The sequence below is a fragment of the Lepisma saccharinum genome, chromosome 1, assembly GCF_977018435.1.
Source record: "Lepisma saccharinum chromosome 1, izLepSacc3.1, whole genome shotgun sequence".
NCBI classification, from domain to species: domain Eukaryota; kingdom Metazoa; phylum Arthropoda; class Insecta; order Zygentoma; family Lepismatidae; genus Lepisma; species Lepisma saccharinum.
In genome coordinates this window covers 178,704,251-178,776,339 of record NC_139229.1, presented here as the reverse complement: position 1 = coordinate 178,776,339, position 72,089 = coordinate 178,704,251, and the positions used below count along the sequence as shown (strand labels likewise).

General features: G+C 37.8%; 2 protein-coding genes across 5 annotated transcripts; one reads left to right on the top strand and one right to left on the bottom strand.

The window, feature by feature from the left end:
* Positions 1 to 1,584: 1,584 nt before the first annotated feature.
* LOC146004592 (uncharacterized) lies at positions 1,585 to 18,280 on the bottom strand. 4 transcript variants are annotated; one of them, XM_083143466.1, is made up of 3 exons: positions 18,191 to 18,280; positions 5,967 to 6,744; positions 1,585 to 4,390 (listed from the first exon to the last, which is right to left on the bottom strand). In XM_083143466.1, exons 2-3 carry the CDS (start codon positions 6,659 to 6,661, stop codon positions 3,451 to 3,453), a joined length of 1,635 nt encoding a protein of 544 aa, XP_082999592.1. In that variant the 5' UTR covers positions 6,662 to 6,744; positions 18,191 to 18,280; the 3' UTR covers positions 1,585 to 3,450. The 4 variants fall into 4 exon arrangements, with proteins under 4 accessions (XP_082999592.1, XP_082999603.1, XP_082999586.1 ...); XM_083143477.1 differs by having other exon boundaries at positions 5,967 to 6,740; positions 18,191 to 18,276; XM_083143460.1 differs by having other exon boundaries at positions 18,164 to 18,265.
* Positions 18,281 to 42,291: 24,011 nt separating this feature from the next.
* On the top strand, positions 42,292 to 54,113 carry LOC145990365 (somatostatin receptor type 2-like). Its single transcript, XM_083126062.1, has 2 exons — positions 42,292 to 42,428; positions 51,345 to 54,113. Exon 2 carries the CDS (start codon positions 51,361 to 51,363, stop codon positions 52,345 to 52,347), a length of 987 nt encoding a protein of 328 aa, XP_082982188.1. The 5' UTR covers positions 42,292 to 42,428; positions 51,345 to 51,360; the 3' UTR covers positions 52,348 to 54,113.
* The last annotated feature ends 17,976 nt before the right edge of the window (positions 54,114 to 72,089 follow it).

Here is a 72,089-nt window from a genome sequence, read left to right as displayed (position 1 = left end):
AAAAAAGTTTCAAACTTTTTTCATGTTAATACTACTTTATGCACTCTTGCCAACTATTTAAATAGTAGTAACAACAGAAATAAAAAATAAATAAAATGGCACATTATGTAAAATAATAAAGCAAGCATGAAACACATTGAAAAGGAATTATTGAAGTTAACTTGGAATCATCTAATCAAGTTAGTTAACCTATAAAAAACCTATGTTTTAAGAATCTGAAAAAAAAATTCACTCCTTCAGATGGTTCTCAAATACTACTTACTGACACAGTCTTTAACTCAAATACAGAACTCATGAGCGGTAACTATTAGGTGGGGATATTTGTTTGGGTCTTTGGGGCAGCATAGTCATCTCAAGACTTGCCAAATGCCAGGGCCAATCTCGCAACCAGAGTGCGGGATGTCTACATTGATAATGATGATAACAGTGCTCGTACATGACGTGTGAAGTAGAGATGGCTGAATCTATTTATTTTTTTCTACGGAGTATATGATCATAAAATAAGAAAGACAAAACTTTCTTAATAAATTCTACCCGAAAAAATGGAAAAATGTAAAACCTCTCTCTCTCTCTCTCTCAAATTTGGATTGCCTCCGAAATCCAGGTAGTAAAATTTAAAAATCGAGATTTTAAATTTTCCGGAATCCTGATATTTTGGCCATCCCCGGTGTGAAAGTAAGATATGTTAGGAAAAAGGTTCTGTTTGAGTATGTGTGTCACATTGAGAACAAAAATCTTAATTAGTCCTGTCATTCTTAAGCATAGTAAACACAAAACAACAGGAAATTCTTCGTGTTTTGTAAAGCAAGAACATTTTTTCCTGAAATCAATATTTGAACCGCAGGATCAAAAAAAAAAATTATAGGAGAAATACTATGAAGGAAATACAATGGATCCAGAACTGCTTTATTTTTCAGTTCTTTTTAGCATTAACCGTGTGAAAATTTATGCTTTTGCTTACTTATATTTGTTTTTCTATGCACCATAACTTTCATGTATTCTGTGTAAGTTGCGTTGTGATGCTCTTCAATGTGTGTTTTTCTCTTAAAAACAAGAGCGTTGCATGCTTTACAGTGCTGAACATTTTGAGAAGTTACATCTTGGTGACGTCACAAAAACCCTGCCACGTTTGTAAACAAAGGGGCTGAAAAAAAGGTCTCTTATGACAGACTTTAAGAGCAGGGGAAAACTGGTTGAAGGACCTTGGATTTGCACACCTGCTGTGATGACCAGGCCTGCCTAACACCTTTACACTCAACAGGAAACGTAGCAGGATGGTTAGGTATGGGGGTAGAACTGGGCACTCCTTTCAATGCACTAAACTTAGCAAATCTCTTGCGTATTTCTAGCTGTTTCATGGTGTCACTTGACTAATTTTGCTCAAATTTGCAAATATTCTGACTAATTTTTTACTTTTTCTCTCAAATATTTAAAAAGCAATATTTTTAATATTTTACTTTGTCATCACCACATCTCCTGATGACCAGACACCTTGCCTCTGTGGGACAGAAATGGTTAGGTGAGCATGCATGCATAAAATCAATGTTACCATAGGCACTCTCAAAAAAAGTTGAGGAAACAGTTTTGTCATTTTATTTCCACTGTGGACAACATACACAAAAATAGATAAAAGTAATCTCTGAATTACAAAATAGTATTGCAGAATCTAATTTAACTAATATAGTTCATTTGAGATATATACATGTATCAATTACATTCTTCTATTCATTATCCTGACTGTCGGTAATAAAATAAAGTTATCACAGGTGTGTGCATTTTTTATGAAAAAAAAAGACATTATAGAAACATTTTTTTGTTAAAAATACAACAATAAAGACTTACCAATGTACACCTACTTCAGACATGAAAATAAGTGAATCGACAGATCTGATATACAAATATAAAGGAAAATATCAACACAAATAACTGGCACAAGCACAACAACAACAAAAAATATTCAACATCTCTCTTACCCTCCATACAACTACCATAGTGATGAGATAAAATATCTAGCACAGAATAAAAGCAAATGCATTATAAAAAGAGTAAAAATAATGTAAAGTTTCACATATCCATATCTTCTAAGAATAGGTTCCTATACTGTCACTGATTTGATTACATGATTAAATCAAATAATTTTACTTACATATGTCAGACACCATAAAAACAAATCTGGTTTTTGACCATTAATGCCGCAATGACTAGTTTCTTCTATAGTGGAACAAGGATGACAATTCAAACGAAACTTACAACAAAAAATGCTCTGAATGATTTGCACATAATCAAGAACCCAAGGTCATATGGAAACTATGAAACTATAAATATACTACAAAGAAAACAGACAATATCATGCCACAAGTATGTTTGTTTCCTGCATAAATGCAATATTTTCAATATTAAATTCATAAATGACAAAGGTATATTAAAATTTCAGTTTAAGTAAACTATCCTACCAATTTTACCATATCTTTTTATTCAATACTTGCAGCAGGAAAGAAGAAGTACAAAGTTTGCTAAGGAATACCCTAGACAAAATTCATTATGCAAACAGAAACAAATCTCACCAATCTACAACAAAGCCTGAGGCAGTGAGTGGTGTGTTTGTATGTGTGATATTCATTCAACCTCTGTGCAGACAAATTGTTGCTTGTCTTGTTCATATCATTTCACACTGGAGCTATTTGTAAGCAGCACATGTGCAAACAAATTCTACTTCAAACTTGGAAAATCAGCTAAGGAAACTTAAGGGCTGAATGGTGGTGCAGGGGTGGAAAAATACAGGATGCCCAGTCGCCATGGTGACTGAATTTTTACATTCAGTACTAAAAAATATATATATTTAAATATTTCGAGTTCAGTTACGGGAATTTCAATTACATTTTTTTCTAAAAAAAATAATGAATACAATATGTGCTTTTTAATGTTTGTATGTTTTCTGTATCATGTGTATCAGAATAATAAACATCCCATTATAAATTTTTGCACTGTTGCTACTGTCCCCTTGGGAGTTCAAATTAAAAAAAGTTAACTGTATTACTTCCTTAAAACCTACACAGTAGTTTTTTCTCACAAATAAAACAGTGCACTTATCTTAGAATAACATCAACATTTGCACATGTCAGTCACATAAGAAACACTTCCCACCCTGCAATATAACAGTATTCTCAAGATAAAAAAGTAATTTAGGTATGTCTTGTCAATGACTGGTAATAAAGTGGATTCTTTTCTGCCACATTTTGGATTCCTTTTGTTAAATCTGAAACTGATCACTTGGTATAACCATGACACACGTGTTACAGGAAATTGTACATATCAGGTCAAGTGTAACAGAATCTTTGAAGAATGCATGTGATAAACGGCTGATTCCCAAAACTTAGCAATATAAGAAAGCAATAGGACTGTAACAGCAGGCAAAAATTTAAAACACACTTGCAGATTTCTATACAGTGATCAAACATGCATTGTCTTATGGCACACAAGGGTTGCTTTACCAGAAAATGTCTTTCCGCAAACATCGCATGAAAATCGGCGTCCCTTGGGGATCCTCTTCTGCTGCACAGGCTGCTTTGGAGCAACCTTTTCCCCCTGAAGCTTAGGCTTGTCCCGAGAGCCTTGCAAATGTACCTTCTTTATGTGCAAGGTCAAATAACCTCTCATTGCGAATACCTTTCCACAAGGAGTACACTTGAATGGATGATCTTGCCTCACTTCCATGCCCTTATTTTCATCAGGGGTTGGGGTAGGATTTCCCTGTACTGGTACCTTCTTGGGTCTACCGCGCTTTCTTCTTTCACCAACCTTCACTTCATTCTTGCATGCAGGTAACTCTCCCCGAGAGCAATGCGCTTTAGAAAAATGAACATTAAGGAAGCCCTGAGATGCAAACATTTTCCCACAAATGTTGCATTGTTGAGGAGGGCCAACGCGAGCTCTTTTAGTTCTAACCTCTTCACTTTCTTCAGGATCACTTTCTTCTTCGTCCTCTTCATCGCCATCTTTCACTTTATGCGTTAACTCATGAGTTGCAAGACAGCTTTTACGAGAAAAAAACTTACCACACTCGCCACACACATAAGGATGTTCCTGTGCTACCATTTCCTTGTAAAGCAATGAGTTATCAGCATTGGAGTCTGCAGATTCTTGCTTTTTACTAAAAGCATTTTGATTTGTGGCATGTAACATTCTGTGCTTCTCAAGGAGACCTCTTTCTGGATACATCTTCCCGCAAATATTACATGAAAACAGGCACTCTTGTATATCTGATTGGAACAAAGTTCTCTGTGCATATCGCCTTTTGGGAACAAGTGAACTATGATAAAATGTTTCATTTCTTGGATAATCAAACACTTTACATCCATTTTTAACCCCATCGTCAGTTTTGCATTGGTCCCTTAAAAAAACAAAAATACATTACCAACCATTAAATACAGTTCACAGCAACATAAGGTCATGTTCATACAGGCAACAGTTTGGGCATCATTATTATGCTATGCAATGCCTTTTTAACAACTGGTCAATGAAAAAATGCTCTTTGTAAACATTTCTTTTCACCTCTCTTTGGGCAATACAGAAGATGGACAGTGATGTATTTAAAATGGTATGCATTTATTTCTTGATAGCAATATTTCACCGTTTAAATCTGCTTAATGGTAAACAGAAGATGACCCGTCAAATTTACTGATCTGGACATACTTATTCTCAAATGCTACCTCACAAAGAGTAGTTTGTAGGACTAGGTGTGACACTTGATTTAGTTTGTTCATTAGTATCATATCTCTATATCACATGACCTACTATACTCAGCAAACATAATAAGTGCTGCTTAAAGGAAACACATCAGATAAAAGAGTCACCAAGTTGGAGTAACTTGTACACAACCAGATTCAACAGCAAAATAACTATTTCATGATTTATCACTTGGGTGTGGCTTTTAAAGCAATAGCTTAGTTTTTTCTTAACCACACTGCTTCACAATAAAGTGCCACTTGTATTTACAGGACCTAATGTGAACTGAAATACAAATATTTTATTTTTAACTTCATGTTTGTTACATTAAAATATTGTAAAATGATCCACTAAAACATCATAATATCCTTAACGTAAAAAAAAGTGAAAAATCCACAACTTTTTACTTTCCGATGCTGCTTGCCTCACTAATGTTAGGCATGGAAACACTAGCAGTAGATCAAAATTCAATCCTAAGTGTTTATATATAGTCTTGCCAACTTCAATATTAGTAGTGTTAAGTTAAAATGAAAAAGTGAATTAAAATGTTACTTATCTTATTTCGCTCTTTCGAGCACTCCATATAGAAATAATGTGTGTGTTCAAGCTAAGGTTAAGTGTGTTACAGAAAAATGACACACCTAATGCTGGTCTAAGAATGTCCTGCAAAAGTAAGACAAAATGTCTCACTTTGAGAAATACAGTAAAACCTCATTAATCCGTACCCCGATAAGCTGGACTTCGCTTAATCCGGATAGGCAAAAAAAGAAGAAGAAGCAAAATGCACGGTTTTAAATGTGGCAAGAGACCTTCCCAGAGGAAAGGGATGAAATTCTGTTTTCTGCAGACTTTGTACTGAACTGTATAGTGTATTTAGGCCTATGCCCTTTAAATGCACGATAATAAACGTGTTTTGTTGCTATAAACGGAGTTTTAATGCACTTTCTACTGTTCTTTTAGGTTATATCAGTTAATCCAGACTTTCGTTAAACCGGTCAACTTATCCCCCCCCCCAAATTAGTCCAGATTAACTGTATATAAATTTTTAAAAAACAAAAAAAACTTGCAGTATGAACTTTGTATTAACTGATAGTGGTAATGCAGATATTGAAGAACAGTGATATAAAAGAATCAATGAAATTATACTAGTTTCAGGTTCTGGATGAAAGGGCAATGCAATCTTGCAGGCCTGTGTAAGGTGCTACTGAGTCAGGTACTTAAAAAATGGAAATCACACATACCTGCATTCCTTTAATGGTCCTTCTATATTATTATCCAAATCACTTTTAACTTCTTGCTCTAGTTGCAGAGAATCCTGTGATTGTCTGACTGTGTATTGTGAGTAGTTTTTTGCTTGAAACTGAAGTTCTTGTTTAACCTTGTTGCATGTCGGCAGATCATGACTCTCTTGTGAATCAAATTCATCTCTTTCAGACTGAAAATCTTCTATTTTGATCTCATCGCACGACAAAGGATCAGACACTGCATCTTCCGAGCCATCGTAATTTGGTTCAGACTTCACGGTAGAATCTAAATCCACCAGTGCTAAATCTGTTTCTCTGAAATTCACTTCAGTCTTTATTGTTTGCAAAGTTGGATGCTGATAAGTTTCTTTATGTGCAGTGAAATTTGAATGTTCATTTATAGATTCTTTTTTCACATTTAGGGGAGAGCTATACAAGTCAAAATTGTTTCTCACTCTTATGTATGGTGACTTGGGTTTAGATTTTTCTATCTTCACTTCTCTGGGTGACATACATCCTGGAGCAAATTCTGTATTGTGTTCCTTTTTAATTTTACGCCAGGCTTCACTGTTTCTTAACTCCACGCCGGTTGTTCCAGGAGTCTCCTCAGATGCAGTTGCCTCTCTCAAGAAACAGTCACCCTCCCCACCATCACCACAATCTACAGCCACAAATTCAAAATGGTTACTCATGTTTTAAAGTACATTTATCTCTCTTCCGTTGATAAACTAGGTTGCATTACTGATCCACTGTGCATACAAACTGCAAATACTATCTGAAATAAAAAGAAATGTTAATTAGGATTTTTTTAAAGTATAAATACGTGGGTTGGAAATTTAATAGTGGTAACAATTCATTCTCAAATGATGCAAAAGAGATACCTCTGCAAAACTTTTACATCTCTTCGAAGTAGTCATCAGCATTGTGTACAACCGTTGCCAGCGATGTGGAAGTCGTAGTATTTCTGTAGCAGTGTCTGTTCTGTTGATGGTTTGAATGGTGCGCTCTATGCCTGAAGAATCTCTGGTACAGTTCGGAAGCTTCATCTTAGGGATCAAAGTCACAGGGGCAGGTAGAGCATCTGCCAACCCAATCAAGCTAACAAATCAGACACAGGTTGTGCTACATGCTCCCGAGCATTGTCTTGTAAATTAATGGGAGGATTCAGCAGAAAGTGTCCCCTCCTCTTTCGCAACGCAGGTTGTGTTCCAAAAATGACCAGTAATACTGTGCATTGACGGTCTGTCCTGGAAGTACAGCGAGAATCACCAGAACTTTCACATTAGTGAGGTTCTGACTACACAACTTTAGACCGTCAACTTCAACGATACTCTATTCCTTTCTCACTAAGCATGCACCTAGTGTTGGAAGGAAGAGTCCATTTACTGGGAGGTAGCTTACGTATCAAACTAACATGTTGGATAAGTGAGAAGTACCAGTTTTGTTTCATGGTGTATATATGCAGCAGTGTTGCCACTATTAAATTTCCAACCCACGTACTTAGGGGAAATAATATTACTGCAGCTCAAAATAAACAGCTGCAATTGAATCTTAAACGAGAGACAATCTTTAGTATTATTGAAACCTTGTCTCCCTATTATGGGTATGAGGCACCATTTTACATAAGGTACACATTTATTTCAATCCTATCAAAATGCTTGAGAGTATTGTAAAAAGGGAACAGTAAGTGAATCATTAAGCTAAATGAATTCCTCTTACATGTATGTGTTGTTTGCATTGCAGTATTCTTCTTCTAATTTACAGTTGTTATATGCAAGTAATGTCATTACACATAAAATACCATGCAGTCTAAGGCGTCATGCTTTGGGCTCAGGCTATGGTAGGCATGCAGGTTTGAGTCTCCTGGGGAAGCGTGAAAACGTTTCATGAGATCAGCTTGTGTATGCGACCGGTTGCCACCCACCATTATGAGGAAATTGGGGAGCTACAACAAAGACTGGGGGTTTGTTGTGCTGACCACCCCTCAGCCTGAAACTGTTTGGAAGATCCTCCACCTCAGCAGGTGGGAGTGAGGCCAACAGTCGGTAGGCAGGCCCTCACAGGCTGTTGCACCATGGGTTATTTACACATAAATACCTGATCAAGGGAGCATACGTTCTCCCAGATATTACAAAAAAAAATGCTTGCTTGTAACAACCATAAATTACAAGAAAAGCGAGGTAAAACTTATTAAAATTATTATTAATGCATGTGTTTCAACTCCCATGTATTTCGTATGGAGAAAGATAATGTTTGCTCTTTAACGTAAAGGTTTTACTGATCAGAGCAATGTTTTGTCATTTTTTGTAAATGCCATCTTTCAACGTCATCTTTTCATTTATGTGCAGTTTAACAAAAAAATGTAAACTTTTCTTATGTCTGGTGAATGTTTCCTATTTCTTTCTCATTTGCAACACACACGTGTGAGGGGAGGAAGAGAGAGAGAGAGAGAGAGATAAGAGTGTGTGTACATGCATTGATGATCATCACATAGAATATAAAACATGGGTTAACATGAAGTCTGGTACAATATTAGATAAACAGCAAGATTTTCAATTGTGGGATACCAATAGCAGGGGCGTATCTTCTGGGCTATCTAGGCTATCTGCAAAGCCCAGACTCAATGACCAAAATACAGAAAAAAATATCTATCAGAAAATGTGCATAAAATTGTTCATTTCAATAAGAAGATGAACCTGATTACTTAGGAGTTGGAAACATTGCCCACTTTCTTTGAACTTGTGAGGTGGCTGGCACTGACTGGCAACTCGGGGGGGGGGGGGGTGACAGAGCTATCTTAAGGATCACCTGATCAGTGTTGCAAACCAATTTTTCCCAGCATGTAATTTTCCCAGGAACGGGGAATTTTGAAGCCAAATTATCGGGGGCAATGGGAAAGTGTGGCATATCGCAGGGACAAGAACAAAATTGAATGCTTGCAAATTGTTGGCTGACCGGGAATAGTTTATGAATCTAAAAACTACCGAAATGACAAGGACCAGTTCTAGTTTAGATTGCATCGAGTGGTCTTGCTTGGTATTTATTTAGAGGCAGCGTGTGAATGCAGTAGTGAGTGGATTGTATTTTGCAGTGAACTGGAATGAGGGACATAATTAACAAGCTGTCTATTCAGTTTAATTTTGTCAATAAGCTATAAATCGTTGTGATTTTTCTTTTATGTCCACCATATACACACATAAGCTAATGGAGATCACACCTACAGTTAAAATGGTATCCGAACCACCATGTATCAAACCCGGCAACGATGTTACCACTGGGCCAACAAGGAGGACCCGAAATTCATATCATGAAAATAGGTAGGTAGAAGTTTTATATTTATTCTCGTATGTAGACTTACATAATATTTCACAATATGGTCCCCTTATTTGTGCAAATAAGAATGAAATTCTTGAAATCCTTTCCTTGCTGACATAGTATACGTTTCCATATTTTATTTGAGGTATATATTTTTAATCACAGAGTCACATTACTTCAACCTGCCACCCCAAATGAGTTTAAAAAAAACAACACCCCCAGCAGCAAATTTTTATCCGTTCGTTCACTATGATATGGTGCGATAGCCTAGGTTTTTAACCCAGTATACCCAACTGACCAATAATATTTTAACTGTCAGCAAAGAAAGAGGTCAGAACAGTGTAACTTAAAAAATCAAATGTCAGGGTGAATAATCCTCATAATTCTAACTCGCAGGTTAATGAAAAAAGACGTATGTATTCCAGGTACTACCTGTTTTGTTTTATTTTTTTCAGATGGTGGACAGCAAATCACAAGCATACAATTAGACAAAATTGTGAAATGATTGTAGAGGATCTGGGATGGCAAGTCATGAGAACCATTCCTTTGAAATAATTTGATCCTGGAGTATAATTCGCAGTTGTTATTACACTCATGACTGGCAACTTTTTTTTTAGAACTGAGTGGTAATGTTCCAAGTGTTAATGATTTTTCGCAAGTTTTATAGGAGTACTAGGAAGTGTTTTAAAATACTAGAAATGATAGTGGAAGTAAGTTTGAAGCTTGGAGAAATGTATTTGTACAGTTAAATATTTCACTAAGTACAGGGGTGGACACTAGTCAAAGGGTCAAAATTACTGTTTAACTCACACAAAAAAAAGAACCAAATACTGACCAATTTAGTTACAGGTTAGCACAAATTAGCATTTTTTAAAGAACTGGGATTTCATTAAAATATATATTATGTGGCCTCCAGATCCCGATACAAATTTTGGTACCTATTGAACAAAACTAAAGTTTTCACGAAGATTAAAATAGATTTTCCTTATCACTCAAAAATCTAAGGTAAAAAAACCCAATTCACAAACTATTATGAACAACAAAACATAATTACTGGTACGTAAAACTTGTTTTTATCGTACTTTGCTTTTGTGGAAAAAAGAAATTGTTAAGAAACTGTTTCATTTCTCAATAGTTTTCTGCATTGCTTCTGCATGCATTTTCCTTATTCTCTTCTTCCATTACTATCTCAACTCCCTCTAGCATAAGTTTTGCCATGTTGACTCTCATAATGTTATGCATCAATCATCTGCCATGACAAATGACAATCATGGATGATGACCAATTTTATTGCCTCTTTTATCATGCTGCTTTTGTGTTGTGTATTGTGTTCTAACAAAGTATTTTTTACCCAGCAACCATGGTATTACCAAAATGTAAACCTGCCGCAAAATTAGTTTGGTATTGACGCTTGTGAAGCACGTGTTGAAATCGGGTCTACGTCACTGCGGGAGGGTGGGTTGTTGGCATGCGAGACAATCAAAATATTCGCAGTGCTTCACCCAAGCCCTGGTTACCAGCAAACAGAAAACGTTTATCTCGATGTTGTCGCTTATCAGGCGATTCTTCCTGCGACCAGATTTCATGTTGTTGGGAGAGGACGTGTTGTTTGTTGCGTTGCTGTGATATTTTAACTGGTCCGTTTGTTTAGTGTTTATTGAATTTAGAGTATTCTTTGTTGTATATAGCGTGTATTATTTTTTGTACATAATTTTCTGTGTTCTGCTTGAGTGTGTCGTGAGCTTGTGTGAAGAATGTCAAGCACAGGAGGCAATACTCGAGATAACAATGTACCAAATAGGACATGCACTAAAAGAAAAAGGAATTCTTCTCAAAGGACAAACGCGGGAGATCTTTCTGTACATAAAGTTCTGGACAGGACTGCTCCTGCTTTTGGCATGTCTAAGAACACTATTGTTACCATAGGGAAAGAAAAATATAATGTGGTAGAAATAAATAAATGTGAGGCTTCAAAATTGGAAACCCCAGGAAAGAAGAGGAATATCAATAAACGCATGACAAATTTAGATACCTTTCAGCAAGATGCTATTCGTCGCCATATTTGCTCTTATTATAGGAGGAAAGATCATCCCACTGTTGGGAAACTGAGTGTTTCGTTGAAAGATTCGGCATTTTTTCAAGGTGGGGAAACATCTTTAAGGGCAGTCATAAAATATCTGGGATTCTCATACAAAAAAAAAAGATTTATTGACTGAAATGGTGTTTTAAGTCCACTTTATGCACAGTAAGGCTAATCGGTACTGGACCTACAGTTTAAAGTGGGATCTGAACCACTTGTGCCTCCATCGGGTATCGAACCCGGGACTCCTTGATTACAAGGTGATGATGCTACCACTGCACCAATGGACGCAAAATAAAGTAAAGTATGGAGGCATATGAGGATGTGGAGGTAGAGATCCACACATTCTCGACCTCGACCTAGGCCATATTATGGAGGTGATGCGGTGATGTGGTTCACCAACCACCTTTACCGCAGGTTTGCCCCAGGTACTCAATTGGGCTGAGTCGACCCCTGAGCCACTCGGGATATTTGAAAAAGTTCCACAAACCACCGTGGGTCTTACACGTGAAAGTCAGATGCCTCACCAACTGGACTTTGTGCAATTCAGTTGCGGCATAATTGAAAGACGGGCAGACTTTAACGGCGATTTCGGAAAGAAATGATTATTGAAAATGTATATACTGAATGGATTGAGAAGTTAACCTGTAAACAATGCTAGTTTCGTTAATTCGTTCATGTTGTAAGGGAGATGGAAATGAAGAGAGAAAACAATAACACATTCATCATTGTTATTCAGTTTTCCTTGAAAAACAATAACACATTTCATCATTGTTGTTCCTTTTCATAACATGTTTTCCTGGACACAGCATCAGAAGGCTGCACTGTGTACCCTACCGTACTGCATGATATGGTGATGCGTGTTCCTTCAGCTCTCAATACCAAACTAATTTTGCGGCAGGTATAGTAACAAAAACATCACAAATCACTGTACTCTTATTATGTAGTGTTGCTTTCCTGTCACTTTTGGCTAATTGCAACTATGAGTGATAAGAAGACATTTATAAAGGGAGACTCACAAAGGACACCCATGAATCAAACCTGAGAATGTATGTCATTTCATGTGCTTGGCCGACAAGTCAGCATTAAAAATTGTAGAAAAAAACTTAATTTTCCTGAATTTTACTGACTATTTGTCACCCTTGCTATAAGTATTATTCACTGGAGGCCTTGTAATTTCAAAAGTAGCATATGTGAGAATTCGTACCTGCAAGTGAACAGGAGTTCGTGGTTAATAGTTCTCAGACACAGAGTACTGCTGAATTTTCATGCAAAAATCCAAAGGGGTTTTATGCTTGAGACCTAATATTGTACAATATGCTGTTGTAGGCATGTAGGGACATTATCACATCTGATTCGATATTCTGCCAATAAAAAAATAAAATAAAAATGACACTACTACTATATTAGTCCAACAGCCACGTGAGCACTACCAATAGAGACAGCATGAAAACAAAATGATGCTTCAGTGCCAGCGGCGTAGTGCCCACGTAAGGCTTGTAAGTCCACCTTACAAGTTGAAATTATTGAAGAAAAAGTATTTCATTCCCATATTTATCGCTTGAACACACATCAGACTTCAAGTAGAACTTTTAACGAAACAATTGAGGACTTGTTTTGATTCGAGTTGTTTCTCTGTAAGGCTTCTTGAGAGGACTTACGTGCGAGTGAATGGAAGAAATGATTTGGACTCGCCCATGGCGGGTGTGTTTGTTTATGTAGTATCTTCTCAACCAATGACAGGGCGCCCCGATTCTCACGCACTGTAATGCGCATTACTAACTGGCGAGATTTCTGTCCCCGCTGCGTCTGTTTGCACGGTCGCAAGAGAACCAAGAAAATCGAATCCCGTATTGTTTCAACAATGCTTGACGGGAGGTGTAACAAAACGGGTGTCATTTTAAATGTGTAAACTAACTATTAAGTTCACAAAGAGATGGTTTAATATTGGATATTACCTTCATTAGAAGCAGCGAGGAGGAATGTCTGGCAATCCTACATTCCGCAGCGCCCGCAAAGTTAGGCGCCTGCATCCCACTTGCCCGTAATGTTAAAAGCATAGCTACGCGTAATACTTAGCGTTATGATTTACAGATTTGTTTAACCTTTTCCTTTGACTAAGTTGCTTGATATGCTTATCAAAATGTGCACAAATATCGTAACCATGATAATGAGTAATATTCTCGAATGCATTGCATTTGCAAATTGTATCCTAAGCATTTCCCTGAAATGGCTTTTAGTGAAAGAAAAAGAATAATAAAAATAAAAATATGACATGTGTCCTTAACTAAGCTGTATGCGAAATTTGTCAATTGCTACCAGTTGAAAGTTGAGCTACAGGTAATTTATTCTGAAGCCGAATATCGAGTAAAGAGTGTGTTTGAACTTCATGAGTACTTGCGTACTACCCATTTGAATGAAGCTGTTGAAGAAGTGTACAAACTAACAGAATTCTTCCTCACTGTTCCTGCCTCAAGCTCGTCGGTGGAAAAGTAGTTTTGTGCACTGAAGAGGATTCACGCATTTCAACGCAGCAAACAGACTCAGGTAAGGAAATCTGACTTGGGACTGATATCCATTGAAAAGGAGCTGCTAAAAAAATTGACCAGAAACTCCCGATTCTACGACGACGTGATGGAGGTGTTCAGACTAAAGGATCGTCGGATCAAGTTACAGTATAAATGAGAATTTTCATTAAGTAATACATATATATGCTATTATTGTTAACATAGAGTGTGTGCATTTTGTGTTTGAAATTGAGTATGCCCATGCATGACTTACATTCAAATAGATTCTTTTTACACTCTGTAAAAAAAAATAGCATCACTTCATTATTTTTGGTCGTCAGCATTTCGCTCGTGAATTATCAGTTGTTTTATTGATTTAATTCGACTTGTCGATTTGTTTTCCTAACAATTATATAAAACACTATATCTGTACAATATATTTTTATTATTTAAGTCATAGTTACGTACATAATGCACTAATACTAAAATTAGTGCATTATAATAAATATAATAATGCAATAATACTAAAACTAATATCAAAATTATTGCAAATATAGCTTGTGGAACGTTTTCGCACAAAGACAATTTTTACAAGTAAAAAGATTGAACAAAGGTTTTAAATGCATCATGATATGTCAATTTGAAATGATAGTAAGTAAATACATTGACTAGTACTTAGTGTGGCCACCCCTGGCCTTTCTAAGTGCTTCCAACCTTCGAGGAATGCTATGAATGAGATTTTGACAATATTCGACCTCAATTTCATTCCAAACATGTACAATTGCTGCCATAAGTTCCTCTTTTAACCTGTACGTCTGATTACCAAGTTTTTTGCACATCATAACCCACAGGTTTTCTATAGGATTCATGTGTGGAGAGTTGGGCGACCACCAAAGTCTTTCAATATTCATATCATGAAACCAGTTATGCACCACCTGAACACGGTGACAGGTTGCATTATCGTCTTGAAAAATAAAGTAGTCCAAATTCTGTCCAGAAAAATGATCTCCTGCAGTTTGTAGAACTTTCCGATTCAGGATTTCCAGATATTGATCAGCCTTAATGGTCCATGTGCAAATATGTATCCTGCCAATCCCTTTCGCAGAGAAACATGCCCAAATCATAACACTGCCACAAAACTTTTGAGTTTCTAAACTACAAGATTTTGCAAGTTCTTCTCCCTTCCGCATCCACAGTTTAACTGAGCTGTTATTCACCAGCAATTTAAATCGTTTCTCATCAGAAAATATCACATGTTTCCAATCTGTATCATTCCATGCGCCATAACGTGTGACAAACTCACGTCTAGCTTTTGCATGTGCGTCAGTTAGTCTGGGTTTTCTACGTGGGACGTGTTTAGAAACACCCTGTTTCTTTAGTCGGGATACTACAGTAGCATGAGTAAGATTAACTCCCACCTTATTTTAAGTTTATGTGCAATTTGTCGTGAAATCATTCCTCTGTTCTTCAGTGCCATGTCCTTTAACATACGATCCAGTCAAGGTGATGTCTTTTTCTTTCTGCCACAGTGACTTCTCAGTGATAATTTTCCATGTTCTTGTTACTTTTGCAGGCAGCAGCTAACTGTGGATTGATGCATTTGAAGTTGTCGACCAATTTCTCTCTGAGAATGACCATCCATATGCAAAGCAAGAACCATTCCTTGCTTACATGGTGAAATGTCACACTTTCTGCCCATTTTTTTTCGAGAAAACACGCTCAAATACACTACACACCACCAGAACACTTCACAAATATGATAACGTATCCAAACTGTCAATAATGAACATGTAGTTGCAACATAAAACACGTCACAAGTTGCACTACTAACAATCGTTTTACAGATTCCTGACAACCGATTACAAAGCCTTGCAGCAGTAACTGATTGCAACACCCTCTAGCGGACACTCCAAACACTAAATCAACAAAAGAATAACACCACACTACGCAGTGAATCCAGACCAATGCTTCAATCAATTGATTTCAAGTTGTGCAGGAAAGATGCATGCATGCGAAACTCAAAATTGTCAACATCCGTAATAAGAATACAGTGATGCTATTTTTTTTTTACAGAGTGTAGTTAAAATATCTTTGGGTTTTCTTTATCCAATATTCAGATCAGGTTTATCTAAGGAAGCCTTACAGCTTTCATAGAATCATGCTACGCCACTGTTCAGTGCAGAATGTTACAAGAGGAGTGGCACATAGTGTGGAATAGTCCTAGGCTTGCCAACCCTCCCGGAATGGCCAAGAGTCTCGCAGACAAACTTCATCATCTCCTGGAATGATTAGATTTAACACTATTACATTTCTTTTTTTATTTTATTTTGGTATGCATTTGAAAAATATGAAATTTATTATTGCAAACCAAACAATGAAACTTCAAGATATCATTTTGAAGACACATGAAAATTAGTGTTTGTTTAAGTAAGTGTGGGGGAGGGGTAAACAGTTTAAACATGTTGTTGCATCAAAGTCTTGAGACTTCTTTATTGTCCTTCAGCCAAATTTCCTTCATTATAGTATAGATTTATGTATAGATGTAGAACTTCTCAGCACCTCATATCACATGATGCAGCAGCAGTCTGTATCGAAAACTACAGGAAACTAAGGTATAATTTAACAATACAGGGAATTTATCCAATTTGTTTGAAATTTGCGATACTTACTAATTTGGGCCTCGTAATCACAAGTCTGCACTTAAAATTTGGCGCTTATTTGGGGGCAGGTGAATCCGGCTAATTTCTAACATGCCTTTAACAGGGACTCTATAGAGAAAGCCGGGGAGCCGGAGCAGAGGCAGAGGCAGAGCTGCATTAGCAGTTGGGGGCGGTAGGTCAATTACCCCAGGGGCGGAGCCCGGAATTGGTGGGAAATTTGGAAATCGAGGGTGTAGAAATAAGAAATTAATTTAGATTATTTTGCTATTTCCACGTGTGAGCGCCAAATTTTAACTGCAGATTCGTGATTAGGGGGCCAAAATTAGTGAGTATGCCGAATTTCAAACAAAATGGAGAAATTCCCGGTATTGTAAAATCGCCCCGAAACTAATTCACAAGGAAATATTGTTATTCAAGTACATGGGAAAAATGCTTCTCCACTGAACATTTTGAGAGTTATCACTAAGCTAAGCAAGTGTGTGTGTGTGTAAAGGCATAAATTGAAATCAAACCATGTTAAAAGTGCTGGTAACAGTTTCATACATCAGAGACACATTTCTTCAATTTTACACAACAAACTACTTATGGAAATGGGTTTCTCCAAGGTTTACAACGTTCGTCGAGGTATTTTGTTTCATCGTGGAATATATTTGACTGGGAATCATGTATTTTTCAATAGAAATATCTCACCGACGCACAATTGTTGCCATTGCTTTCATTTGCTTGCCCTACGACAACCGGATGCTGCGTACGTTTGATGACGTGATCCCCTGTCAGTGTTTCAACCCCCCTTTTTTTTTACTATGCTTGCCTAACGTAACCTAACCTTATCGGAAATGGTTTGTGGGGCTATCCATGAATGGTTCATGTGGCTATAGGTCAGCTACCGTGCATAATGGTTCGTGGGGCTATACGTCACTTACCCGTGCATAATGTATAATTTCCACCGGTGACGAACACGATAGTAGGTATTTTTCGGTGAAGAAGGTTGAAACGCTGCATACCCACAATGTGAGTCAAGATGTGCCCGCCATAACGTGTGTTACGGAAGCGAAGAAAGGAATAAAAAAAAAAAAAAAAGCACTCAGAATGTGAAAAATTGATTTTGTTTTCGTGTAAAAAGCATAATGGCACCTTGAACTATGTTCCGCAATACACAATTGGTAAGTACGAACAATGCGAAACACAAAATATTCGATTTTAATGTGTCTCCGATCTATGAAACTGGTACCAAAGTGCGAGTGTACAATTATTAGTTTGGAATTAACCAATAGCAACTTCGGCCCATTGTATAACTTGGGGTACACACACACAGATGTAGCATATGGTAGAGGAGCCTTGCAGCTGCATGATTCAATATTTTTTCAGAAAGATCTGAGATCTGCAATGTAACAAATACGTACACATACATATGTAACGATGTGGTTCAAGAAAATATTTTGCGATGTAGGCAAAGTCTGGGAGAAAGTAAGGGAGGCTTTTACGTCGTCATGCACCAAAAATCAAATTAATTATATGCCTATCTCGTATTAGCATAAAGCTTTACTAGTTTGCACAAGAGTACGGCAGCTCAGAGACAATACAAAAGTAATACACATTAACAAGTAGCCTTAAGTGTGAAGAAAACTGTACCTAATAAATTTCAAAAACAGTATTTACATTTCATGTAGAAAACTTGCACTTTCTTATCGGCAATCGGCATCACAGACACAGATTATTGCTTTACCTCCACCTTTCGTCTGCAAGATCCACAGATTACTACACCATTATTCATAAAAGGCATTCCAGTTGGATGTAATGAGCAATTCCACATGAATAGTAAAGATTATTTCACCCTCACCAACGTGCCACATCTAATCACAGTAAATATTCTCTGATCTAATTAATCACTGTCCAAATGTACGGACAACAAAGTTAGTAATAAGGTGTGTTTTATACAGTGTATAGTGAGAAACTTGTAGGTTTAATTGTATCTTCTGGAAATCTGCTGTGTAAAGAAACAAACTGCCGGAGTACTAAGTGAGTGTAGTACTATAGCCAACAGCAAAGATAATTGTAGGAAAATTAAATTGTCCTTTGCTATTTCACATCAAAAGAAGTAAAGCGCTTCCCTGTGCTTTGCACCAGTTTGCACCACGCCATGAAGGCGAAAAGAAGGTGTGGAGTTAGTGCCCCACACTTTCTTGATCACGGCCAGAGGTGGGGGTGATGTGATCAGCACCACGCCTTTACCCCCCGAGTGCCCTCCAGATACTCACTTTCTATGACGCTGGGTGGGAGCCGAAGCCGCTTGAACAGATGGAGAAAAAATCCGGTTTTCCCCGCAGGGGATCGAACCCGGGTCTCGCGCATGACAGTCAGACGCCATAACGACTGAGCTACCGCGGCTATTCTATTCACATACTATATTATTTTTTTTTTTGTTTTTAGAAATGGAATTCTGTTGTCCCCTCGTTCAGTGATTTATCCACACACGCCTAACACCACCATAACACCTCCAAATGTCCTCAACACCACCATAAATTTTAACAAATGACAATTTATGGTCAATTTGATTACCATAGTCTCCCCTAAACACTGGCGTAGCAACATTTCGCAAGGTCCTGGTCGAGATTAGAATGCGAGGCCCCCTATCGTTCTTTAAATTTGAAATCTCAATGTGAAACGTTACAAAATCTTCAGGGATACGTCAGCAATTTATCATATTTGTGTAATAATAATACATTACTGACGAAAATTATATTTAATAATTTCAATTACCCTAAAAATGCCTTTGTCTGTTTTCCGGGAGCTGAAATCTAAAGCTGTAGCCCTTCCCTCGAACTATGAAATATTTTAATGTGAAGATATAAAAAATTACGAAAATAACACTGACGATTTTGCAGATTGTGCAATAATTTCGATTTCGTCCTTGCATGTATGAATGGGTTTTTTGGGGAGAGAGCAGGGACGTACTAGGTTGATCAGTTGGGGTGGGGAATGACAGAAATGTCTCGATCAAATCATTAAGAAATTTAACAACAACCAACATTATGTATGTATGTAGGTATATAAGAAAGTATTTAAGTATGTATGTGCGTGTGTGTGTGTGTGTGTGTGTGTGTGTGTGTCTATATGAGAGTGAGATAGATAGAATGAGAAACCGACAGACATTGTTAAATTAAAATCAACTCTCATATACACACGAACGCCACTCACCATCTTAAGCAGGATGTTTTTCTGGCGGGGGAGGTGGTAGAATTGTAAAACTGGATAATACACTGTAGGGGGTTAAAATTGTACTAAGCAAAATAATAATCGTGGCTAATTTTAATGGAGTTTGCTTGATTGAGTTGGCGTTTTAAGCCCACTTTATGCACAGGAAGGTTAATCGAGACTGGACCTACAGTTTAAAGTGGGATCCAAAACCGGGAACCCTTGATTTCAAGCGGCGACGCTACCACTGCGCCATCGGCGAGGCCAGTAAAGGGTTTTTTGCTTGATTCATTGATTTGACTGATTTTACTTCGCTTTTCTGCCACTTTTGGCTTATTGCAAAGATCAGGATGAGTAGTGATATGATTAAATTGATGAATCGACACTCAACAAACCCCTATGCTCAGACCGGAATTCGAACCCGGAACCCCTGTCGTCGTAGCTCGATGTCACTCCGTCACGGGGGCGGCTAATGGGGGTTTGCATTTGCCACTTTTTTCTTTCTTAGATTACCAGTCCAAATTCTCTGACAGACCGACACCGAACAGCGGCATATTTATTTTATTTGTGAAACAAAGTTTCTTCCGATTTCCGTCATAAACTATTTCTGGAAAAAGTACATTCGTGATTCTATTGTGTTCAAGCTGACAGAGACAAATTTGAGGATGTACTGCCCCGCACAGTTGCATTTAGGGTGTGACCAAATTGAGGAAGGATGAAAAGAAACTGACAGACCGTCGGTCCATTCTCTTTGCCGTCGGTATTCAGGGCCAGAAGCCACCAGAAGGTCCACCAGGCTCTTTTCCGCCCTCTTGTGTTTACAACCGCGGGAGGGTTTCTCTGACATCAAGATGAAACTGCCTTCCGAGTTTCTCATACTTCAGTACTACAAAGCACGTAGTGCTGTTGTTTCTGAGTGAGCTGGGGTGTAGATTTATAGACGCTAAAAACTTTTAAAACGGCAGGCAAATAGGCACCCAAAATGATGAAAATAGACGTATGCACTTGATGGCACAAGTGTTGACTTGATTGTTTCACTTTATTGTATTTTTCTTATATTTGCGTTACTTTATTTACATTCGGTTAATCGCAACGAATGTGATGAATAGTAGCTAGATAAAATTGATAATATGGAAAATGTTTTATTCAAAGAAAATAATATGTAATAATAATAATAAGATGAAATGTGTATTTGAGGATATTACAGGGAAGAACTTGGAAATTGTGGATGCATCTGCTTTTGCTTCATTGTTATCCTCCTCTTTTATTCCTACGATAATATCTAGTTCTCAAAAACTGGCTTTAATCGAGGCGTTGAGGATGAATGATGATAAGATGAAAGGACAATCACAAAGGGACATTGACAAGACAAAACAGAACCCGTCATAGGATTACACTGGCTGTGGGTCCACATACCGGAACCTTATTAATCTGCAGCAATGTAGTCCACGATGTACTACGTGGAAGAAAGGTTGATGCTTGAGCGCCCTCTGTAAACACCACTCCCTATTATAAATAATATTGTTGGTTTACTGGGATACCGCAAGCGCACTTCAGTGTTCATAATGTAACATAGACGCTGACATGAGCCTTGTACTTGTGTCAAGATAACTGAAACATCGGAACTACAGACTTCCCTTCCTCTTTCTTTCACCCTTGCACTTCCATGCTAGGGATTCAGATGCGGTGATGGATCTGTAATATGGGAATTTAACTCCAATAAATCCTCAGCTGGGCATCTCATGTATATAGTTTATACCAGAATCGAACCTAGCACTTTTTATTTCGAGGCGATCGTGTTATCCACTACCCTTCGGGGAAGTCCCTGTCTGTTTTTCAACTGGTTATGAACTTCAAAAATGATGACGCTGGATAATAAATTTTACATACGTTTATGGTATACTTTCTTAAAAAATAATCTTGTTTGTTCTTGCTTTGGCGTTCATGGTGCGGGAAATTTGGGAGCAGTGTTTCAAACTGTAAGCAAAATTTACTGAAGAACAATTTTGTAATATTTGCCATCAAATTAAAATTTCACAAACATTTTCCGGGGCCACTTGGACGTTTGCGGGGGCCAGTGTCTCCTCACCCTCCCTCCTCTAACGATGTCCCTGGGAGAGAGGCAGACTCCAGAAGACTGCAGTCTGCAACATTTAGTATTTTTTTATTTTACAACCATTAATGCATGTCTACAAGACATTCGGTAGGGGTGTGCGGGACAGACTTTTTTGGGTCAGGACGAGATCGTGACGGGAAAATTTTTAAATCCCGACATTCGGGACGGGAGAAATTTGCAAATTCCCGACAAAGTCGGGAAATTTTCTGGACGAGAAATATTCGAAATTTCCCGACGTTCTGGAAATCTCGAATTCTACAAGTCATGTTCACCTTAAGTGATTGTTTTAGCATTTCTGGAATAAAACCTAAGAATTTCCAAAAAGTTCAGACATTTACATTACAGAAAATGCCGAGAATTAACGACTTTTTAAAATGACCATTTGGTATTTCCCGACTGCTCGGGATCCCGAAAAGTCGGGAAGTCATTTCCCGAAGTCGGGATCGGGACGGGAATTTTTTTTCCCGATCCCGATCCCGACTTTTCGGTATCCCGCACACCCCTAATAATTGAGACAGACAATTATTTTTAATTCCTGTTTCCGACTTTCTTTCAAGCTGCAGTCGTGTTGCGATAATGTGTCGTTTTCGTTTGTTAACTCACATTTAGACATGTTCTTCATTTTAAAAATCGTTGCTAAAACGTATCATAAATATATTATTTTCTAACCAAAGAATTTTCATAGCTGTTCAATGGTGCTGGTATGAGAATGTTTTTTTTTTTAAAAAAAAATTAAAACAATGTTAATTTTCAAAACACAGTACAATTCGAATATTTCTGAGAATTGAATGTAAACAATAAGCACCCAGCTTATTGAACGTCTATCGTTACTTTGGACCATAGCATTGTAACTCTACAATTGTACAACAAAAATAATGGTAGGCAAATTGTTCATCACCATTTTCATTCAGTTTTTACTCTACATCTTGTGTTGTTCTGTTGATGCAAAGCTGATGTTGGCATCTGGTTAGTGGCGTTTTGATTTCAACCCATTATCTTCCCACTATGGAAAATAGACTGAATGAATAGAGTAATGGACATATTACTTTTGCCGTTGGGTGTACATTTAGCTCTAGTTGCAATACTACCATAGCATTGGTGGTCACATCTAATACTACAATAGCATGGCCGTATTTAGAGGGGGGGGGGGGTTTCTAGGGTTCAACCGCCCCCCGAAACTTCTGACATGTTAGATTAAAGGAAGTTCAGAAACCAAAATTGTAACAAATTTTTAATTTTTTTTTCGAAGCATCACAAAAATACATGGATACGATGTTGAAACGATCGAGCTAGAATTTTCATACATTTGGAATTCTGAAACTTGAGTGAAACAGGATTTATTCTCAGAATCGTAGCCCACCCGCGACCCCTCCATTATCACTTCTGCTGTCATCTTTCCAGTGTTGCTCCTGAGTCACAAGGAATATAGACTGAAGATTCCCTTATGATTGTCCCAAAATTCCCTTTCCAGCTTTTAAATTACCTGTCCGATAAAGTCGAAAATAAATCCCCCTTGATAGGAGTTCAAACCTAGGATCTCCAGTTTTGTAGCGCATTACGTTCGCGATTGAGGTTACAATCCATCACCAGGCTAAGTTTTTAAAAAGAATAACTGGTTCCACACTTTTCAAAATTCCAAAAATTTAATTTTAAAGTCAAACAACAAAAACTTTATGACTAAAATTTCCATCTAACTTTTAAAGCTTTTCTCTTGAAGGTATCTAAAGTTTAATGACGAAGTATAATAATTGTGCATTTCAGTACACACTGTATGAAACGTAAAGAAAAACAAAAAGAAAATTGTGCTGGATATTCACTCATCTGTTGGATTGAGTAAGGCCCCTCAAGGATATAACAATAATATAATAATTATTATTAGTATTATTATTATTATGGAATAACATTGTTTTATTATGAAATTTTAATTATTATTGAGCAATTATTGTTATTATTTCTATTATTCAAATTTCTGGCGACGCCCATGGGAACAATTATGAATAACCCCCCCCCCGAAATTTTTTCCTGCCTACGGCCATGTACAATAGCACTTCGCCGACCGCCGTGACGGAGTGGTTAGTACAGCGCATGGGTCGAATATCGAGCTGAGCATGCGCGTTCATTGTGAATGTTCCTTTATCATTCTCATCGTCGCGATTAGCCAAAAGTGTCAGAAAATCAACGTAAAATAACCTAACTCAATCAATCCAACAGCATTTCGATACTTCTCCTTGTTCCACATTTTCGGATTTGTTCCCCCCCCCCCCTCGCCTTTCCTCATAAAAATCCTGAGTACGGCTCTGCTGTAGGAAGGAAGTAAGCAAGATAAAGAAGAAAATACAAGACAAGGTGCTTTTTATTCAAAATAAGATTAACTGGGTAAAAATGTCCAAGCAAGTTATCGTGAACTTTTGCATACATGTTTCACATGACAAATACGACAATAATTTTTACTCTTTTCGGCACCCCTTAGGCTTATTCCTCGCCTGCCTGTAGGTTACGTCCCTGATTTGACGTATTCATTGAAATTATAACCTTTAACTAGAATTTAAAATCACATAAAACATGTTTTAATCTTATTGCCCAAATAAATTAGCCTTTTCCATTTATTTTCTATTTTTCTCACTTCTAGTTATTACATGATTCGTATCAACCCCATAGGACGCGAGGCCGCGGGCGGTTGCCCACTTGGCCCACCCCTTGCTACGCCACTGTCCCTAAATACCAACTTACATCTTCAGATGGAAAATTGGGCCTCCCCGATGGCGTGGTGGTATGTCGACCTCCCTGATGGAGTAGTCAGCGCAGCGCGCTATGAAGCCAGGGTTCCCGGGTTCAAATCCCGGCTTCGACATGGATGTTTGTGTTTGTCCGTAATGAGAAAAACCGAAAATATTGTAAACATTGATATATGTGAAACGTGAATGATGAGAAAAAGTGTGAATGACGTGGGATACTACCGCATAGGGGTATTCCTTTAAATATAAAAAAAAGTGCTAACGTCATCGCCTTGTAATCAAGGGGTCACGTGTTCGGTAACCGGTGGAGGCACAAGTGATTCAGATCTCACTTTAAACTGTAGGACCAGTTCCGATTAGCCTCCCTGTGCACAAAGTAGACTTAAAACTCAAATCAACAACAACCAGATGGAAAATTATGGATAATTCCCTGCCGCAGAGAAAGTATGTACTCTTTGCCACTGCTTTCTATATTAACGTTTTATCTTCAGTTCATAATTATCACATTGTGGCAAACAGACTGAATGAAGATTGTAATGGAAATTCACCTTCCATTACTTTTGCTGTTTAATAATATTAGAAATAACAATGTATTTATTCATTACGTCACTCAAAATTGATTCCTGCTGTAGAGTATAGCAGGCCTAGTCAAGAGGCCAACCTAACCTGTGCTTGTGGATCGCGAGATGTGGTCATGCAGCTTTGGTGTACGTACAACCTAGCTAGTTCAAAGATATATGAACGGACTCAAATTGTCCTCAATACCTTTTCCACTGTTTTCCTTTGTATTATTTTCGTTGACTTTTATTTTATATAAAGTTAGCTTACATGGAATGATTTCGTACTGCTGCTGTTAGAGATGGTATCCTCTGTTTAGTTAACGGTTTTCTTTCAATTCTCGAACTTCCACTCCAATCCCCTCTCAAAGTAAACTAAACGCATTGTACCGTGCCATGGCGGCACATTGCGGGATGTGGAGTTTAGACCCCCACATACTGTCGATATGTGCAATTTTAGGCGATGTGATCAGTACCACGCTCAGACCGCTTATAACCCCCCTTTCCCCTGTGTTTCCCAAGGCATCCGTCCCGGAAATTGAACCTGGCTCTTCCGCGTGGCAGTCAGGCACCCTACCGAGGCTTCGTATGATTTCTGGCGGAGTCTGCTGGAAACAGCACAAGGATTAGTATTTATTAACGCTCACTTTATGCACAAAAGCTAGTCGAGATTAGATATGTTTACTTTCAGGTCCGACGGGATGTTCTTCATAGACCGATGCGACCTATTGGTTCTGTGCAAGAATGAAAGTTCCTCTATGCCTTTACACACTTTTCTTTTTTAAAATTTATTTTTCTCTCTCTTTTTTTTTGATAGCGGCAGATAACGAACAATTACAAATACTTATAAATACGATAGCCACATGCGCACGACGGTGGACTCCGTCAAGTAGAAGTATTCCTGCAATACACTAAAACCATTCTTGGTCTCGCCCCTTTCAAGAATTTTCCAAATCGAAGTTGCAACAATTCATATTACAGATTTCTACTCGAAATCGGTGAAAGAAAAATCATGCTCGTCCTGTCTTCACGAGATATAATGTCGAAGTAAATTATACATGTGCATTTTGTGGAAAACGTACAAGATACAAATATGGACTGAATCAAAGACCCGTTTCAGAGTTGCGTTTCATGATCTGATTCGAATACGTGACCGATGTAAGCATGAATTAATATATCTTATTCAGGTTTACGTCATCTCTGTTACAACGTCCTCTTTACTTTTGACAATGGCCAATCGTGCAAACCCAGCCTAAGGCCGCCCGCAGGATTTTTTTCTCAGAGAGGGCAGCAGTGCTTGAAGTGGGGAAACGTGGAGTGATGCTTTCGCCCAGTTAGGATAATTACCAGAAAGCATCCCCAGCATTAGGATAATTTGAATAGGCATTTAATAATCTGCTGTATTTCACGCCACTACTCGCCCATGTTTTCACGCTGCAATTTCACCATATTTGAATTATATGTTGTCTTTCCAGATATCTCATGGGGGGGGGGGAGCAATTGACCCCTGGCTCCCCTCTGCTGGCGCCCTTGACCCAGCCACTCTTCACTAGCGGGTAAGCTAGGCAATCGCGACTATTTGTTGTGCTGGATTGGTCACACCAGGCCACTACCCAGGGGAGGGGCCATGGGGGCCTGCCCCGCCTCGAGCCATGATTTTTTTAAATGTAAACCTATAAAAAATATCATCGTCGATTTTTCAAACTTATAAAAATTTCAATTTTGTGCTTGCATAAATGAATGTGTTTGTTGTGTAGAGAGGCAGTCTCCAGAAGCCTACAGTCTGCGACATTGGATACTTTAGTTTTATAACCATCGATGCAAGGCTACCAGCAGTGGGGGTGATTGGAGGGCATGGGGAGGGCAGTTGACCCACCCCCACTATTTCTACTTTTGCTCCTGCACTATGGCCTCTTAAAATGCTAAGCCTTGTCTACCCAGACCCCGTGGAGGCACATAGTGGTTCGGATCTCACTTTAAACTGTAGGCTCAGTCACAATTTTTCTATCTGTGCATAAAGGTGGACCTAGAACAAAAGATCAAACTTGTCTAAGAAAAAGTAAATTGTTCTTGTTCTCAGTTTTGGCACCCAATCGCCGCAACTGATTACCAGGTGAATATGTTTCTCTCCCTTTTTTTCTTGGGGGGGTGTCCGTAGCGGGCTATGGGTTAATTCATAGAATTCTTTATTGTAATAATAATTGCTAATGTGTATAATTTAATTTATAAATATATTATTTTCTAAACATAGAATTATCGTGGCTGTTCAATGGTTCTGGTATAAGAAAATGAAGGAAATTTGAAAATATTTTTAATTTGCTAAACTCAGAACTATCCGAATATTTCTGACCATAATCGGCGATTGGGTGCCAAAACTGGGGAAGAGGAGGGACCAAGGACAGTTATTTTCTCTTGGTAGACGAGCATTAAGAGGCCATAGTACGGGGGCAAAAGTGGCAAAGAAGTCGGGGGCAACTGCCAACAGGTCCCCCCAAATAGCTTCCACTGTATATAGATACATACATACAGACAGACAAACATGAATCTGGCCCCTCCTTCAAAAAAATCCTGGGTACGGGCCTGGGTTACACACATAAAAGATACACCTGAAGCGTTTGTAGAACCCAAAATAAGCTCAAAGACGTTTACCGTTGTGTCATGTAACTTGATGGTTGAATTTTTTTTCTCACCTTGTAAGAGACAACTCCATGTGCTTGAGGAGGCCATATTGGTCTTAGTACTTTACTCGCCGACCTCCGTGGCGGAGTGGTTAGTACAGCGCGCCACGACGCCAGGGGTCCCAGGTTCGAATCCCAGCTTGGGCATAAGTGGTCTTTGTGAGTGTCCCTTCAATTTAATCAGACCATTATTCATTCTCATCCTCGCGATTAGCCAAAAGTGGCAGAAAAGCGAAGTAAAATAAACCAAATCAGTCAATCAATCAATTAGCACCGATACGGCCCGAGCGCATTTCCATGCAGAACAGGCGAGCCAGTTTCACGTGGGACATTCAGTATAACTGGCGTTAAAATACCTAATAATTGGCACGAGACTTACCGACGAAACATTGATAGCAATAATTTGACGACCATGACCATGAGTGTGTCGTATGTCCATTTTCGTATCTTCATCGTTTAGTAGGTCCTTAAACACATTGGATGATACCAAAGATGATTGTTTATCCGCTGTATGGTGTGAAGAAAATGCTTTATTATACTATACGAAAAGAAAGTTTAGGTATACGATATACGTGCCTCCGTGAGTAAGTGGCTTTGAAATAAGTCAAAGCAATGTTGAAAGCGAGACAAAATGTTGAGCCTGAAGGTAGATGTTATTCAATTTATGTTTATAACTGCCCTACTCTAGCCAAGTTCTAATCAACACATGCCCTCTTCAAGGAATTGGTGAAGCGCCATCAGAAACAAACATTGTTATCGTAAACAAAAGGTTTCAAGAATCGAAATAACAGTTAGGTTTGCATTGAGCACACTTATACTATACATACTTACACAGGAATGTTTTCAAATAATATGTACTGTAGCTGTTAAATAATTTTTCCTCAATATTTGAAATAACAACAAAGAATAACAGTCCTACTATAAAAAATAGACATATATTGGGCAATCGAATTAAATCTGGATTCCATACATGCCAATGAGTTGTAATCAGTAGGCTATTGCCTTACATTGGTTAATTTCAGTAACAAACTAATTGATTCTATCACTTGAAGCTAGCAATCGTCCAAATAGGCTAACTGCAACTGCTAAGTCAGGTAGTTATAAAAAAGAAGAAAACTGTTTTCACGGCTTCTAAAGAGAAGTTTCTTCAGGTGCGTCATATGGTGGCAATGAAGAATCACAACTATTGCTATCTCTTGCAACGCTACCATTGCTGGACATATCTGTACTACCACAACAACATGCTGCGTTTCTAAATTCTCCGTTCATGATAAAGTAAAGTGTTGGGTTTACTGCAAGGAATAGGTAGTCGATTAAAATGGTAGATATGCTGATTATATGAATAAATACACAAGGAAAGTTTCTCGGAGGGAAATCGGTGAACATGTAAAATCCATAATAAGGAGATTTGCATATAATGTAAGTTATGAAAACTGCAAGGACCAACTTAGTACGTTTGTTATTAATTTCATTTTCTTCTTCCGTTAAACATTGCTCTGGCAAAACAGGTGGTTTTCTTGTCAGGGCAATGCAGCAGAAAATGGAACAAACAAACATTGGGCCAAAAAAGTTAAGAAAGAAGTTGAAGAGAGCTACAGACTGCAAACCGGTTACAGCTGGATTTGACGGCCACGCTATTACACATTGCCTCACTGTATTTAACTCGGAGAAAAGCACAACGGGGACGCTTGTACCAGCAACACACAGCCAAATCAGCACACATACTAGCTTTGAAACAAGAATTGAGCAAATTCTATCACATCTCTGCAGACACACGAGCGACACACATCTTTCTGCGACCATTGCTACAACGAAACAGCTTCCAGCAAATTTCGAGAAATTTTCTAGTCCTGTGTGCAGCTTGCAAGTCGTCGTTCCAAACGGCCATGTCAGCTGAGGGTTTGAGAGGAAAACAACCCCCAAAAGGGGAACTTTGAACACGAAGAAGTCTACGACGTGAATGGCATGAGCCATAGACAGGTTCAAAATATATATATTGAGCGTGTTCCTCATGTCTGGAAATCGCAGGATCACATAGACAGCAAGGCAGTTGCCAACAATCGCCACAATGCCCACGACGATGATCATGACGAAAGAGACATTTTCGAACAGCAGGAGAACGTTGTAAAGCTTTGCCATTTCCTCATCTCCAAGGTTCGACACTTGCTTGTGGTCACACACTACCATTGCGGAATGCTGGTAGGTCTCCAGTTTCGCGAAGTAAGAACGTGTCAATTTTCGATCATCTGGATGGCAATAAAGCAATCTTTCAAGGGCATTTCATGTTATATTTTCAAACGTTGCCTGCTTGCATCCTGTAAAACAAAGAGAAACATATAAGTACTTTGGCAACTTACTAGCGAAAGCAAAATAATTATCTATCAAGAGTCTCACTAAGATCAAAGGACTCCTTGCTTTTACAGTATTATCAAATACAGGCTTGGAAATTACTATCATTTGACAAAGCAACAACCTTTTGTTGGGTATCATATATTAATACATATAAGAACTTATAAACGGAAGGACTACGATAAGTTGTCTCAAGGTTAATTTTCTTGGTATCAAGGCATATGGTTTGTATAAAACATTGTATTTTTGTTATAAGATAGAATGATAGTATAAACACAATAGCAAACCCTGGCCTTGGCCGATCCTGGAACCGAGAACCGAATCCCGGTTAAGACATGGATGTTTTTCTGTCCTGAATGAAAAATATATTTGAGATTAATTGATATGAGTATGATGTCTGGGGAAGGCTGCCGCTTACAAGGGCTTCCTTTAATTAAAAAAAATACTGGTAACGTCGTGGCCTTGTAATCAAGGGGTCCCGGGTTCGATACCCGGTGGAGGCACATTACATAGTGGTTCGGATCCCAATTTAAACTGTAGGTCCAGTCCCAATTAGCCTTTCTGTGCATAAAGTTGACTTATAACAACATTTCAAACCCTGCTGTGACTGGCGAGTATTTGTTTGTTTGACAAAATATTTTTGACGTTTAGCCACATATGTCCACTGTTTTTAGAACATAAGAAACAAATATTTTCAATTTTTAGCACCTTAGAATCCATTCCCTACTAATAATGAAATAATTACGAAGCAGAGCACATGAACTCTTTTTGAAGTACCAGTTGCCTTTTGGGAACAAAAGCTTCTAGATACTCCACCACCCCCCCCCCCCCCGGCCTGTCTGTAGTAAGTACGGGACAGAAAATAGATGTTTTCTAAAGAATTACTCTACTTTATATTTTTTGTCCTGGTTTTTTTCTTTATTTTCACCATTACTTTCACGAAGAACCAGGGTCAATATTATTTTTCCTTCATCGTTTACTAAATCCTAGCACCTCAACTAACACTAAAGGCATAACTATCAAGAGTACAGATATTTTAAAAAAATAAAAAAAATAAAAAAAATAAACACATTTTTTTTTGGAGAGGTCTAGTATGAAACCGGAATCAATACACCGTGCGATTACTTTCTTTAGAGCGTGTCTTCCCTTTCACCGAATGGCCCAGAGACACATTATGTCAGATTCCCCATCTAAATAAAGTTTTCGGTGAAAAGTTTTTCCCGTTTGGACGAATATTTTGAAGGGAGGGAATTTTCCCTTCGCTGGAAAATGTCAGGTGTTCGAGACTAAAGTGCACGTGTTTAGTTTTGTAAACAAACAGAAAACGTATTTTAAAAAGTAACATGGTGAAAAATACCTAGAGAAATGAAAGGAAGTATTTGATAGAGTGAACTGGATGAGACTTGCAGACATACAGAATGAATTGGAAAGCGAGATGACAGAGGGAAGAGAAAGTAATAGTGCGACAAGGATGCTGCTTATCACCTACATTATTCAACATCTACTTATGTTTAGAAGAATTAGTAAAGACCTGTTTCCAGAATAAAAGTAGGTAATTAGGGGTAATAATAGGAGGAAGAAGAAAATGTATAAAATTTGCAGAGAACATGGCCTTATTATCAGAAAACGAAAGGACGGTGAAAACTTAAATGTCCAGTGTGAGAATTCTGGATAAATAAATGTGAACAAGGCAAAGCAGTAGTTATTGGGAAGATGCCAAGGAAAATTAATGTGAGAATTCGAAGCCAAAGTACTGAACAAATTGAGGGCTTCAGAAACCTGGGATGTATCGTAAGCACTGTGACATGAGCTGCAATCAGGAAGTCAAAGTGAGAATAGCAAAGACAAGATAATCCTTTAATAGAAGAAGTGTATTTTGTGGGCCTTTGGACAAACAATTAAGAAAGAGACTAATGAAGTGTCTTCTGTGGTGCATAGCGATGATGGTGCAGAAGCAAGTAGATGAGGAAAAGCATGTAGAAGCTTTTGAAATGTGGCTGTGCAGTGTGAAATGAACAGAGGAACTAAGTTGGCGAAAGACGAGCAATTCTGGAAGCGATCAAGGAAACGACAAGAAATTGGCTGGGACACTTTCTAAAAGGAACTGGCGCTAAAAAACGCACTGAAAAGAATGGTTAACGGGAAAAAGATCCGGGGAAGAAGATATTAGATGATTGATAATATTGATTGATTTAGTTTATATTATTTCGCATTTCTGCCAGTTTTGGCTAATCGCGAAGATGAGGATGAGTGATGATACGATGAAATTGATGAAGAGGCACACACACAGAACACCCATGCCCAGGCCGGGACTCGAACCCGGGACCCCTGGCGTCGTAGCGCGCTGTGCAATAGATACTATTAGATAATAATAATAATATAATAATAAGTACACGAAGCATAAGGAACAAGATTAGAAATTCTGGAAGTTACAGTCAATCAATGAAATTTCCCAGCGGAGGAAAAATTTCTCTCCCTTCAAAATATTCTCTTTTTGTCGAAAATTTTGCTTAGGTGAGATATTTCTCTTTGGGGCATTCGGCGAAACGGAATTCAACGAAACAAGGATAAATCCTTTGGAAATTTGTGAAACGACGTGTCTAGGCCCACAAATCGCAAAGAAAAGTTTCTTGGTTTCAGGTGTAGAAATAGAGCCACTTTCTTGCGGAATTATCATCGATAATTTCATGTAAAGAGGAAAAGAGTACGAGGAGACTCGTGCGTGTGTGTGTGTGTAGGGGGGGGGGGGTATTGTGTTCTACACTTAATGAGTGTGTTCTCTGTTTTGAAATAAAAAGATCAGCAATTTTCAAATTACTTGTTTTATTACAAAATTAAATCTTGTATTCTTGTTGGGACACCATTTCGCGTAGTGCTCTAACCCACACTCTAGATCGAAGAAAATTGTTTCCTCTATTCTGAAGAATGATCTATCATAGTGTCTTTCATAATTATTTATGAATTATTTGAAGTATTCGCATTAAATTTTAAAGAAGGAGAAATTATATTTCTACTGTTTCTATGTCAAACACTTTGTAAAAATATTAGAAATCCCGGAATGGTACGTTATACTTGTACAAAACAACATTTTCTTCGCAAAATGAACTTCGGCTTCTAATAAACAAAGCATATTTTGTTTTGGTTGTAATGACAGTTTTAATAGGCTTCGATTAGATAGATAGTAACACTAAAAATATATCAAAATGTGAAAACATTATGTTTTTTATGATTTCTATAAATTCAAATACTGTACTTTACAATGTAACGACAAGTTGGCCAAAGAAGACAACAACTACTTTTTGGTTCTGTGCCTAATAATTTAAATCGCGACTTTTCTTTCCTGGTCAAATTAACCTAGGTCTAACAATGGACGTTACGCATTAGAGATTTTGGTTTCTTAACCTTACGTTTCTTAAGACAGTAAAATGATTTCGAGAGACATCTTAACGTTTAACAATATGCGGAATCTACTTACCAAATACGTTGCATAAATATTCATCCTCCATAATAAGAGCTTCGGAACAGTTCCAAAAGTGTGAGAATTGCACTGTAACACGCATAGAAGGGAGAGTATCAACATCGGTTCGGAGAATTCGGTCGAGAAGCTGTGTCCAAAATCTCGTCCCATCGGGCACAATGCCATCCTTTGACTTCAAAGAGGGGTGGGCTGTTGGCAAAAGAGAGGAAAGATAAGTATATCACGTGACTGCTGTATTTGTGTAGAAAGGGAATGCAACAGCTTGGCAGTGTGCCGCTTTCGGACAATAACATAGGGGTTGTATACAAGTGTAAGTGCAAGTCATATCGGGAGACTTACGATGAAAAAAAAGAGCAACAACAAAACATTAACCTTTCTTGTTTCAGGTTTCAAAAGCACAGAAATGTTAGCGTGTTTGTTTGATCATGTGTAAGTTGGAAGTAATTCGAGATAAACTTGAAAATACATCGACAGGTCAAGCAAAAGTCAGTTAGCAAAGGATGAAAACGAACATGACCAGTTTACATCTTACGTTCTAACTCAATTTACTCGGAAAATATAGCCTAAGGATGCAATTCTCTATAGAGTAAATATTGACGGAGATGCTCCCTATGATTCAATAACAGTTATATATATATATATATATATATATATATATATATATCTGTGTGTGTGTGTGTGTGTGTGTGTGTGTGTGTGCAGGGCCGGATTAAGACGAAATTGGGCCTGATGCTTTACTAAGTAAACTGTTTAACGTAAAATTGATAGCATTAACTTGAAATCTTCGGTGAACAATAAACACAACGACGTTATAGTTACGTCACAGCGCAAAGAATAATACGTGGGTCGTTCAATATATAAGTTTCCGTATGCTGTAAAAATTTTTATTTTTAAGATACATTAGAAAACTATACATATATGTGTAGGGGGATCCTTCCTCACTTCTTCACATACTCCCCATAGAGATTCAGGCATTTGTCCCAACGTTGCACCAATTTGTCCATACTCTTTGCAAGAAAATCAGGGCTCTGGCTATTGAGCACTATTGTCACATTCCGCTTCACTTCTTCATCTGTTTCGAAACGGTAACCTTGCAATTCAGACTTTAACACCGGAAAAAGATGGAAATCACTCGGCGCTAAATCGGGGCTGTATGGAGGGTGGGGCAGCTGTTCCCACCCCAATTCTTCAATTTTGTGTTGTGTTTGCACTGCTGAGTGGGGGCGAGCGTTATCGTCAAGAAGAATGACACCAGCTGACAGGAGACCTGGTCGCTTATGTCGAATTGCGTTTTTCAGTTTAGCCAATGTTTGACAATAATTGTTCTTCCTCGTTCCAAAAAGTCCATAAGCAGAACGCCCTTAGCATCCATGCTTCTGAACTCCTTATGACGCGAGCCCGCGTTTTCCGAACAAGCATTTACTTTTCGCCCTTGAGCGCATGCGCCTTCACGTCTGATAACGAATCGATTGTTGTTCCTTGTAGACGAAGGATGACGCTTGTCAACCATGTGCTTCTTTTTAATGGCATTGCTTTATACAATATTTTATAGCACAGGGAAACTTATATATTGAACGTCCCTAGTAGTAACTGTATAATAAGTAACGCTGTGTCTAGGCATCCGAAATTGGGGCTCCAAATTTCATTCTAAGATTTATTTTCAGGTTAATATAGCAAAAGAAAACTGTTCAGCTTTCGGAAAATTCTCGTCTGTTTTCATCTGGGTCTATTTCAGGAATGGGCCTAATGCTGCAGCATCAATAGCACCTACCATAATCCGTCACTGTGTGTGTGTGTGTGTGTGTGTGTGTGTGTGTGTGTGTGTGTGTGTGTGTGTGTGTGTGTGTTCGTGTCAAATGAAGCACCCCTCCAAATGAAGATCCCTTTACAGATGAAGGCTCGGGGCTGTACCCCCAAACCCCCAAACCCAAATTCGTGTCCGTGTATTGCATCAAAAGTTTACGTCAATTGTACAAATGTACACCTGTATCTACAATAAGTGATATAACCAGATGGGAATGACAATCTGTCAGTTCTCGCAAATATAAGAAGAGCCACTCATATACAGTCAACGGCAAAGATAATCGTAGGCAAATTGTCCACCGCTATTTTAATTACTTTTTTATTCTACATCCTGTGTTGTTTTAAGGAATGAAACTGTTGTTTCGAAGCAGGAATTGTTCTCTGCTTATTGACGCAAATAGTTAATAAACCAACCCGTATCGTATCATGCCCAAGGCATGACTCGAATCTGGGACCCCGGGCGCCATAGTCCGATAGCCTAATCATTTCGTACAAAGTCCCGATCGTTTGAATTAAGGGATCGTTGATAGGCTATGTGAAGCCTGATATTCGAAGTTATTTGGCTGCGAGAGGTGTATCGTAAGAGGGGGGTATAGCTCTGAAGAGCTACGTCTACACTTAACCAAGAAAGGGGGCTAGCCCCGTGGAATAAGAACTACACTCACGATTTATCTATCTTGCACTGCATTTTTTACAACCAAATTACTTTGAGAAGATTGATTGATTTATTTTTCCTTACACCCACCCTTGTATAGCTAATAGTATTTGGGGGGGTTGGTGTAAATAAATTGTCTTCTAGAATTGACTGGTATGTTCGGGCTCGCGTTACGTGAATTTAATTTTTTGCCCCAGCCAGGTGTGTCGTATCATGCCCAAGGCATGACTCGAATCCGGGACCCCGGGCGCCATAGTCCGATAGCCTAATCATTTCATAAAAAGGGCCCGAGTATGAAAGAAGCTGGAAAGAGCTTCTTTCAACAAATGCCACCTGCGATCTTCAGCGGATGTAAAAATCCGCTGATACGAATTCTTCCGGAATCGCAGGAAAGTTGCTGCAAACACAGCTTTACGCTGAAAGCACCGTTATTGAGAGACACGGTCTCTCAACGGCCGAAGTTCGAATTTCGTTTAATAGCTTGAGAGAATATTTCTCTCCCCAGTCGGTATCTGAAATCTATCGCTTGCACAGTCGGTGCCTCGGAATTATACAAGTTGTTGAAATAAGAAAGTTATGGCGTGAATAGTTGTTACCGAACGCTATCGAAAAGGAGTTACAGCGAGGAGTAGTACGCTATCGGAAAGGAGTTTTATTTCAGTAGTGTTTCATCAGTGTTCATCTACGAATCAGCGAGTCGACCGTCACTGCAAGATCTACAGGTAACGAACGTTCCTCTATCCTTGTCTTTCATTCTCTCACACCCCTGCCAGACCAGTCAATTGTAGTGTTTAAAGTTAATCGTGAGTGTAGTTCTTATTCCACGGGGCTAGCCCCCTTTCTTGGTTAAGTGTAGACGTAGCTCTTCAGAGCTATACCCTCTTACAATACACCTCTCGCAGCCAAATAACTTTGAATATCAGGCTTCACATAGCCTATCAACGATCACTTAATTCAAACGATCGGGACTTTGTACGGTATCACCGAAAAAAGTAAAACTCGGCTTGACATCATAGCCGTTGACAATACAGAATTACTGTTTAGAACTGACGTCACTGTTCCAGTAGGTAAATCAGACCACTGCGTTGCGTACGCTGATTTCTTGTTGCAGAAACCGGAACCTCAAGCGAGTTACGTTTATTGTAGAAATTTTAATACCTTCAACGAAGAAATTTTTGCAAAAGATATAACTGATGTAGATTGGTCAAAGCTTTACGCACTTGATGATGTTAATAATAAAGTGGAGTTTTTGACCTCAAATATACAAAATGTTTTTGACACGCACGCACTTCTCAAAATCGTAAAACACAATAAGAAAAATGCACCGTGGATCACCAGTAATGTTAAATTGTTGATGCGAATCAGAGATAACGCGCTACGAAAGTTCAAACGTTCGAACAATCCAAGCGACTGGCAACAATATAAAGAACTCCGGAACTTTACAACAACTGCCATAAGACAAGAAAAGAAATGTTATCTTACCTTCAAATTTGGTGGGAAAAATTTAAACCGGAGAGAAACATGGAATGAGTTGAAACAATTGGGTATTGTTAACAATAAAAAGTCTCACGATAATACATTCTCGCTCATAAGTACCACTGAAGATCTAGATGCTGTTAATGACCATTTTGGTAAAATTTGCAATGAATCTGAAATTCCTCCTCCACTTAAGGCTCAGCAAATAAAGCATTTTGAGAACAAAACCTGTTCCACCGCTGAACAATATTTTAACTTTACTGAGGTAACTGAAAAAGATGTACATAAAACTATTTATAGCATAGGTTCAAATAGTTTTGGAGTAGATGGTATCAGCACTCAAATGCTCAAACTTTCTTTGCCTTATGTTTTATCTCCGCTAACGCACGTCATTAACTCCTCTCTTTCCAGTGGCGTCTTTCCTGAAATGTGGAAAGAAGCACGAATCCTGCCACTTCAGAAAAAGCAGATCGCCACTTCTTACAATCACTTTAGGCCTATCAGTCTTTTGCCTGTGCTATCTAAAGTACTCGAGAAAATAGTGCATTCGCAGACGTTAAACTACGTTAACACGAATAATTTACTGCCCCCGCTGCAATCCGGATTTCGTGAGAAACACAGCACAGCCACTGCTCTTGCTAAAGTTGTGGATGATATTCTCTATGCTATTGATAAACAGCAAGTCACTATTTTAGTACTTCTGGATCTCAGTAAGGCTTTTGACACGGTGCAGCATGATTTATTATTAGCTAAACTTAAATATTACAAGTTTTCTCCTTCAACATTAAACTGGTTTCAAACATATCTATTTAACAGACGTCAAAGGGTCGTATTACATAATTCACCATCTCACGTGTTTCAGCCTATAACGCTGAAAGCAGGCGTGCCGCAAGGATCGATATTAGGCCCCCTCCTCTTCACCCTTTACACTGCAGATTTGCAGCAAGTCATAAAATTCTTCACTCCACATTTTTACGCAGACGATACCCAGTTATATTTCTCAGATCATTACGCTTCGTTGGAACATAAGCTTCAGTCACTAAATTCTGACTTGAACATCGTCAGTAACTGGTGTGTACCTAACGGTCTTAAAATAAATCCAGAAAAATCCACTTTCATAATCATTGGTTCTAATTATTCAAGGTCGTTAATTTAAAATATTAAGATCGAGCTCAAAATAAACAATTTGCCCATTGTCAGGAATAACACTGCTAAAAAATTTGGTCTTTTGACGAAATTTTTGATTGGACAGAACATGTAAAGACGCAATGTAGGAAAGCTTATGGAACACTTAGGAATCTGAATCGTTTCCGTGATTTCCTCCCTGCGGAATGCAAGCTAAGACTCATCCAAGCATTAAACTACCCATTGTTCGACTATTGTGATAATGTTTACGGCCCTCAACTCTCGCAAAAGCTCAGTAAAAAAAATACAAATGGTGCAAAATGCGTGCTTCCGATACATTTTTCAAGCAAAAAGATCCGATCATATTCTTCCATTCTTAAATAATAATCAGGTTCTTACCATGGCAAACAGAAGGAAGTTGCACTATCTCTGTTTCATACGCCGCATACTGACAGAAGGTAAACCGCAGTACCTGTTTGAGAAGATGCATTCCCGTAGGGAAATCCATCAGTATGTTACCCGTAAGCGGAACAACTTCGATTTACCCAATCACTCTACCACGGCCTACAAATCATCTTTCTCCTTTTCGGCTCCCAAAGCATGGAATGCATTGCCCGCAAATATCGCTAGTGTAAACAACCCATCAAATTTCAAAGGTAAAATAAAAGATCTGCTGTTAATGGAACAATGGCAGAGTCGGGGCACATACTGAAGGTATCAAGTCACTCACTATAAGGAATTGTATTATTGTATTGTTATTACTATTGTCTTTTGTATTTCTAGTTACATTTTTTTTGTATGCAACTAATTCCTATGTATTTTTTCTTTATTTATTTTTTGTATGTTTTTTTTTCTTTTTACGTTTAGCTTACTGCTCCATAAGTTATATAAACTTATGGATTATCATATGTATTATCATATTGACAAGGGTTAGGTGGCAGAGCAGCCCTTGGCTGAACCTCGCCCGCTGAATAAAGACAATTTATTATTATTATTATTATTATTATTATTTCAATTAATTGTCATCACATTGTGTAATTCAGACCGAATGAAAATGGTGATGGACAATTCACCTACTGTTTTTTTCGCCGTTGGGGTACACGACCTCACTTAGTACTCCGGCAGTTTGCTTCTTTATACAACATATTTACACAAGATACAATTCAACCTTCAATTGTATCAATATACGTTGTATAAAACATAACCTATTACTAACTTCGTTGACCTACAACCAAAATTGGGCCGGTCTTGGAACAATTTCGGCCGGTAAATTTGTCACATAGCAGGGAAACACAATTTACTGTGCAATTCAGTCACATCCTGTTCATAAACTGTTTTCGTTTCGAAAACATTTTTGTGGCAAAGTTGTATCATTTTCACTGCATAGCAATCAACCTGGCTTGCATAGTCGATGCATCCTGGTGTAGAGATGCCGACCTCCTTGGGGAGTGGTTAGCACAGCGCGCTACTATGTCAAGGGTTCCGAGTTCGAATTCCGGCCTGATCATGGCTGTTCTTTGTGAGTGTTCCTTCACCAGTTTCATCACTCGTCCTCACATTCGCAATTAGCCAAAAGTAGCAGAGAAGCGAAGTAAAATAAACCAAATCAATCAATCAATCATGGTGGTCATGCTGCATGAAGTTGTGAAAAGTCTGAAGAAAGCAAGTGGCCCAAGACCTCATTACTTAAATTCTAGACGCTGACTATGGTATGTTACTTAGTTTTTGAGAGTTCCTGCCTTCACGGGTTACAGCAATTTGATAACGTGGCGTTTCGTCATATTTTGAGTCAGGGGGTGGCCCGGGGAGGCCGATTCCCCCGGAAAATGTAAAGCCTCCCCGAATATTTCCGTAACCTGACAGAACATTGGGACAATAGCAAAGAAATTTAACAAACATGTTCACTTTGGCTTTCCTTAATTCACTTTAATTTAACGTAGAACATTATCTTTTTGTTTTCGTAGTAATAGGCACTGATTCAGTCCTCTTTATACAGGGTGTCCGGGTTATAATGCGAAAACTGCTCTTTGTATTGTCTCGTAGTGAAGCTCAGTCGATTGATCATCGATCCAAGATTTCAGTAGTCTACTTCGATGATCAATCGTGCTGTTGAGTCACGCATGTGCAGAAACTGCCTGGCCACCGAAATCCCCAGATTTAACACCATTAGACGTTTTAGCATGGAGCTTCATTAAAGATGTTGTGCACAATGGAAAGTTCACGATTTTGGTGATTTGAGACAGCGTATCGTTGCGCTAATAAGGCCTCAAATGCTGGTCAACACTTGGCACGAGCTTGACTATTCGTTTGGATATGTGTCGAGCTACAAATTGTGCTAACATTGAGGTGTACCAACGTACATATAAACCTTTTGAGTTACTTTGTACGTACATAACCAGGACAAGAAAGTTTATAAACTTTACAGATGCTAAAATATATGTGTGTGTATTTGAATACCTCTAACCCAGACACCCTGTACTTAAAAGTAAAAATAATAAACAGAAGTTAAATTATCGCCCGTTATGATAACTGAGTAACTTAAGAAATATGATGGGTCAGAATACGCTTCAAGCTTTTGTGGAGGTGGCAACTGCTGAGGAGGACGAGGAACCTACAGAAAGTTTCATTCTTAAAATGATAGTTAATTAAACCTAATTACACTTAATTTAATTTAATTACATATCAGACGTAAGGGACAATTTTAAAATATTAGAATGATTGATTTAATTTGCTTTATTTTACTTCGCTTCTTGTGCCACTTTTGGCTAATTTGCGAAGATGAGGATGAGTGATGATATGTATGAATGGACACTCACAAACATCCCATGCCCAGGCCAGGATTCGAACCCGGAACCCCTGGCTTCGTAGCGAGATGTGCTAGCAACTCTACCACTGGGGCCGGCTAAAATATTAGAATTACTTTATTGGTATTATAATTTGGTGCCCATGACATTCCCTCCCCCCATGAAGTTTGATGTACCCCCGGAGGAGAGTGGCTGGAATCAACACTGTTTTGAGTACCATCCCAGCATTCGTTACCAAAGACTTAAAGAATGTGAATATCATAAGAAAGTATTTTCTGATTCATGGATCATCGCAATTATGTATCTTTCCGAGACGATTGATTGATTGATTTAGTGTTTAAGTCCACTTTACGCACAGTAAGGCTAATCGGGACTGGACCTACAGTTTAAAATGAGATCCGAACCACTATGTGCCTCCAGCGGGTATCGAACCAGGGACCCCTTGATAACCTAGCAACGACGCTACCACTGCGCCATCGAGGAGGCCCCTTTTCCGAGACGAGAAACATGTAATTAATTTGTTTCCACGAGGAATATCGCGATTTTGCAGTTTGCTTTCTAAGCGTATAGATCCATTCTTTTCACACCCACCCCTCCCCCACACCAAGCTCAGCAACGTGCAGCTGATTCCAAAAGTAAACATTCTGTTACTGTTTACCTAGCAACGCAAATGCCAACAGAAATGAAATCACAGGCAAGAAGCTTTTGAGCGGAGCTATTTTGGGAATGTCCCATGTGACTCGATAAAAAAGATTTCCACTGGCCACCAAAGCTTCTTGCTTGCCAGAATGGAAATGCACAACAACACACGATGGTTTCCTACGTAAGGCTGCTCGGTTGCTCGCGAAGTGTTCTCATATTGTCCCGCTTCTTCGCTGATTTCTTGTGATGAAGATGTTCATCGAAACACCAGAAGAAGCTATAAGGTAAGTCTGTAGCCATAATGACAAACAGCTCTTTTTATCAATATTGGGTTATGTAAATACCAGCCTTCGGAATGTTACTTGTTGAAAGTAACTGTTACAGTCACTTTGCTCAAAAGTAACTCTGTTACAGTTACTTTTATTAGAAGTGTAACTCAGTTACAGTAATCGTTACTTTAAAAAGTAACAGGAAGTTACAATTACTACTTTATTCTTGGTAAGCTATAACTCGAAGAACAAGTTGAATGCACCGACAGCATTCTTATTGTTATTTTTTCCCTTGTGCATCATCTAAAATGTTTACTAATTTTCATTAAATCATTATAAAGTTCATGTGTTTAAGCATTTGCTAGTATCCAATGTCAATAAATATCAAGATTAAAATTTTTATCTCCATATTTTTATCAAATCATATTTTTTCAATTCCTGCTGAACAATACAGAAGAGTAACTGTAAAGTTATATAACTCTTCATTTCGTTACTAAATACGTTAAAAAAATAACTGAGTCATGGTTTCAAATAGAAACTGAGTTATAGTTTCAAAAAGTAAAGCAATTGTTACTTGTAACTTAGTTATTATATATAACTAACTCGTTACATGAAAACACTAGTAGGCTAAATACTAAACCACAGTAGACGAAAGAGTAGATAGGTCACCCATTGCTTGATTAAAACAATATTTTTTACTAGCACACTACATCTTTCATGTATAGAACCTCACAATTGTATGTTTAAGGCCAGAGTGGCAATTCGTTCCAAAACGTGGGGAAGGGGGGGGTTCTCTTTGTAGACAAGGCTTATAATAAAGAGGCCATATTGTGGAGGCAAAAAAATGTGGAGCAACTATCCCCTAAATCGTCGTCACTGTTTAAGGCTGCCATTTTAATCAGAACGTAAAATCGGGACTTTTTTTACCACTCGACTCCTCTGTTTCCATGCACTAACTTTGTGTGCACGAGCCATCTCAGTATGTGTGTTTGTCCATTTCTTCTCATCAGGCATCAAACTATCTGTATACCAGAAGTGTTTTTACGAAGCTGTTACACATGCACGGTTTGGACAATCCACTAGACAACGCGAGATTCAAACTGTGGGCTGCGAAATGGACGCAGACAGTTCTCGAATATTTCTCTCTGATTCGAGCCTGATCACCACAAATGTGCCTTGTCTTTGTCCTCCCATGTTTGCAGCTCTTATAAAAGCCAAACCCACCAAATTGTTCATATTCAGGCCGAAGCTATTGCAAGTGTTCAAAATTGTCTGTCACAGCTTCCGCAGTCTTGTCATATATCGGCACGAATCAAAGGAAGTCTTCTAGAATAAGCTGGATCGCGAAACAATTAATGCACAATGAAAACCCTTCCGTTCCCAACACATCTAATATTTCGTCTCCCAATATGATTAAATGCTTACTCATTTATCTCCAGTGACGTGCCCAAGGGAGGGTTGATGGGGCCATAATCCCATTTGATCCAGTATTCCTTAAAAAAAGAACGTCAAAGACAGAAAAAGATTGCGAAATGAGGATTTACCACCAAAAATAGTATGCGTAACCCCGCTCCCTTCCGAAAATACAGGGAATGCCTCGGACACATTTTTTAATATCAAGTCACCAGAAGTTTTTATCATTTCGTATTGGAGACTGAAGTAAAGCGCCTTGTACACGATCAAATAAATCATGAACAAGTCCTTGAATTGAACGCTTATAAGAAAATGACATCAGATGACATCCTCATTGGATTCAAGGTTCGGTCAAAGAATATATATTTAGGAATGCTTCTAATTAACGCGTATTTACATCCTCAATATATTCTAGAACGTTCAGCATATAAACGATTCATAAATATTTCCAGTAGTTCGACTCCTCTTATTCAATAACATTCCCTCTCGCGCCTTCCAGAGATTAGATTTTACAACGAATCGTCCTACGTGTGGAGCTACCTTTGTTGTGAAGCTTCCAAATGCTGACAAGTCTCTACATAGTGCTCAAGTTCGCTGCGACAACACTGAAAGCTCAAGAAAAGTTTACGTGCAATATTATCAACAACAGGGTTATAGAACATTCTCCGTGTTGCCTTGATAAGTATTTCTCTCCTTAAATTACCGTCACATTATTCAAGAAGACAAAAACTTAATTTTATGTAGCGTAAACAGAAAAAAAAATCTGAAAGAGTGGGGGGACTCGAGCCCTGATTCGCACCTTGCATACGTTCTATTAACAATAATAGGATTATAGTACATTCTCCATCTCGCCTTGGTAAGTATTTCTCTCCTTTAAATTATCGTAACATTATTCAAAAAGACAAAAAACTAATTTTATATAGTGTAAACTGAAAAATTTCCTGATGGGGCTCAACCACCTGATTCCCACCTTGGATACGCGCTAGTAACAGTAACAGGGCAGGGTTATAGAACATTCTCCGTCTTTTCTCTATAATTATTTCTCTCAAATTATCTTCACATTATTCAAGAAGCCGAAATCCTAATTTTATCTAGAGTAAACAGAACAATTTCCTGGAGGAGAGGGCTCGAGCCCCCTGATCCCCATCTTGGATACGTCTTATTAACAATAACAAGGTTATGGAACATTCTCCGCCTTGCCTCGATAATTATTTGTCTCCTTAAATTATCGTCACATTATCTTATTTCACACCAAAAGAAACAAAAAAACTCATTTTATCTAGTTTAAACTGAAAACTTTCGGGGGCGGCGTCGAGCCCCCCAAGCACCCCCTTGGATACGTGCCTGCTGACAGATGTATAGACGTAACGATTTCGATATTTTATACCCGGGATACATTTTTAGATATCTGAATTATCATCACGATAGATTAAGTGCTATGGATTGTTTACTCGAAGGAAAAGACAAACACAACACTAGGTTGTTTATGTTGTATTGTACGTACTTGTATTTTCCAAAGTACTACTAAAACTTTCTAAGTTTTGGGAGTATTTTGACAGTTGACAACATGGACAGGCACGTCTTACACTGTTTTACATCTTATCTAAAAATGCATAGCTTGTGACGCACGTCAACATTTACAGTCACTTGTAAAATATTTTTACCTGGTGGACAGACACCATGTTGTTAAATAAAAACAATTAGGGAAGAGATGAAAATAAGCATTGATAATGGTCTGAATGTAAGAGTATTATTTTTGCAATATATGAAAGAAATAATAATGTACTAGTAGTGTAAAACGAGGCTTAGTTACAGATTATGCCATGTATTACAGAAAATTCTTGTCATAAATCTTGAATTGGACTCATATATGTAGTAACGTCATCAAAAATAGCGACTTCATTTTTCCTTTATCACAATTATCTATGTTTTGACATGAACAATAATCATTATAAATAATCCGTTTCTTACCATTAGAGACAGACACTATTTTTTGTTTTATGAAACTCATAAAATATCTATATACTACGAAATTTTATAAATTAATACTATGACTTTCAATCGGAAATTATCATCAGCGAGAATAAAATTTTGAACAAGAAACCGTAATAAACATTATTGTTTATTTTATGTTAAAATATTGAATGAGCGTTACCACGGAGTTGTGGACTCTTCTGTGTACACCTCCAACCCCCATTCTAACACAAGCTTTAGAAATCAAAACAAAGACTATGGTTTTTTGTTAACAATAATTACTAAGATTGATCTCAACTTAACTTGTCCCTTCTTATAGCAATAGCTGAAATAGATGAAATGACATCACGTTTCGTGTATTTGCGTTCATGTAAATTGAAAATTATTGCACTTACCGTGATTAACCCCAAAATGTAAAATATACCAAATATATCTAAAACATCTGAAATACAATCTGTGCAAAATATAATTGCACGCTCTATCGTATAGCAATTTAAATTGGTTTGCTCCTTTTTAAATAATTTTCTCTTTTGTAATGCTTGGTAGATAAAACCAAGGGTTCTGCAGAAAAATTCCCAAGGTTCTGTTCTTAAAAGTAGCATATTTTGAGGTCATGTTAGCGTGTCGTAATAATAAGGGAATGTTTTGAAGGAGAGAGTACAGAAAATATATGAAGGGAGTGGTAGAGAATGAGAGAAAGGAAGATATGTTAAAGCAAGAAACAGATAAAAAGAAGTGGAGAGGAAGAAAGAAATATAAAGGAAGTGGAGAGGGAAAGAAAAATAAATAAGGAAGATAGACAGAGAGATCGGGTAGAGAGAGGAAGGGAAAAAAAGAGAAAGAAGCGCGCGAGAGAGAAACAGAGAGAGAGGTAAAATGTAAGACAAAAAAGAGAGACAAGGAAGATAAATAACAAAGGGAGAGAGAGAGAGAGAGAGAGAGAGAGAGTAGAAGGAAAAAGGGCAAAAGTATAGATAGTAAGGCTGAGGAGAAAGGAAGGAACTATAGAAATAGGATATACGAAGTAGAGGGAGAAGTGAATAAAAAGTAGCAACTTTTTCCTTATTCCAGGAAAGTGGCCCATCCTGGACACTCGGTAGGGGATGGATAAAATGATACAACAATCGACTCTTACATACCGCCTGAGATTATTAGTGCTACCATAATTTTTGCACTTTCCTTGCAAACTGAAATTGTGAAGCAAATTCTGTAAATATTTTCAATAACGTGTAAAAAAGGTGGGTGTTAACTTCCATTTACAAATTGCATGTGTTAAGTTATCGTAAAAAATATACAATATTTAGGCTTTTTGTTAGGTTAGGTTAGGTTAGATGGCTACGCTTAATTGAATCACAAGTCATCTAACACGATACCTTGAATGTTTTATTTATAACAATACAGCAGGGTGCGAAATCCTGGGGGGACGGCCAACAATGTTGGCCTCAATAATCCCCACCAAAAATTTCCGGGGGGGGGGGAGTTTTTGTTATAAGAAACAAAAGATAAGCAATTACTTTTAATTTCAAATATACTTTCCTAAGAATAATATTGAAAACATACACAAATTATTGTAGGTGAGTATTGAATGCGTTCTCTCTCAAGAGATCATTAACAAATCTACATCAATACCCACAATAAAAGAAAAACAAGAATGCAAGAAAATAATAACTATGAAATCTAATTGATTCATCATAAAGCACAAACTAAACAAAAACTTACACATAATAAAAACCACTTGAACTATTTCATAATTTATTAACATCTTTGACCAGTTAGTAAAGGAATTAATTAGCTGCTTTGCAATATCTGATATGTATAAAAGTAACAAATTAATTTCCTTTATGTAAATAATAATGATAGTAATAATAATAATAATAATAATAATAATATTTTAATGGAGTGATTTATTTTTATTTTTAATAACATTACAAACATGTATAATTTACACATATGTTTGTGGGTGAGGGGGTTTGTAGATGAAGAACTTTCTCTCCCCCCACCAGTTTTCCATGATTTCGCACCCTGCAATACAGTATTCTAAATGGGGGAACGCTATCCCCTAGATAATAAAATGTTCATAAAGCATCCTTAGTAACGATAATATCTCGACATTGATCCACGCAAGCGTCTCCCTTTGTATCCTCAAATTCTGCCAAGCATGTTTCCCCAGCTAGGAATTTCCACTTCGACCACTGTAACAATGTCTGGAAATAAAATAGCAATGTGATCTTGATCTAAAGACTGTATTTCACAGCTTCACTCACAGTTCAGTAACACTGTAATACTGTATTACCTTTCCTCTTTGTTACAGTAATGGTAGTGTCCATGGGCGATCACTTTCCATTGTCACGTTAATCGATGATTTAACGTTAGTTTTAATGGGATAGAGGATTGCCGACTGATCCCTTAATTCACCCATGATACACTATGAAGGCTCTCGAACTCGTTCATTAAATTACAATGGGAGGAGATTTTATAACACCTTTCTGTTGTGTGTCTCATATATGGTTTATGTGCTTCGGTTATTCTCTGTACATAATATTATTTAAAACACTTGATAATCTTTACAGCTCTTCAATAAATTACTATGTTGAAATATACCTCTGTAGCTACTTGTGAAATTGAGAGGATTGTTCTGACTAATATATCCATCCATCCATCCGTCCATGTGTGGGTGGGTGGGATGGGGTGCGTGTGTGTACACAATGCTCATTTTGGGAAGAAAAGTCCCGGTAATCCTCAAGTTGATTTGTTGTTGTGTTCATCATAAGAACTACTCAAAATATTGAGGTATGTGCATAAATGATCTTGCATCCAGTTAGTTGCACACACACACACACACACACACACACACGCACGCACCCGCCCCACACACACACATATTTTCTTAAAAATAAATATTTTAATTATTAGTTATTATTGTACTGTTTAGAGAAAGTTAGAACAGACGATTTTTTTAAAAAAATGTTTCAGAACCAAGAAATAATGTATAATACTATTTCTATTAGACTGCAAAAACTTGCACAGTACTCTGCCCACATTATGAAATTACGATCCTCAATCTTTTAGAAATATTGAAGTTTACATTGGAATATCTGTATTTAAATTTCTCTTCATTAATGTAACTTTTCTTTCACTTTTGGTTTGTCTGACATCTGAATTTTAAGTTTTATAATAACCACAACATTAAATACTTATATAGTATTATCATCCTTTGTTTCCAAATGTTTAGTGTCTTGTTGCTTGCCTATTTGGGCAGTTTTTAATGCCTAGAAATCCGAGCTCTGTCACAATAAAAACACCCGGCGGCATGTTCTGCCTTCCTTGCCATCTGGGTTTATGCAGCACAAGGCATAAATATATGACGTAGAGGCCTCCATACTTGCATGACGACGTGTACTTGGCAACAGTGCTGTTCTCGTGGAAGTCGCACCGTTGGAAGATCTCCAAGCCTAAATGACAAGGAATGAACATGTTTGGAGGGGAAGGATCTATGGAATCCCAAACAAGATAGTTGCATACCATAGGAAGCTGCTTTGACGATTAAAATAGTTTACAGGAGGCAAAGTATGTGCGATTTATACAGCAGAATCCTTGGACGTACAGTAAACGTTTCGGAGACATTTTGTCTGCTTATTGAGAAGATTGTACTTTTAGCCACTGGAGAAAGAAGTTGGTTGAATTTCTGCCCAAATTCCGTAGACTAATTTCCTAGTGGGGTAAAACCATGGTGACGTGTTCGAATCTCAGATATGCTATTGATGCATTTCCTTGATTTTTCATTATCATTTACTCGTTTATATCCTGGCCAAGCAACGTAACGTAATGCAATAAAGGAAAACCAGACAACAATGTTTGACCTACATCAATTCCGTTGTGAAGGGGCCAACTAAATGCGCTATGAAGCTCACTGGGGAAGACATGGGTATATAATTGAGTTTGTTTTATCATCTATTTCACCATTCATCATCATCGCCGTGATTAACCAACGCACTCCCTCACCGACATAAGCGGCTTTAGAGAATGCGAGGGAGCAGCTTACGTATGCACCCATATACAGGTCAACACCCCTTGCGCACAAACAATTTTCATCTCAATAGTAAGAATTTTAATAAGAACAATTAAAATGAGTGAATATGTGTGAAAGTAAGTTTATTAGTATACTATCAAACAAATTACAAGAAAGCAATTTACCCCTCCATTTTCTGCGTCTGTAGCAGTGCCGCATCGGTCGCTCCAACAAAGTCGGAAAGCGGGAGAGGGGCCCTGCAATGTTCCACATGTGTTCTTGTGTGTGAATTTGAAAGAAGCATTTGTGGATGTAAATCGCACGGCGGATTCAAATTTTGAAACTTTAGGTCCAGTCTTCATTGATCTATCAGAGCATAAAGTTGACATAAACAAACTTTTCAGACCAGATAATAGACCAGTGATATCCATGCGATCAGAATCAACACACCGTCACCCTAATCACAAGTGGGCAGTAGCGCGACCAGGAATGTCAAAAGTAGGGTGTGACATTAAGGCGGTGTTTTTTTTTCAATGCCTGCCTTTGAGTCCCGACTTCGGCATGAGCAATTGAATGCTCGTTCATCAATTCCATTACCCTTACTCATCGTCGCGATACAAAATATAGTCATAAATTCCTAGTCTTTTTATTTTAATAGTGGAGTTACTAGATGGTTTAAATATATCCTCGACTGACCACTTTTCTTTAAAGAAGAACATTGGCAGGTACGTGAAAATTTTACCACTGGCTAGATTTTGAAAACACGCTAATGCACGAGAGGCAGTGGTTGAGATGATCAAGAAAGAAAATTTGGCACTAAATTTGACAGATAAATCATCATTTGTATACACTTAAGAAATTCGATTACAAAACATATACGTATGTCTTCAATACATGACATGAAGCAGCAAATTCCTAACTATCTTTCTGTTTCCAGAATAATCCTGAGTACTCGTTCAATTTTGTTGGCATTGTGTAAACGCTATGAGTTCTGATCAATTCTGTTTCTGTTTCTGTTTCTGGAAACTGTGATCTGTGAAGATCTAAGCCTGAAATGACAAAAACGGTGCAATGTAGGCCTGCATGAGAGAATTCATAAACTATAGAAAAAATACGCTTGTGTGAATTGAACCTGGACCTTTCTAGGAATGAGGTGAAAGATACTGGCTACTACGCTACCGAGAACAAACTCCAGATATTCTTAGGTATACTCTGTCTCTGAAATCTGTGAAGCAAGGCCGCACATAAGGGAAGAAAAGGGGAGAAAGCGAGTTGGTGGAGCAGAGCAGTGCGCCCTCCTGCAAACGGCTGGCAGCTGCACTCAATTCCCCTCTCACGAGTTCATTGTTCGAGCTTTCTGGAGTCATCACTTTCGCAGAGACTTGATTTCATTTGATCGCTTCAGAGATACCCGTGAGATTTCCGTTTTCAATAAAATAAATGTAACCTAAGGCCTTTCAGCAATGATAATGTTCATTCTTTAACGATATTTCTGTATCTATGCAATTGAAAAAATGTGTTATTCTACTTTTCAGATTCGTTCTTTGAATCATGGATGAATTACTAGAGAGGGACAAAGATGTGGGCGAAACATTCCTTCCCCGCGACGACACCTTCAACGGAGACTCCCCCGAGGAGTCTGGGAGGGAGCTTCACGACCCTTTCGTCCAGCAATACTTCGTGATGACCTTCTGCATCGACCTGGCAGCCCTGCTCGTCAACTCTCTACTCATGGCTGTGATCATTTGCAACGACAAGCTGAGGACCGTCACCGACGGACTCATCTTCAACTTGACAATCGCAAACATTCTGCCCTTCTTCCACACGGTGATCTACGTTGTGGAAATCATAACTGGGATCCCCGTGTCGATGGATACCGCCGGCTGTGCACTCTTCAACGCGCTCACCATAGAGATACTGTTCGGACCGACCGTGTTCGTCATGCTCTTGTGCGTCGATATGCTCGTGGGTGATAGGTGGGAGAAGATTACATTCCGGAAGTTACCTCCGTCCCTGGTGGCGCTGATACTGTCCGCTGCTGGCTGGATCATAGTCATTTCTCTCATTACTCCGTATATACTGTTCGCGGGTATCTCCTTAGAGCGCCAAGGCACCTGGTCGTGCGTTCTGCGGTGGCAGCAGCTGTTCTACTACGAAATAATAACCGCTTTCGGGATACCGTTTCCGTTCATTGTCCTGTCGATACTGGCGTACATTCTGCTCTTGGTCTTTTGCAACGATTCTAATTATGAATCTGTGATGGATGACGATCCTCACTCCACAAGGAACTTGGGTAACCTTTGCACAGCGATTGCTGCCATAAGCTTGACGTGCAAGACGCCTCACTTCATATGGACCATTTTTCTGGAGCTTGGAAGGGTCCCTTCGTACATAACCACTATGGTTGTTGCAGCTCTTCTTCACATGAGCGGGGTTATTCCTCCCTGCATGTGTCTGCTGCTCAACGAGAACTACAGACCAAGTTTCTGGCTACGAGCAAACGACTCCAACGAGGAAATGCAACTTACGGACTCGTAACAGTTAGATCCAAGGTAGAAGAGTTGACGGGCCACCCTCTGGAAAGTGTAATACAACTTTGTAATTTCATGGAACGTATATTGTGATCTTTGACACCAAAAATGTAACTCAGTGCTTTCATTAAGAAGTTAACGCGCACGATAACAATATTTCACTATTTGTTGCTGTACATTATTCTTCCAACAGTAATACTTCGTGATAATTATTTTTATACCATTTGTAATTCTTCTTTGCTAAGATTCATTATCAATCAGTTCATGAATATCTTAAAGTACTTCTGAAAAGTTCGATTTAAGTTGAAGCAAATAAAAAAGTTCTATTCCATATATAAGTTTCAAATGTTGGACATTTAACTCATGATCAACACAAAACCATTTTCTAAAAACCTTACAAGGTAAGTACAATACTGAATTCATGTAAGATACATGTAAGATATTCTATAATATTAGCAAAGCAAATTCGAGGAATTCACTTATTGTCTACAGTATATGTAAAGCAGGATTCTCTGCTGTGATATTTTGTGATACAAAGAAATTTTGTAATGCTAGTGACATGAAAACACGACCACAAGGGCTTAAATTTACGACGTGGAAGTGAAGCAGCTACATCTCATTAGCTCTAAACTTGGCGACTGAGATGAAAAGTTTGCAGGGCTGTGTCTGAAAACGTGAATATAGGGCCTACTAGTCACGTGGTTCTCTCACCAGATTAGTAATATAACTCTTGAACTAGACTGACTTCACAACAGTTTAAATTAACTTGTAAGTTTCTAGTTCTCTGTCAAATATTTTAAATACCTGTCAACACAAAGTAAATAAGTCGATAGTATGCTGATGTGATAACATCAATGATATTTTAAAAACATAATAATAATAACCGCATAATTAGATCTAATAAATTAATTTTAGGATTGTAAGCCTTAGAACAGAAGAATTAAGTGCAAATGCTACAAGTTGTTTGGTTTTAAATTAATATTTATATCTGTGACATATCTACCTAGGTAATTCTACTCTTGTTATACTTATTATGACTGTCAATTATGAATAATGAATTGAAATAAATTCATGAGTTATTGTTCCACCTATGACTCTCTTGGTTTAGATAAAACGCATGTTTTCCTAGTTCAATGTTCAGAATCATATCTAGTCAAACAAAATCGTCCATGGATATAATATGTTATAATAGATAAACCCTAATAAAACTAAAAAAGGTTAATCAATCGAGACTGGACTTACAGGTTATAGCGGGATCGAAAACACTGTGCAATGTGTCTCCATTGGGAATCAAACTCAGGATCTCTTGAAGAAATATAAGAATTTAATGTTAAATTTCATCTATGAATAAACAACTTTAAATGCATAACTTACTCACAAAAAATCTCATCAGCTACGTTGTGCTGTTTTCACTATTAATTGAATAGATATTGATTGATTGTGCCAATTATATTGCTATATGTGTGTGTGTGTGTGTATGTATGTATGTATGTGTGTGTGTGTGTGTGTGTGTGTGTGTGTGTGATGGCGTGTGTGTGATCATACGTCTCTTTACCTTTGAATGAATTAATTATTGAGGGAACAGTCTAAAACATATCTACTCGTATATTACATAATATATATTCAAGATTATTGGGGGACGCATCCTTCCCGCTTTCGCTCGCTCGCACGGTGCCCGTGTCTACAATTGTTTAATTAAATGTGTTATTTATTGTATTTGTTTTTGCACAGAAGTTTCTAATTGTGTTCAATATAAGTTGAATAAAAATTTGCATTAAACATACATTCTCCTTTTGTTTTATTAGTGTAAAGTTCACATTACAAATATCCTTTCAGAAATAGTGTATTCAAAACTACAGGTTTTATGTATGCAAGATATTCATCATTTGCTTATGACAATGTAACTAGGAAACTGGGAAAGGCATCAAGGGAAAAGAGGATTCACAAATAAAACTGACGTAAAGGTAAGGCACAAATTGCTTCATTTTTGTTTAACACATTGATCAGGAATTTAGAGTGAAGTTCTTGAAACTCAGTAGTCACAACTCGCAAGTATCGTTCTTTGAAGGCTGAACAGGATCTCATCCAAGTGAAGACAGCAACACTGCTTGTTAACACCTCCTGTGGGAAGAAGTTCTTTAGCGTCCACAATTAGCAATGAGTGTCTTAATCTGTGCTCTTGAAGAAGGAACAACACCCTTTCCCTGCGAACAACATCTAAGTGCAGGTAAGTGATATTTTTAAAATTTTATTCTGAACAGAATCATACATAGAATCCTCACCAAAACGGAATAAAAGTAAACTCCGTAGGTTGTCGTCGCCTTCAATTCCTGTCTCAGAGTCCACTGCTTCTATATCCTCAGAAAGGCTCGCAACTGTTTACATTGGGCGGAAATAAAATGTAGTACAATATTTTCGATATTCTGTATCGAAAAGGGTATTAAACCACGAATGCACAAGTGAGTGACAGTGTGGCTAGTGATGTGAACATTTTATGTATTGGGAGCGAGAAAATTTCACTACACAGATATGCCAAATTGATACCAAAAATGAGTGCGCATTTGTCCCCCCAAAATTCAATTTCATCACAACTACAGCATGTCTTGGACTAAAAAGCTTCACTACGAAGTCATTGTTCCAAAAAATTGACTTTCAGGCTAATGTTTTCGCTTCCATTATACAATTGCAAATAAAAGGGTTGGTTTCAAGTTTCTAGGTATACACTTTCTTAACGGAATTATTGTTTCACAATAAGACGATTGTTGAATATACAAGCCGTCATTTTGAAACTGCCACATTTGGTTGACGACTCGGACAAGGGACTTCTAATTAGTTAATAGTAACCGCCCGCACGCAGTAATATTCTTCTTTACACTATTTCTTGTTTTGGCAAAATTTTGCCATTTTTGCCTAGTATTAAGATTAAAATAGCGCAAGGCTTGAAGTTTGTTGGTAATTTTTTCAATCTTTCTCGGTCCCACCATGCAAAATGAGTGATCGCTGTAATTTCTTAAGTTATATGACCAACACTGGCGTACGTAAAGGGAGGGCAAATCGGGCTACAGCCCCCTCTGAAATTTTGAGAAAAATCAACATTTTCAAATAAAATCAATGAAAAGCTTAAAATGACGTCAGAAACAGTTGCTCGACATTTACGCTTATCCAAAATGACGATTCGTTGTTCTTTCTAGATTAATCAAGAATAGCGATGCTAAAGGGGGTGAATTGTAAGCCACGGCCCCCAGTAACATTGGCTGACCTCCCATCACCCTAGGATTTAGAAAAAGATTTTGATTATGGTATTATTATAACCATAAACATTATTCTGCATTGACTTTCAAAATTCTGATACTTATATACTTCTCGTCTACCACTCTCCCTTCTAAAATTCTAGCGGCAATGCAACTCAACTTTTAAGCGTCAAGGTTAGAACGGTCATTATTTATTTTCCGTTTATTTTACGACTTTTTAAATGCAGTTGCATACTATGTCTAGTTGGCGATCGATACCTTCATCTTCGCCCTTAATCCGACCTTGAAGTAGAGCTAATTTTTCAGAATTTACTGCATGTAATCTTCGAAACAAGCAATGTTTCCAAATATAATCTTTGCTGATGCAAGTCTAAGGTCAAGGGAACCTTAATTCTAACACTTCCACTTCCTCTAAATGTGGTCCTGATCATCAAATATGGTCTGGGTCTTCCTCCAAATATGGTCCGAGTGTTTTGCTTAGGATTATAATGAAATTAATTATTACAAGTTAGATGAGCCAAAGGTAGACCGTGTTCGCAAGGTAGCCAACTTTACGAAAATCATATTAGTATTTAACACAGCTAACATATGGAAGTACAGTATTGTACCCATTACCCCGCTGGCGTACTATGCAGAAAACGAACTGTATCGGGCTACCAGCAGCCATTTTACGTAAGTGTGTTAGGGAGCGAGCAGATTAGTCGTCGTTGTTATTTTCAGCGAGTGACAAATGTGTGTATGTACATCCTTGAAATTAACGAATGTTCATATATTTACATGTTTAGAAAGCTAATTTAATTCTCACTTTGATCATATATAGTTACACTGTAAAAATGTTTGGGGGGGGGGTTGTCAAAGCAACGATATCTATATTTGTTTAGAAACTTGGCCCATGGCTGTGAATGAGTAATGCTATGATGAAATAGATGAAAGAACACTCACAGAAGACACTCTTGCCCAGGCCGGGATTCGAACCCGGGACCCCTGGAGTGCTAATCACTCAGAAACGGAGGTCGGCTATTGGTCGTTACTGTATATAATGCATGTCAACAAGCAAAAGTTTAATTCCAACAATTTTCTATAACAAATTTTAGCAACATGAATGCATATGTTATCTTGAGCACAAGCAACATTTTCTACGCAACTATAAGCAGTGGGACCACCTGTTCCCAAGGTGGTCGTCCATATGTAACGGTTTTGAAATTATTAAAAAAATAAAAAATAAAAAAAAACTATGGCCACCTTTGGTTCGCCTACCTTATTTTCTTTCCTTTCAATGATTTATTTGCAAAACTTCTTACACATATACATGAAGTCAGAAAGTTTTATTACATGTCTAGTACACTTTAACACTTCACATTCTAGCACGGCAAATGACTAAACGGCAGTGGAGGCAATTAGGGTGTAGTTGATCCCCCTCACCCACTTTTTGTCCCCGCACCTTATCCTCTTAATACTAAGCCTTGTCTACTAAGAAAAACTAACTGTCCTTGCCCCACCAGTTTTGGCCGCTACTGATAAACAGTATTCCACCTCAGAGCATACGTTCTCTAATATTTGTGGTATCACTACGAATTCATTCACGTAAATCTGGCAGATCTCGAAAGTTGTAACGTACACCTGATCCTTAAAACCCCACAAGAAAAAGTCGAGTACAGTAAGGTCTGGTGACCGTGGTGGCCACGTCATGAACCGAGATCCTCTCCCAATCCATTGTATTAAAGTGGTTGTCGAAGAAACATCATCAGACATCTTTGGTAAAATGGCATGGGGCTCAATCTTGCTGGAATATTGTTCCTTCTGGAAGTTGAGGCACAGCGTATTCCTGTAACATGTCCACTTACAGATTTCAATTTTGCAAGTGCCAAATCACGAAACATCTTCTACACATATACATGAAACATCTTCTATTGTGGTGTCCACTTGATGACTGAAGCCGTCTCGGCAGTTTGAAAGACTCTATAGCTCCTCCGTATGCGCAACCTGCCACCTGTAATCTGCCACGGCGCATTGCCTTTAAAACTTTCTCAGTGTTACTCTTCATAGTGATAATAAGAAAGTTTCATTGTTTGGATCGGTTAGTTCATACGAACCCTCCAGCCTGACGATTACCTGTGCGTGGTTAGAGATCGGTTAGTTCGTCGAACTCTTCAGCCTAACTGTTTCCTATTTTAGGGAGAGCAGGAAAAAGTTTTATAAGTTCTTGCCTTGACTCATCTTACCCAACAGGTCGGGACCGGGAGGTGCCGGGACTTGCCCCGAGTTGATACCTTCCTGGAGATGAGGCCTGCTCAAAAAAGGTTTTATAAGTCTTCATTTCATAGTGATACCAATTTTCAGTCATTTAACTAGTTGTTTCAATGTTACGATTTTTTCCTTCATTATGGTCTTAAGCGGAACACCCCATTTGACTAATCACAAGCTCTATATGATTAAATCTATCTTGCACGACAATATAAAGACATTGCTGTCTAAAATCTGTCATTCTAAATCAAGCTTTGTTTCCCCTTCAATTGTATGACCTAATTTCATATTCCTAATCGTGGAATTGTCTTAATTTCAGAGTTCAATAATCTAACGATATGGAAGACGAGGATTTCTTCAACCTGGCGTTCGTAGTCATTGGATTCGTCAGTCTGATTGCCAACTCATCCATCATCACAGCGATCGCCTTGGATGCAAAACTCCGAACCATCACGAATATCATCATCCTGAATCTGGCAGTCGCAAATCTCTTCTTTCTCCTGCAGATCGTTTTCCACTTCACATGGGTGGAAACTGGGACGTGGCCTTTGGGTTTCTTTGGATGCATACTGGACAACATCGCTTATGGAGTTAATATGATTGCATCTAGTGTGTTTATAAATACACTGGGAATTGATATGATCATCGAAAGCAAATGGAGTCTGCCATTCTTTAATGTTCAAGAGAAATATTTACCAGCTATCATATCCGTTGCAAATTGGTTTCTAAGTTTTGCATTCATCGTTCCTTACATTGCACACTCTAACGTCAACTCAACAGATAATTACTGCGATATTGATATGGATACTTATGGTGTGTATACTTTCCTTATGGGATTTGTAATACCCCTGTCTTTGATACTGGGGCTATTTATTGCTTATATTGTTGGTATGTATAGATCTTCTCCCTCTGAAGAAATTGTTGAAGGTAGAAGGAAAGCGCACAACCTAGCAATTTTCATAATCTCTGCCTACTTCTTTTGCAAGTTGCCTTTGTTCGTTTTAGACATACTGGAAGACATTCCCAGCTATGTACATTACGTTCTTGTGTGGAACATTCCACTTAGAGTAGATTTTGCTTGCTACGTTATCTACTATTCGCATGTAGCAGTCATCCCAATCATCTGTTTATTCTGTGGTAAGGGCTACATGCATAGCCTTGGTAAAGTGTGTGGAAGAAGGCCGCAAAACGTTCTCAAAGTTTAGCACTTTGTACTACCATCATTTACGTATGTTAACAACCGTCTCATGTATTATCAGCATTCAAGTACATGCATTCGATTGTAAATAATTGTGACAAAATCTTGAGTGAAGATATTTCATATTTTCCTAATTTCTTACTGTACTTCGTATTCGACAACTGAACCACATGCAAATCCCACTCCAAAACTTCAGGAGGAGAAAAGACTTTCGTCCCAACCGTTGCAATGCTTGAAACTTGGATTCAACCAAGATGATCTCAGTGCCCGTTGGTAATTGACAATAGATACAAATTAGGGGAAATTATGTGTAGTTTGTGAAGGACATGAGTATGTAGTACATTCACAAGCTTTGGTAGGACCATGTTGAATGGAAAAGACTCGATGAGACGAAGTGACTGTGATGACTTTTTCGGGAACGTTCATTCTGTATTTATTTGTCTTCCTTTTTATGCTACTCATTATTTATTTAGTTTGTGCAGAATGTTTGAAAAGTTTTCACTATCCAGACGACTTTATGGCAGATTACGTGTTTGGTAGAATTGTCAAGTAACCTTCGGTTACTTCATCTATGCAAGCAACTCTTTAAAATCAAGAATAACGTAACCAAACAGGGAAACGAGAAGAAAGTGATTTTTCGTAATAAAAATGTGTTTAAATTTCCAGAAATGTATTTATTTCCGGAGAGCAGACATTTTACGTCCTTTAAAAGGCGAATTACACCACGAGCGTCAGATGGACGAGCGTCAGATGAAACCAACCCTCCAGATACTCCTAAAATAATAATAAATATCGAGTAACATCAAAATATTGGTTGTTTTTTAATATTACGAGGGTCGTTCAAGTCAATCGGGGACTTTTTTTTAAAACAAATAGAAGAACAAATTTCAAAGTGTGGTAACTGGATTTATTTTTCCACATAACCTCCTGCTACAGTTATACACTTATCCCAGCGTTTAACTAACGCCTGGAATGCTTTGGCATATTAAGATTTATCATTACGTCGAAACCATTGTAGGACAGCATTCTTCATTTCATCATCAGTGTTGAAATGTTTTCCTCCAAGGAATTTCTTCAGGGGTCCAAACAGGTGAAAATCACTTGGCGCTAAGTCAGGACTATAGGGGGGTGTGATAATATCTCCCAGCCGTTTTCCTGGAATGTTTGGAATGTGCGTTGAGCGGTATGCTGTCGTGCATTGTCTTGCAAAGAGAGAACACCCTTTGTGATGAAACCCGGACGTTTCTTCCATAAACTCTTATGCACATCACGCAGAACACTGCAGTAATACTCACTGTTGATAGTATAGCATTTATACTTTCAATTTCACGACAGGTTATGCGACGATTGTCCAGGATCAGCTGCTCCACGTGCTGAATGTTCCCAGGAATGACTGGCGTTGGCTGTGATCCACCATGACCGGGATCGTCAGTAATAAAGATACGGCCATCTTTGAAGCGCTTACACCATTCAAATGTCTTACTGCGACAGAGTGTCTCATTACCGTACTGAGCCTGAAGTCTTCTGTAAATTTCAGCAGGTTTTCTGTCCTCGTTCACTAAAAAACTTCATCACAACACGCTGTTCCATGTAGACGTCCACACCGTTGTCCGCCATCTTGAATAACGGTCTATGCAGAAGCACGGGAAATAAGCGCCGCCTACCAGTAACAGCACACAGTTGCCAGTTCCTACTGCATACGAAACCTCCAGCCTAGGCGTCTATTTAAACCTGGAAAAAAAATAAGTCCCCGATTGACTTGAACGCCCCTCGTATATTACATTTGTTTCTCAATTGTAACAAAAAATAGGTATGACATAAGTAAGACGTATTACAAAAAATGTCGTTCACTCTAATTATAAATTGCTTTGGAATATTTATATAGTGAAATAAATATCAATATTAGAATGTGTGGTTAATCATTACTTAATGAAATATAGACTAGAATAGACTATTGCCAACAAAAAATTACAGCTGAACATTTTTTAAAAGAATAATCATTGTAATACATTAAGGAATAATGAACATAGTCAGTAATTTGTTGCAGTTTAATTTAAATGAAATTGTAATACTAAGGTCTAAATCACCATCCCTGAGACCTTCTGTAAACAAACGGTCTCACCGATTCGATGTATCACTCCGCGTCAGCTGAACCATGACCGCAATCATCTGCTGTTACACTCATAGTTCGCCGCACCTATTCATTTTATATAAGAGACTCTGAATGTGAGAACCCGTTCTCAAAACATCAGACGAATATGCAGCCGCATACATTGTTACTCTCCCGGTCATTCTCTCTTTCATAACCCTTAAAACTGCAGACACTGACACACCACTGCACTGGGATACCAACTTAACCACTTCATTTAATGGTTTCTCAGGATACTACTGACAGAACGTTACATAAATATTGAGTAGAATCTGTTTCTCACCCCTTTTCAAAGGCTGTCCTTGCTGGTGTTTTGAAAACAAGCTCGGAGAACACGGAGACCTTCCCGCATGCATAGAACTCGGCATGTTATTTTTCTAAGGATAAGTCAGGCAATATTACTAAGTTGCACTACTTCCTTGCTGTTCACATGATTATTTTTAGAAAATAACCAATGTTATAAAATATCATTATGTACACAAATCTCTAAGCTCATTGAAAGTTATATTACTTCAAAATGTTCACACTTATCTTGCCTTGCCATGTCACCAAGTTATTTTACGAAGTGCACTATATTTGGCGGAACAAAAATCGTTATTAGGATGCTTGTCAAAGTTTCCAACCGCAATAAATTTACGAACTTTTTGTCTTGTTTTGATCATCATCAATATATTTATTGGACTTACAGCAATGCATATGGCTGTTTATGCCCATTATATATTTTATTTACATAAGATACAATTTACATAAAATGTACAAACAAATTTCAAATACACTCCTATCTATATCAAACCTTAGAAATATACATTACCATGTTATATCATTTTGTCTAAAAAATGCAAGTAAAATATATTCAAAGAAAGAAGCCAAATTTATGGGAAATGATTACTGGTGCAAAGAGTTAACCATAAAGGTGAAGCAATAAGTAAAAAAAGAAAGAGCATTGGGTTTAAAGTGAGACGTCATTTGCGGCATCGTATCCCATACTACAAATTTGCCATTGTTTTACCTTACGTAATGAATCCTGTAACAACGCTGTATTTTCGTGTGGATTATTTTACTTCTATGAGTTTGCAATGCTTTCTGCATGCAGGTGGTTTTGTTTACAGAAGGTGTCAGGGTTTGTGATTTGAACTATAGACAGTACACACATACACAGTATATAAAGTTTAGGTAAGTTTAAAATCAGAAAATACCTACTTAAGTAAGATTTCCGTTATGAACCTGTCTGCAATAAAATTAATACAGAAAGAAGACGAAGAAAAAAGTACAGAGTTTAAATAGTATGTGTGTCAATTAGTTTCACAAAGATGACTTTTTCTCTTGTGTATTTTTTTATAATCCTGCATCCTGCAGTATGTTGGTATGACCATGAAAGAGTTCTGTTGTCTGAAATCCAAGTGCTGACCTTGTATCATAATCGAATGACGACAGGACGACGAGGGCGTCCTGTTCCACAGCTACGTTGTATTGGAGGTTCAGCAGGCTGCAATGCTTTCACGCCAAAAGTAGTACAGTGTGTGAATCGTGGATCTGATCATCGTGGTGTCAACGTTCATTGGGAATGCAGAACTGATATGGATAAAAAATACACATTTGGCGAAATTTCAGTTACGTGTGAAGGTTACAATCAGCAAGACGATCCGTACGTTTTGGCGGGGTCATGTGGACTTGAATATTCTATTGATTATGCTGCTGACTTTTATGATGGTTCGAAGTGGCCTCGACACGACAGTGAAAATTCACTTAAGTTCTTATTAGTTTTCATAGTTGTGGCGGCCACCATCTTGTATATTATTTATAAAACGTGCTTTGGAACAAATGATTTTCCTGGTAGCGGAACACACCCTGGAGGTTTTGATCCACTACGACCAAACGCTCCTCCCCCTCCTGGATTTACACCAGATTACCATCAGAATGAAAGGTTTTCGGGTAGAAATGTCGGTAACAGGGAAGAAGGTGGATTTTGGAGTGGCCTTCTTACGGGTGGTGTTCTAGGCTACCTATTTGGAAGCAGAACGAACGAACCCCAGCCATGGTATGAGCACAACAATTTCGGAAATCTTCGCGAAGCAGATTCAACAACAAACGCTCCATCTGATTCCAGACCTGTAACCGGATTTGGTGAAACGAGAAGAAGATAAAATTTCTTTAAAAGTTTGTATATACAAGGAAACAAAATTCGATTTAGCCATATACGATCAAAATGACAGTAAGAATGTTTTGTTGTAAAGTTATGATGCGGTTAAGATCTGAATTTAATCTTTTTGAATTGCCATTTGTGTGCCAAGGGAATGATTTTATACGGTCTATTGTATAATTGTTTACTTTTTGTTGTATCTGGTAGATTTAATTGTTTGTACTTGGCATTTACATATTGCAAGTTATCTCAATGCACTAAAACCTCTTTATAAATGGATTATTATAAATAAATACCAAGTATCTGATTAAAAATGCACTTACGATAGACAAGATTAGCGTTAATATAAGAAAATGTTCTTCAAAGAGCTTACTAAATTTTCACCAAATATTGCATGTTATAAATGTAGCAAACTAAATAAATAATGAATATTTAGTTTATTTTACGTCCAGTTAGCATACCTACATACATTAAAGACAGAGTTGGGGAGTAATGTAATGCTATAGTAACATGTTAATTGGTATAACGTGTTACTTTTTGGTACTTGCGTTAGTAATGCGTTACCGAAATTACACGAGTAATTGTAACAGTACTTCCTTACTTTGTCAGGACTAAACAGGCTTTCTTGTGTTGTTGTAAACTTGTGCATATAGAGTTACACTCAGAGAACAGAGAACAGGTGTGATATTTGTGTAAACATACTTATTGTATGATAAAGTAACGGTAATGTGCTACTCTTGGCAGGAAATTAAAAGTAACTAAGGTAACGTGCTATTTTTTTAAGTAACTTGTCCAACTCTCATTATAGATTATAAGAACATACTATGCATTTGTAGATAATCAAACTAACTTCAGGATATTAAATAATTTAAAATACTACAAATATTGTCGTAATTCATTCAAGAGGAAATGTTGCTCACTCAAAAAGTTAATAATAATACTGTACTTTCTCAGCTAAGATGCTTTTAATGCGATTTTTAAAAGTCATGGCTACGATAAAAAAAAAAACATCGTGAAGAGACTTTTCTATCTGTCCATTTCTCCCCACGTTGTAAATCAACTCAATCAACAATCAAAAAGTTGTGTTTTGAAACGGCAAATATATTTAATTGAAAACGGTGTTGTCTTGTACATGTGTGTCGTTGTGATCGTAAAATAGATACAGTATGTTTTAGACGAAACATAGTAAGTGGGAAATAAGAAATTGTCAAGAAGGAGAGAGTGAGAATGGGAGTGAGAAAAAGGAACAATAACTATTAGAAGCGAGTGAGTGAAGAGAGAGAGAGAGAGAGAACAAAAGAAATGAGTAAAAAGTAGCTAGAGAGGGAGCAAAGGAATAAAAGAGAAACATGGACAGAAAAAGGAAAAGAGAAGGTAGACAGCGAGAGTGAGACAGAGAGAGGGGAAAGGAAGAAAGAAAGACAGAGAAGCGGAAAAGGAATAAAAATTTGAAAGGAGTTAAGGTAAGCAATTTTTAATGTTCCCTCCTGGCGCTCATGTAATTGTTAGTTGAACACACTGACGTATGCAGGTTTTTTTTTTTCGTGAGAGGCTGGAATTGTAAAGATGGATAGAACATGACTTCGTTCTAAAGGGGGGGGGGATGGAGATACATAATTAATATTTCGTATATTTTTAGCTATTAACTGTATTAAAATTGTATACTCGAATAATAAGGTAAGGAGATTTTGCATTTACACCTTTCGTTTATTAAATTCTAAAGGAATTTCGAATTTCTCAAAGTTTCGGCAGGGGCTGTAGTCCCATCAGCTCCCCCATACTTACGCCAGTAAATGTAATTATGCACCACAGAAATAACCTAAATGTAAGAAAATTCCACGCTCTGTGTCGATTTTGTGGATGGGACTGATACAAAATTGTGCATAGATTTTTCATTTTTTTAAAATTCTTTATTAGAGATGCCGATCTCTTGGTGGCCCTCTGTGTATCTGTAGAGAATAAACTACCAATGCAAAAATAGTTCCATACACGACCTCTAGATGGCAGGTTCTGCTCGAATACCTCTAAGTTGCGTCGTACTTCACGTGTTTCGTAGTGACACCGATAGATGGCAGACAAACTTAACACCTCTTGATTCTCTCCCCACATTCCATGAGAACAGTCCTTGTTCGGTTCTGCATGTTTTTTGTTGAGGTATGATAACCTTGACAACAATGTAAATTTCTGTCTCGTCATGTATCTCAATGGATGATATTCAACTTGACGTCATCACACAGTGTACTCTGTGAAGAAATCGGGCAGATTCCCGTGTGGAAAGCGTATGGTATGAGAATCCTTGTTACAAGGAGAAAATTTGCATTTAACAACTTTACACACTTTTCACGGTTTCTGTAGGGCTTCCTCATATGATCATGATAATCATACCTTGAAACACTTCGGTAAAGACCATACGCACATTCATAGGCGTTGGCTTTGTAGGGGCAAGGCAAATTCTGCTTCCCCCCAAATTCACGTGTATATTTACATGTATAAAAAGTATTGTTTATGCCGATCTTGCCCCCTAAAAATCACCTTGCCCCCAAAAAAATTATCTCTGCGCACAATACCCGTTATATTTTCAACGCAGGATCTGATCTGTTTGCCCGAGATAGGGCGCAATGAATTGTGGGCGAAGTTTTTCGCTGAATATCATCGATTGAAGGGCCTTATTTACTCAGGAAATGTTCGTATATATTTAGAGGGCTAGAAAATACTATATTTAAAAAAAATAATTGGCAAACATTATTATTATGAAACATGACACAAATTAACCATTAAAGTACTTTTATTTTTCAGTAACATGAGTGTAAATATTGTATTGAAGAGAGAGAGAGAGTGTGTGTGTATTTTACTCAAGACAATAATAGAAAAAAAACAAGACTTGACTTTGAAAGCATGTGCATACAGAAAGTTTAAGCATGTTGTTATTTTGTATATTTAAGTATACCTTCACATGGTGTCTCTTTGTACAGTGTCTCTCAAAAGTTTTAGGACAACGACATTTTAAACTAGGCAACCCAATTTACACAAAGCGTTGGTGGGTTGCGTGTAGAGTTAGGCTCAATTTCAGGGTTGCCACATGCACAATAGATATTTATTAAAATACGCGAAAGAAATAAAAACAAAAACGTGAGAGAAAACGAAAGGTTACAAAAGAGAGGAAAAAGAGAGAGCGAAAGGAGAAGAGGAAAAGTAGAGGAGAGAAGAAAGAGAGGATAGACGAGGAGAGGAGATGTAGTGAGGAAAATGGAAAAAGATTCTAGGAGAGATGAGGAAAATGGAGCAAAGATGAGAGAAGAGGAGAGTGGAGAGTAAAGTAAAGGAGAGAAAAAGAGAAGAACGAAAAGAAGAGGAGAGTGGAGAGAAAAGTAAAGGAGAGAAAAAGAGAATAACGAAAAGAAGAGGAGAAGAGTGCAGTGGAGTCGGAAATCTAAGACAGGAGAGGAGATACGAGGTGGAGATGAGTGGGATGGAGATAAGATGCGAGAAAAGTAGGGAAGGCGATATGAGATAAAAGCAGAGCGAGCAGAAGGAGGGGAGAGGAGAACGAGAAGAGAAGAACAGAAGGGACTGAAGAGAAGAGTTAGTTGCAGAAAATATCGTACCAGCGTCAAGAATTGATACATTGGTCAAATTATCGACATGAAACATTCAATAACATTTTGAAATGTATTAGATCGGTTCGAAATGCCTTTTGACTTAGTTCAGAGCAAGGTAAAATCTTCCATGTAAGATCTTTGACTTTACCTGCGATTATACCACTAAAAACATGAATGTAATTTGAATATTTATAAGAATTATCCAATTTTTGTCCACTTTTTGGTTCGTTGAAATGAAGACTTTGCAATTTAATATTTCCCCTCCCCCCCATCGTTAATTCCAAACTGAATCATTCCGTTCCACACGGCGTGGACAATGAACACAATGGGATAGGTCTAAAACTTACGAAAATTTTCTGCCACCGGAGGGGTTTGAACCTACGACCATCAGATTGACATTCCTGGACGGTAAACACTACCCTACAAGCTTTCGCTCCTTCAAGTAAGTAGAAGGAGCTGACCAATGTGAAATGTAGATGCAACTCTCCTCCTACATGTAATGTGCAAACAATACTTGTTTGTAACAAAGAAAACGAAGGTAGTACGACTCGGCGAAAACATTTAATGGAGAATTGCACATGATGAAAACTTTTCAATCGATATTTGCGGAAGTATCCTTGCATTGAACTCGTGTGGGAAAGGGGTAAAATTAGTATGTCCTGAATTGCCACAAATATAAATAGTTATTTCATTAATATTTGTCAATGTCTTTGAAGCAGTACACAATTATCGTTAGAGTATCATAATTCACGATCTTATACATGAAAATATCCCTTTTTATGTGTGTCAATTCATTTATTTGTTTATTTTTTATAAATTCCATATGCAGAACAATGTAGCCACTATATTACAAATAATGTTACCATGCTCTTGTTTATAATGAAAGGAGAATTAAAAAAAAGAACACCTAGTATGGAGGATCGAACCTGGGACCGCTGGCAGCCCAATCGAGAACTCTAACCACTATACCACGCCCTTACCTTCGATTGGAACAACAATTTTTAAGTCTTCTGTCCCTCCAATATTGTAAATGTCGTTGGGTATACATGTATTTGACCTTTTACTTTAATTTTGAATTGCTTTCTTGTAGTATAGCAGATATCTTCGAGAAATAATTTTCGAAGTTATGAAGAAAAACTAGAATATTGGTAGTTGCGAAAATGCGAGTTATTTCTTCTAACTTATTATTGTGATTAGACATTATTAATGGAAAATATCTAGAGGCTTGAACATTGCAGGACGATGTTCTTTTCCTGAGATACTGCAACAGAAGAAATGATTGTTTACTGACGCAAGTGTGTTGTTCAGAACAGTCTTATGAAATGTAGTTGCTGTTGCGTAAGGTAACACGAAATAATTACACCGTTTGCGAACTACCAAACGTTAGACGTAAACAGGCGGAAAATTTTATTCATAAAATCACTTCATATTTGACAGTATTAGTCAAGAGAGACTCGTGGGACACTGTGTTAAGGTGCTGGAGTAAGTACTTCTTATTTTTCTTCCTCGATGAAGAACAATTTTTAAACTAGAGTAACAGACGTTCTGCTCTTTTTTATTTCTTTTAAATTCTTCCACATTCCTTTTATTCATTCGGTTAAAAATAAATAATAATATTGCTTGCATTTCTGTCATTGACTTAGACCAGGCCCATACGTAGGATTTCTTTGAGGGAGGGCCCAGACCCAAATATATATATATATATATATATATATATATATATATATATATATATATATATATATATAAGAGAGAGGGGCTGTTGCGCAAAGGATTATTATTATTATATATGAGAGAGAGAGAGAGAGAGAGAGAGACAGATATTACAAAATAGTTCAAATAGTGCGAGCGCCATTGAAAAGTCATGATAGTTCTATGTTTAGAAAATAATATATTTATAAATTAAATGTTGCGTACTAGGAATTATTATTACAATAAAGAACATGTCTAATTGTGTGTTAAGAATAAAGAGACATTCTCGCATCACGATTGCAGTTCGAAAAAGTCGGGACAGGGATTGAAAGTAACGCACTGTCTGACTAAATCGCTGAATCGGACGTCTGGTAGCCTTGCATCAATGATTATAAAACTAAAACTACCCAATATTGCAACCTGAAGACTTTTGCGCAAGGAACAGATTCGTTTATGTAAGAACAAAATTGAAATTTTTACACATTTCTAATATCGACGATGTTATTTTCGTAGTTATTGATAGGTTCACATTTAAATATTTTTTCAGGGTTCGAGGGGGCATGGCCCCCATGCTCCCTCTGGGTACTGGCCTGACGTAGACAGTGGGAGATAAATTTTGGAGAATCTTTCTATTAACTTTAATATTTACATCCACCTTATGCTCAGATAGGTTTATTGACAATCGTGAACTTTTCGTTTAATATTTGGTTTTAAACGACGGGAGAATATTGGTCAAATTTCCTTTCGTGCTCTTTTGAGAGAATATATACTTCTACAATAGCAATCGCGTTCGGAAACGGTGAAAGAAAAATGACTTGGTTTTCAAAGGCAGACAAGCTTGGTAACGTAGCTTGCTGGCGTTCAAAGTGACTCACTCACGCTATTCAAGGCCGCTTCTTATCGCAAAACGCACCCAGCAAGTAACAAGTGACCAGAGTCGAATTTGAAAGAGAATCTGAAGAATGATAGATTTCATCAGAGGCGGCTAGCTCAACATGCAATAGTTTAAGTCGTAATTTCTGACAACCAAGAAACCTTATTCAATAAGTATTGGGGTAGTAATACGTGTATCCGCTCCTTTTTAACAATGTAAGCTCGAAGACAATCTGTATTCAATTTGTTTATATTGGCAAATTGGTCAAGCGGAGGTTGTTATAAGGAACTATTTCGTAGTTGTTCAGGTAACCGTTATAAAATTACAAATAAAGTATATTCACAAGCTTAGATATACTAACAACGAAGAAATAAATTCAGAGTTAAATTTCAAATGCATGTGTATAGAGTAATTCTAAGCTAAGCGTCAGGTCAACCTTGCAGCAGGTTTTCGCATATGTAGATCCAAACGTGCGCGCAAGAATATAGTTCCACTGAGACGGGTTCTATTCCGACACAACTGCATACTTTCAAGAAAACAGTTATTTAATTTGTAATATACAGACAAAATAATACATCCATTAGCAGGTATTGACTTAATTGGTTGCAATCACTGTGCAGACGAACTTAGAACCGCAGATTCGCCAACTGCAATGTGTATTGCGTTGAAGAGACACTGAAACTTTAGAGCGAGTCGAGCGAGACTGAATGCGTTGCAGAACGCTTGGAATCTGTCATACCAGTGTTGCACATCCCACTATTTTAACCCTATGTTTATTGTAGAGCGGTGAGAATGGCTGAATCTCCTGTTCAGCGCGCGGTTTTACCCGAATGTTATTTTGGGCTTCATCCGAAGGGAAATGCTCTTCAAAGTCAAGCAAGTTGTTTTAAATGCATAATCCTCCTTGCGGCAACAAGATCAAAGTAAAACAGGGCGTGAGGTGAATGTGCGCACGAATTGTATCACGGGTCTTGAATGATTTGCGGTTTGAGTTTAGCAAGAGGAAACGATTGTTTGTTGTTTGACGACAAAAGAATCTCCGCGGTATTAAAAGATATTGCGTGAGAAGAAACATGTTTATTATTTGGACGAGACGTCCTTCAACTCGGTGGGTGGGGGAAGGGGGAATAAAACATGGAAGGATACCACCATGCAAAACCACCGCCAGGGCTGAAGAAACCGACGATGAGGGGAAGGGGGAGGCTTATTGTTTCACCCACTGGCGGCAATGAAAGCTTTGTTGAAGGCGCATATTTACTGTTCCGCGCAAAGAAAGGGTGATTATCAGCAAGAAATGGACAGACCAAGATTTGAATCCTGGTTTAGTGAAGTGATTCATAAATTGAAACCAGAGTAATAGCAGCAGACAATGCACCTGATTGTATATATCACCAATAACAAATCATGCTTTTTTGGTGGTATAACTTGAATTGCGTGTGTGTTACAGGAACGGATGTATTGCGGACGAAGCAACCACGTTTTTCATAAATGTATTTCTTTCTAAACCAAAAACAATAATTTGTCATTAAATTCAAGAGGGGCCAATTGTTGTTTACTTTTATCTCCGTTTATTTTTCGTTTTACGTGCTCGAAATATACACACATGCTCTCATGTTTAGATGTTATTTCGCATTTATTAAGTAATAACACATTTATTAAATAATCTATACGCATATACGCAGAGTACTTCTAAAATTTTATGTTTCAGTAGACAAAAAGAAGCAAAAATACATTCTGCTTGACATGCATGAGGGTTTTGATGTGTTGGCGGGTTGGCAATACTGTGAATTTTCTCAGTGTCTACGATGTAAGCAGCTCGGCGGTTGAGGAAGGACTGGCACGGAAGATTCTGAGCTCAGTTCTCGCGCGGATTGATACATAAAACCTGCTGCAAACTTAGCCTGAAGCGCGGCTTAGAAGTACAGAGCTATCAGAGTATTGAACTTCTTTTTGCAGGATAACGTTTACAATATTCACGCGACAGAATAATTAAGAACTCCAAGGGAAACAAGCCTCTAGATATTTTCCATGAATAATGTCTAATCACAATAATAAGTTAGAAGAAATAACTCGCATTTTCGCAACTACCAATATTTTCGTTTCTCTTCATCACTTCGAAAATTATTTCTCGAAGATATCTGCTATTACTACAAGAAAGCAATTCAAAATTAAAGTAAAAGGTCAAATACATGTATACCCAACGACATTTACAATATTGGAGGGAGAGAATACTTAAAAATTGTTGTTCCAATCGAAGGTAAGGGCGTGGTATAGTGGTTAGAGTTCTCGATTGGGCTGCCAGCGGTCCCAGGTTCGATCCTCCATACTAGGTGTTCTTTTTTTTAATTCTCCTTTCATTATAAACAAGAGCATGGTAACATTATTTGTAACATAGTGGCTACATTGTTCTGCATATGGAATTTATAAAAAATAAACAAATAAATGAATTGACACACATAAAAAGGGATATTTTCATGTATAAGATCGTGAATTATGATACTCTAACGATAATTGTGTACTGCTTCAAAGACATTGACAAATATTAATGAAATAACTATTTATATTTGTGGCAATTCAGGACATACTAATTTTACCCCTTTCC

Excerpts from the sequence above, each read along its gene's own strand:
- LOC145990365 (XM_083126062.1), top strand. The coding sequence starts at position 51,361 with ATGGATGAATTACTAGAGAGGGACAAAGATGTGGGCGAAACATTCCTT.
- LOC146004592 (XM_083143466.1), bottom strand. The coding sequence starts at position 6,661 with ATGAGTAACCATTTTGAATTTGTGGCTGTAGATTGTGGTGATGGTGGG. Across the intron at positions 4,391-5,966 it reads GGACCATTAAAGGAATGCAG|GGACCAATGCAAAACTGACG; the intron begins GTATGTGTGATT and ends TGTTTTTTTAAG.